This window comes from Drosophila albomicans, chromosome X (assembly GCF_009650485.2).
Source record: "Drosophila albomicans strain 15112-1751.03 chromosome X, ASM965048v2, whole genome shotgun sequence".
Classification (NCBI taxonomy): domain Eukaryota; kingdom Metazoa; phylum Arthropoda; class Insecta; order Diptera; family Drosophilidae; genus Drosophila; species Drosophila albomicans.
This window is the reverse complement of record NC_047627.2, coordinates 29264527-29336615: the sequence shown is the minus strand read 5'-3', so window position 1 is coordinate 29336615 and position 72089 is coordinate 29264527. Positions and strand designations below refer to the sequence as shown.

General features: G+C 34.1%; 5 protein-coding genes across 7 annotated transcripts in view; 4 read left to right on the top strand and 1 right to left on the bottom strand.

Annotated features, from left to right (window-relative positions):
* Positions 1 to 249, top strand: part of LOC117577594 (triple functional domain protein-like) — a 4645-nt gene extending 4396 nt beyond the window's left edge. For both annotated transcript variants that reach the window (XR_007954509.1, XM_034262441.2), the window contains one exon: positions 1 to 249. This exon is cut by the window's left edge. The gene's annotated coding sequence lies outside the window, so the exon portion shown is untranslated.
* A 40835-nt stretch (positions 250 to 41084) lies between these two features.
* On the bottom strand, positions 41085 to 42685 carry LOC117565717 (probable serine/threonine-protein kinase dyrk1). Of its 2 annotated transcripts, none has more exons than XM_052008731.1 (2): positions 42037 to 42685; positions 41085 to 41986 (listed from the first exon to the last, which is right to left on the bottom strand). In XM_052008731.1, the coding sequence occupies exons 1-2, from the start codon at positions 42575 to 42577 to the stop codon at positions 41397 to 41399; spliced, it is 1131 nt and encodes a 376-aa protein (XP_051864691.1). In that variant the 5' UTR covers positions 42578 to 42685; the 3' UTR covers positions 41085 to 41396. The 2 variants fall into 2 exon arrangements, with proteins under 2 accessions (XP_051864691.1, XP_051864692.1); XM_052008732.1 differs by having other exon boundaries at positions 41085 to 41974; positions 42037 to 42682.
* Positions 42686 to 52472: 9787 nt separating this feature from the next.
* Positions 52473 to 53284, top strand: LOC117577949 (uncharacterized). Its single transcript, XM_034262984.2, has 2 exons — positions 52473 to 52708; positions 52774 to 53284. The coding sequence occupies exons 1-2, from the start codon at positions 52601 to 52603 to the stop codon at positions 53071 to 53073; spliced, it is 408 nt and encodes a 135-aa protein (XP_034118875.1). The 5' UTR covers positions 52473 to 52600; the 3' UTR covers positions 53074 to 53284.
* Positions 53285 to 64519: 11235 nt separating this feature from the next.
* LOC117573658 (uncharacterized) lies at positions 64520 to 65788 on the top strand. The gene is made up of 2 exons (XM_034256986.2): positions 64520 to 64651; positions 64720 to 65788. Exons 1-2 carry the CDS (start codon positions 64595 to 64597, stop codon positions 65683 to 65685), a joined length of 1023 nt encoding a protein of 340 aa, XP_034112877.1. The 5' UTR covers positions 64520 to 64594; the 3' UTR covers positions 65686 to 65788.
* A 3659-nt stretch (positions 65789 to 69447) lies between these two features.
* Positions 69448 to 70396, top strand: LOC117570899 (uncharacterized). Its single transcript, XM_034252808.2, has 2 exons — positions 69448 to 69710; positions 69770 to 70396. Exons 1-2 carry the CDS (start codon positions 69622 to 69624, stop codon positions 70152 to 70154), a joined length of 474 nt encoding a protein of 157 aa, XP_034108699.1. The 5' UTR covers positions 69448 to 69621; the 3' UTR covers positions 70155 to 70396.
* The last annotated feature ends 1693 nt before the right edge of the window (positions 70397 to 72089 follow it).

The following is a 72089-nucleotide window of genomic DNA, read 5'->3' as shown; positions in this document are numbered from 1 at the left end:
ACAAAATATTACTCAGCAATGACGCACTTCATGCACCCTTCACTTTGAGTCGTTGTCGAAATTTCACGCAATGAAAATAGCTCTTTAAACATTTTGTTCTTGTTGCTTATCTATTAAAGAATTATGTTTCGTAGCTTTAAAAGAAACCTAGTACTTTTAATTTTAAGACAATTATTGTTATTGTGATTTTATTGAAATAATGAATTCAATTCAGGCTATGTTTTCCTTTGTTTGTTAACATCATTTAAGTTTAGTTGGCAATTTATTAAATTTAATTTTATTATTTGCTGTGTTAAGAAAATGCAATAATTAGAATTGCTGCAAGAAATCAATTTGGATTCGTTTTGTTTGTAATTTGTATTGTAATTGTAATTTTATTACAATTGTATAACTTTTGTAGTCAATTTGGATTTTGTTACTTCAAATAATTTGTACAACTTTTACAAATAATTTTTAGTTCCTTACTTTAATAAAAAAGAAATATTAGAAAACTTGACTTTTTACTTTTAATAAAATTATATATTTCAAACACAATTTCTTGAAAATGAAACAACATTGCTTGCATTTTGTCTGTTCATAAAATAATGTTATCTTAATCGTTACTAAAATTTTGAATCAAGATTATATGATGTCAAAAATGAATCAAGTTTTAAGCTTAAGATTAAAATTCAACAAAAATTCTAGATTGTCCAATCTTGAAGTAAAAGTTTATAATGTTTTTATAAGAATCGAAAATTTCTTAAATTTCAACCAAGAAGGCAAAATCTTAAATTAACGTCAAACGTTCTAAAATGAAGACTATTTAAAATAAAACAAAAATAAAAGATCTATAAAGTTTTTTATATATATTTAGTTGGGCGTTTATCTTTTAGATTTTTTAATCTTAAAACTATGATTGAAGAACAAAATCTTGTTTAAAGATTTTTTTAAATCAAAATTTGCAATCTACTTTTCAATCTACATTATTTCTCTCTGTGAATATATGTAGTTATTATTTCATAATTTTAGAATTCTTTATTAATCAACAAAATATTATTATTTGCTCATTTGTTCATTTCATTTTGGTATTTTTATAAAGCTTTAGATAGTTGCTGTGGTTTTGATGAAATTATTGATGCGAAGACTTGCTCAACTTTTTGTTTGTCATATACTATATAATGTTAATAATCAGCAGCAATTTGCAAGAGTTGAACGAAAACCACATTCAATCGACTACGTCTGACCACAGCACAGTATATATATATATATATAAAGTTATATATATATATGTATATATGTATAATATTAAGTTCTGCTTTTGATATTGTTGTTGATGCAAAAACTCAATAATTGCGCCTTGAAGCTGTGACAAAATACACACAAGCAGCCACTTGATAAAGTCTGTGTGGGCGCGCGTGTGTGTGTGTGTGGGGGGGGGGGGGGGGGTGTCTAGGTGTGTGTGTGTGAGTGTGTGGAATGCCTGGCAGTCGATGAATTGATTTATGTGCTTGTTTGTCAGTTGACCTGCAACTTGTGCATAAATTTCAAATTTGCTGCCACCAACACACACAGACAGAGACACAACCACACCACACACACACATACACACACCCTCACACACATTGCTCATACGCAATGTGTTTTGTGGCCCACACTAATACACATGTCCGAAAGTTTCTTCAACAAAATGATGATAGTATTCTGTCGACTTGCAAAGGGTGAGCCAACAAAGGGGCGATGGGAAGTGTGAAGGAGAGATGCTAGAGGGGGTGGAGAGAGGGGATGTTGTGTGGTGGTAAGTGACTGCCTGACATTGCCCTGCAGATTGTTTCGACAAGTTTTCGTGTAGCTGCCACCAAAAACTTTGCCTTGGCATCTTCATAAATATTTTGAGTTGTTGTCTAACGATATGTTGCTGCTGTCGGTTGCCTGCTGCAACCACTGGCTGCCACTGCAGGTGCAGCTGCAACAACAACAACAACAACAAATGTGACGCGAAGAAACAACAAGTATGTACAACTATTTTAAGCGCGCTTAAAAGCCCCTGAAACAAATATATTTCGTTTAGTATTTAGTACTTACACCCTCAAGTACTTTCTTCTCTCTCTCTCCTCTCTCCTCTCTCCTCCCTCTCCTCACTCCGAAACGTAACGAAACGAAAGGAAAAAAAAAACGTATAGTGCGAAGTTTGAAGAAGTTGACAAAGTCACTTTTGCCAGAGATCTAGAAACTGGAGCAGCTCAGCATGGAAAATAGTACGAGCATCTTGTGGATTACAACAAGAACAACAACAGCAAACAAGCAGCGTGTAAGCCACAAGTTCAGCGACAGTGATGACAGTAGATTAGCGCTGCGCTTGAGGTCGTGACACGACACGACACGAGACAGTAGGTAACATATTTAACCTTAACTGAAGATGAATAGTCGAGTTAATGATAAAGAAGTTAAGTTAGCTTAGCTGTAGATATAATTAAGCTAACATGAAATTGAATTCATAAGCAAAAAACTATTCAAGTGTGCTGTGAAGCGTCTTAAAATAAATACACATAAATAAATACTAAATTTTCAATTTAAATTCAAAATAGAAAAGAAAATTTATTGGTAGTATATGCTCTGCTGAGAAACTTGGTAAATTAGATTGGAAATTTTCTATAGTTTCAAAGAGAACAACATTTGTTTTTCATGAAAATATTATATATGGCGAGAATCTTACTCACTCGACTATAGCTTTCTTACTTGTTTTGTTCTTTAATGTTCTGTAGACTTTAAATGCTATACCACAAAAATAGTTTCGGATTTTTTAAAAATTATATTTATTTACTCATGTATGTATATTTTTAGTTAATATTCTACATGTATTAAACTAAATATGCAGGCTTCAGCTGATTATAGTTAGTATAAGTAAATAGTATTATTACGCATTACGTATACTTATTTCCTATGCGTATTACGTATACGTATTGCCCATGCGTATTACGTATACGTATTACCCATGCATAATACGTATACGTATTGCTTATGAGTATTACGTATACGTATTACTAATGCAAACTACGTATACGTATTATAATGCATGCATAATACGTACTGATTATATGTTTTACTTACACGTACTTCTTATGAGTATTGCGTATACGTATTGCTTATATGTATTACGTATACGTATTGCCCATGTGTATTACGTGTACGTATTACCCATGCATAATATGTATACGTATTGATAATATGTATTACGTATACGTATTGATTGTATGCATTACGTGTACGTATTGATTATATGTATTACGTATACGTATTGATCATATGTATTACGTAACGTACAGCTTATTCGTAGTACGCATACGTATTGCTTATTCGTATTACGTATTACTTATATGTATTACGTATACGTATTGCTTATACTTATTACGTATACGTACTTCTTATGATTATTACGTATACGTATTGCGTTTACGTGCTACGTACGTTCATGGAATTTCAATACGAAGCTATACCTGATAAACCAACTCTTTAAGTTGCTGAGCATTGCTAATTGATCAATTAAAATGCCTACATCGAAGTTATCAAAGCAGTCAAATCAAAGCGTCTGCGTTTTAAATGCAGTAGTGCACTTTTGGGAGCATGTGAACACGATTTCAATGACCATGAAGAACGTTTGCAAGTGTGAGTGTGTGTGATTATCAAAATGGTCATACAATAGACAGAAATCTGCGATGCAAAATGTTGGGCGGCGGCATGTCGTTAAAACAATAACAGCAAATGGACTAGGAGCTCTTTCCATTGCAATTGCGGCTGTTGCCAACCGACAACAACAGCAGCAAAAACAATAAAAATAAAAGTAGAGGTGAAGAGTAGAAGAGTGAAGCAAGATAAGCTGAAAGTAGAAGAAACGGAAGGGAGGAGAATGATGAAGGGAGAGAAGAGAACAACGCTGCGCAGCGTGAACCAAATGAAAATCGCACAACAGCAATTTCTATTTGGTTGCGTTCCCAGGAGAGGGTGAGGGTGAGAGAAGGTGAGAGAGAGAGGGAAAGATTGCCATGCCGTGTGCATTCCTTTGTCACTTTCATCCTGCCACTTTCTCCCTTGTTCCCGCTGCCTGCCACACGCACTTGCAACAATAGCAAAACTTGACGCCTCAAAATTGTGATGACTTTCCACTTTTGGTCAATGTGTGTGCTACAACGACTACATGTGTGTGTGTGTGTGTGTTTGTGTGTATATATTTACAGTTGTGGCCACGCAAGTTTGACTTATCGATAATATATCGACATTGGAATGCTTTGTCATTGCGCAAAGTTTGTGGGACAAATTCGACAAACATTAAAGCACACATATGTACATAAAACTTACATTTATTACAGATTAAGTATTGATAAACTGTCAAGAGAGCAAAAACTGGAAGTATCGATAATATATCGACAGTTGCAGTGGGGGGGAGTAGCAAGTACTGTGTAATACATAGCAACATTCTATTTGCCAGCTAAATTTATAAATATTATTGTGTTGGCAGCATAAGTTAACTGTGTAACAATAAGATTAATCGATATGGTTATCGATAAATCGAGAGTTATTCATCAATCAATTATTGCAACATTATTTGCAGATACAATTTGTAAATAACTATGTCTGGATAGCTTAAGCTTTTCTTCCATCGATAGCAACAGTCGACATGTTTATCGATAACTTGCGATTAATCGACAATTAGTTTATTTTTACCTTTATAAGCAGCAACATAATTAGATATAAATCTCTGGGTAGCATGAGTTCGTCATGCATCAATTACAACAATCGATATAGTTATCGATAATCTTCGATTAATCAATAATTAGTTTATACTTACATTTATATGCAACACAATTTGTCAATAATAATCATGAGATCATTATGCATCGATAACAAGAATCGGTAACAGTTATCGATGAATTGAATGTGAATAATCGATTGATAGCAACATTATTTTGAATAAAGTTTTTAAATACCATGTTGCCTGAGCAGCATGGCTTCATTATGTAACCGTAGAAGCAATCGATATACATAATTATCGATAACATGCATTTAATTTGCATGGGGAGTTTGCTTTTATTCAAGATGGGAAAACTCTGATCAACCGATAGTCAAATGCAAAATACATTATGTCACCTATCCAGATCGATTAAAATCGATAAGCTATCGCACTGGACGCGCTGTGTTGGAGCAATTGATGCCCCAAATCCAGCTGCAGCTGCTATTTAGGGCGCTGGCTTTTCCATCCCGTTGGCTGATTAGCCATAATAGAGGCAGACGCTGCAGGGCAGCTGCCAAGCATGCATCTTCACTTTCTCTCTCTCTCTTTCATATAAGGTGCTCGCTGCAAATGCATCCCTCAACGCGCTGCAGCCCTGGCATGCTTGCTTGGGATAACACAAGCTAAGCTAAGCAGCAAAAAGTTACACGCAACAACTTTGCACAGTGGCTCTATGTGTATGCATAGCTAAATATACATACATATATGTATTTAAAGAGAGAGTGAGAGAGAGAGAGAGGGGGGAAGGTTAGAGGTTAGCTGACTGCTGTCCATAAGCTAGATGCAGCATATTTCCCTTCATGCGGCAACTGGCTTGCTTGCTTGCTTGCTTTTTCAGCTGTTGCAAGTGAACACGGTAGATTTGCCACTTTCAAAACCAGCAACAAAACGCATAAATGTGCACACAAAAGCAGTTCACATAGAGATACTTTCTCTCTCTCTCTCTCTCACGCTCACGCTTATGCTCTCTCCTTCGCTTACTGTCTCGCTTTGGCGCTCTTGAAGCACTTTTGGCCTTGTTTGCACCCGTGGGGCCAACTTCAATTCAAAGCGAACAAACTAATTTCCTATGCAAATTGAATGGCAGTCAAGTGTGCGAAGTTCGAGATACATTTGTGCAGCGCCAAATGCTTTTAAAAACAACCTCCTTCCACTCTCTGCTCCCCTTCCCCGTCTGTCTCCTCCTCGTTGCCACCGCACACAACCCGCAAAAACACAAAAACTGTGTCAGTTAAATGCTAAGCCAGGCAGAGCTTTCAGAGAGTTTGCTCGCTTGCTTTGCCACATGCTGCACACGCTGCATGCTGCATGCGGCATGTGGCATGCTGCTGGCCCCTTGGCTGCTGGCAAGATTGCCTCTCTGTTCTGTTGTTGTTGCCTTGGTTATATAATTTACTTTTCATTTTAATTACTAAGTGGTTTGTGCAAATTAATTGCCACCCGCACTTGAATCCACATGCATATCCGCATCCGCATCCGCATTCTCTTCACTCCCATCCTCATCCTCATCCGACTTCGTTGTCCTGCATGCATTACCCGCATTGCCAACGCGTATTGTTATTGTTGAGCACGATTGTTTTGGGAGTGAAGCTGGAGTCGGGGTGGCAAATATTTGACTGCAAATTACAAGCACACGTGTGCGCCGGCCATAGAATTCTCATATTTGCATAGACAAAATCAAACAAACGCATCGATAACATTGCTACAGATACAGTTTTGGGGGCGGGTTATATCTATATATATACATATATACATACTCGTATAGATTGGAGGGCAGTCTGGACAATTGTTATGCATATGGATACGCTTCTCTTATCTGCATGTAAATATTACTCATACGTAACCCACAACAGAAAGCCAGTTTTTTCTTGTTTTATTTCCTACAAAACACAAAGGGCAAGCGTAAACTGCAAACTACAAATTGTAAACTGCAAAACACTGGCAACTGGCAACTGGCAACTGCAAGCTGCAGCTTCGAGTTTCTTTAATTGCATTTTCGACAGCAAATCTCTATTTTGGGCGTTGCTACAGAGTTCTGGAAGTTCGCCTTAAATGGCAGTGTTTTCATTGCAAAAGTGTAGTATTGAGTTTTTAAGGGGAGATTACCGAGAGAACATTACATTAGAGTTGCCAGATTGAGGGAAACTGCCAGAGAACATTACATTATAGTTGCCAGATTTTCTGGTTTTTTGAGTGGCTACTGAAATTTGAGCAGTTTAAGCTAGTAAAGAGGCTTATTGAAAGTGAATTATTAGCATAACTTTACTGCCGGTTAGAGTTACCAGATTGCTACATTTTGACTGGAAAAAAGTTGGCACATTATTTTGCTTTTGGTTTTTAGCCTACCGAAAATCGAAGTAGTAAAAACGTATTCTTTATAATAAGTGAATTATTAGCATCACTTTACTGCCCGTCAGTGCTGCCAGATTGCTAAATGTTTACTTTGGAAGAGTAGCCTGATGGTTTTGATGACGGTTTTTAAGCGTACCGAAAATCGAAAAAGAATATTAGCACAATTTAACTGCCGGTTAGAGTTGCCAGATTGCTAAATTTTTTGCTGGGAAAGAAAGGTTTTTGGCATTTGGTTTTTAGCCCAACGAAGGTCGAAGTAATAAATATCTTATGCCTTATGGTAAGTTGTTTATTAGCCTAACTTTACTGCAGTTGGTGATGTCAGATTATAATATTTTTGGTGGGAAAGCGTTAGCGTTTCCAGATTGCTTAATATTGACTCAAAAAGTGTTGTCAGATGGCTTTGCTTTTGGTTTTGAGCCTATCGAAAACCGAATAAGTTCATAAGGCTTTTAGAATGTGGATTATTGGCATAACTTTACTGCCGTTAGTGTTGCCAGATTGCAACATTTATGCTGGGAAAGCGTTGCCCAATGGTTTGGCTTTTGGTTTGAAAATATACCGAAAATTAAAGTAGTCAATACTTTATGTCTTATGGAAAGTGGATTATTAGCATAGCTTAAGTGTTAGTGTTAGTGTTGCCACATTGCTACATATTTTCGGGGGAAGAGTTGCCAGATGGTTTTGATTTTGGTTTTTTACCTTACCGATAATCTAAAAAGCTATTAAGGATTGTGAAAAGTGGATCATTATTATAACTTTATTGCCTGTTACAGTTGTCAGATTTGTACATTTTTAATTAGAATGAGTTGCCAGACGGTTTTTTAGAAACGAATATCAAAGATGCAAAATATCTTATGCCAGCAAAAAGCTATTAAAACTTATGGAAATACGGTCAGAGTAGCCAGTTTGCTGGATTTATTTGTGTATATATATTTTAATTTTAAATAATGACAACTGCACTGAAATATTTAGTTTTTAAAGGCCAAGACAGAGGCAGCTTTAATTTAGCTTAAGTTGTAATACCCTATACACGAGTAATTGGCTCTAAAGGGATGCTTGTTTACTGCAAAGTATTTGCAGACAAAGAGAATAAAAATAATGTAGAAAAATAAATAATATAGATAATCTCGTTTCTATTAAAATACGCATTAAACAAATTAAATGATAACAAAACTTTAAGTAAAATTTAAAGTTTATCAGTACTTTCATTAGTTACTTAAACACCAAGAATTTTCTTAATAACGAAAACAAAGTACATCTCTAAATATAAAGTTTAGCATTATTAAAGCTGTAGTTCTACATTTTTAACTTGACATATATCCCCTTGAGTTTAATTATTTCTGCCTATTTAGTGCGACATTAAAGGCAGTGAAAAGTGAAAAGTCTGAATGCAAAGCCTGTCAAGGTTCTTTAAGCACGAAATTGATTACAGCTTTGGTACAAATAAAAGCATTAATACCCTGTAAAAGCATGAATTTAGGATAGAGAGTAGCTTGACTTAGAAGACTCTTTAAAAAAACTGGAAAAATAAGTTCAACTGACACCAAATTGAATATCAGCTAGTGTTATACTGAATTTATTTGCACTCATTGATGCATTAGTATTCATAAAGTGGTCTTTATGTTGTCTAGAGTATACTCGTAGTCGATCATAGCCGCAGTGGTGCGAATTCATTTCTTTTTGCTGCGGCTGTTTGGTGAAACACGCATTAAAGCGCCCAGAAATCAGAAACATATATCATGGCCTCCAGCAGCTGTAGGCAAAAGCCTGGCCCAAGTCATGTGTAGAGAGAGCATGCAACGAGCTGGCTGATGAGCAAGCAGGAGGGAAGAGGAGAGAGAGAGAGAGAGAGAGAGAAGAGAGGGCAGCACTTAAAAATTCCCGACAGATAAGCCCTGGCTGACAAGTAGCGTGATGCGTGGCCGGCGTAAAAATGAAACTCATTCGTCATAAGAGCTGCTGCTGGCAAAAGCGAGACAGAGAGAGAGAGGGAGAAAGAGAGAGAGAGAGAGGGAGAGGATGGCACTGAAGCAGCAGCTGGAGAGACGCACGTGCGTTCTAACAAGGAGCATGCAAGAAGCCAACTACAATTGTTGTAGCTGTTGCTGTTGTTGTTGCTGTTGCTGTTGCAACTATGGCAGCATTTATGATGCTTTGATATATTGAAGTGGCAGACAGGCGGGCAAATAACAAGCACAACTCGACTCCTGAACGTTTCTTTACCCTGTAGCATAGCACAGAGCAAAGGTTTGCGAGACTAACAAATTATAAAGCATTAAATACCAGTAAAAAAAACATAATCAAGCTGTCTGATAATTAAAGACATCAAAAGGATAAGTAGACATAAAAAAAAGCATAAATACTAAAATATATCAAAAGTTGTATAAGGTATATTGATATATTCATTAACAAACATTTCAATATACCAAAGTTGTATTTAGTATATTGATATACTACTACATTCTAAATATAACATACAAAATGCAAAATACCATACAAAAGTTTTTCGTTCAGCCTAAACAGACATCAAAAGAGCAAAAATACTAAAATATACCAAAAGTTGTATAAGGTATATTGATATATTCATTAGCAAACATTTCAACAGAAAAAAAAACTCAAATATACCAAAGTTGTATATGCTATATTGATATACTATTACATTATAAATATACCATAAGACATGTGAGTCTGTGAATCAAAGCTTTTCGTTAGGGTTGAAAGAAAAATCAACTGAAATTCCATAATCACTTTTTCTGACAAGAGCAAAGAAAAGGACCAAAATATATTAAAAGTTGTATTTCGTATATCGATATATTATATATTACATTCAAAATAAACCATAGTTGCAGTTTCGCAATCAAGCTGTCTGAAAACAGCAAAAATTCTAAAATATAATAAAAGTGGTATTTCGTGTATTGATATACTACTACATTGAAAATATACCATATACAATATACTAATTAATATGTGAGTCTGTCAATCAAAGCTGTTGAAAGAACTACTGCATTCTAAAAAATCTGTTGTGAATTTAGCAAAGTTCTTACATTAATAAATAAAAATAAATAAATAAAGATTTCAATAGTCGAATGAAATATAAAGTTGAAGCCATGTCAATAAAGATAACACACCTCAATATACATATACAGTATAATTCCTTTATATTTGATTGCTTGTTTTCTAATCTTGTTAAATGACTCAAATATAAAGCAATTCATTTCGAGCTTTACTATAGAGTCGATGACCTTAGTAGTTAGCACTGCCTTCTTTTAGTTTTAATATGATTTGGTATAGTAATTAACATGCAAATAAATAATCTATTAATATATTGATTGCAACATTTGTAGGATAAATATTAGTCATGATTGCCCGCTGTATGCTGAGTGCTGTTTGAGTACAAGTTGTACGTCAGTTGTTGCCATGACAAACAAGCGTCATCAGTTGACAGTCATAAAATCAAACATACACATGAGTGTGTTAGTGTGTGTGTGTGTGTGTGTGGGTGTGTGTGCGTCAAGCAAAAGATAGACAGAGAGACAGGACAGTCAGGACACCCTGTGTATATGTGTGTATTCGCATAACAGTCGAGTCGCTTATGCAGCTCAAATATTTTTGCAACAATTTCGCTCGTTTGCTGGGCAAATTTACTTTTAGTTATGCGGCCATTTGCAACAAGAAACTTTCCCAACAAAAAACTGCCGCCGGGCAGATTCGAACTGAAACTGAAGCTGATGCTGAAACTGGACAGGAGTTTGCAGGAGTAGCCGAAGGACCAGGAAGTCTGCTCTGCTCTGGTTTGGAGCATGGAATGGCGGCTGTGCGGCAAGCGCATCTAATTGATTGACAGGACGAGGGGAGCTGCCACTCAGGGCATAATTAAAAGCACATTTATTTCAATTTTCAACGCTAAAGTGGCCATCGAGCCACTCCACTCCAGTCCATCCACCATCAGGCAACGAATACGAACATGAGCAGCAGTCATAGCCATACCCATAGCCGAGGACATCGTCGCCAGGACAACAAATGAAATACGCCTGACAATCTCAGGCTGCCTGGCGAGGCATAAAGTAATTGATGAACAACAAAGAGCGAACCATCCGAGAATTCTTCAACACCAAACACCTCTCTCTATCTCTCGCTTTCATTCATTCTCACTCTAACTCTGTTTCAGTTGCGCTAATTTTTTGTGAGGTAGCTTCGCTATGATTTTGGCTTACAAATTATGTTGCACTAAGAAATCATCTCAGGCTAACTAACTGCTTCTTTTTGCTATCTTAAATACTGAATACTTTAAAGTAAACTTTTTTTTACTATCTTAAATACTAAATATATTTTATAGTGACTGCTAAGATTAAGATTTTTTTGAACTTAAAAAGAACAATCTTGAAATAAGATTTTTAAGTTGACACAATCTTAAATCAAGATTCAAAAATGATTCATTCTATATTCAAAAGTCGATTGAAAATCTTGATTTGAGATTTCTTTCTTTGTTTATTTGTAGGCTTAGGCAATCTTAAGTCCACATTTTAATGCTTAGTGCAAACTTTTAAGATACAAATCTTGATTCAAGAATGCTTTATTTTGGATTGAATAGAAGATTGCAAGTCACAATTTACGATTTTTCGATCTTGAAATGAATAATTTTGTTCTTGTTTCAATTTTTTAAGCCCTACATAATTTTAATGCCGTGCAGATCTAAAGAAAATTGCGGATTGGTCGTGATATTAACATTCTGACTCGAGCGTTATGAATAAGAAAATTGTTTTGTTGTCAAATTTCAATAATGTTGTATTAATTATTAGACAATATAATAAATTATACAACTTTATTTCCATTACTAATCAAGCAATATTTCAGTTGTGTAACACAACGCTTAATCAAGCGAAGAGACATTTTCCAATTGCAGCGTATTTAAATCAAACAAGCAATAACAAAGTGATGTCAAGTACTTGGCAACGAATTCATTTCGATTCTCTGACCTAATGATATATGCTGTGCTCTCAGTTTCCGATATTCCTGTCATTTTTATTTTTTGTGTTTTTGTTGTTCAAAAAAGTGTTGCCTACATTTCGGCGCTAGCAAAATCGAAATGAAAGACACGAAAATGAAAACGTTAATGAAAATTTGAATCGAGTGCATATTTTGTGATTTCAAGCGCTGTATATATGTATGTATGTATTTTCGTTAAGAGACGGCTTAAATTCCACACTCCTCTCGGCAATTGAGTTGAATTGATTTAAAGAGCCTGCAAACAATTGCGCATTAATCACATGACAGCGCACAGGGAAAGAGAAGCTGACAAACACAGTTACTCGAATTAGTTTTGCCCACAGTCGGGGTAATTTTTGGAAAAAGGCCAAACAAATAAAATGCAGTCAGAGCTGACAGACATAAGTAAACATTTGAATGACATTTTCCTGATGGCCAAAAAGAGTGAATGCAAAATTGAGAAAACGAATCTATTTTGCGTCTCATTCAATTAGCAATTTAACGCTACTTCTAATGCCAAAGCGAATGAGAATGATTAAAATAGGATTTAAATAAATTTTGTTTTTTAAATGGATAACTCTAGAAATATTTATCACAAACTAATAACTTTTTTCTCGATGCTGCAAAAATGCAAAAGTTTATGAGCACAAATTAGACAATACTAACATATTACTGAAAAATTCTGAAATAATTAGTTTTTGATTTAAAGTTAATTAATCAAGACTTACATATAAAAAAAGTTACAGTCGAGTGTAATATACCTCCAAAATACTTAAAATATACCAAAGGCCATATTTGGTATAGAGGTCAAAATATACCAGATTGTCAGCTAATCAGCAAACAAAATCTCAAGAAAAAAAAACATGAAAGAAAGCTACAGATGACTTTAAATATTACAAATTAATATACCACAATATACCAAAGACTATATTTGGTATATTAATATAATTTTACGTTAGAAAAGTATATAATACCTCAAATTTATATACCGCAAAAAATACTAAAATATATCAGTTTAAATATATAGTACTACATTCAAAATATACCATCCAGTACTAAAATATACCAGATTATTAGATTGTATGTACCAAAAATCACGACTCTAGCTTCAAAATTACTTCAAAATTTTCAAAGAATCGATTTGTGGAGGCAGGAAACAACTTATTCACAAGTTCTTAAAAAAAAAGTATATGTATATTTATTTCATAGCCTTCATTTTTAGTCTCAGTCACACGCTTATCTCAAATGCCTTTGGTGGATTCCAGCTGTTCGGCTTGCGCTTTTGTTGTCGCCCTTAGCATTTATCATTTGCTCATAAATAGGTTCAATTATGGCCAGCAAATTGTTGAACAACATTTTCATAATTATCAGACTGAGCGGGCCACAAAGTCCAGTCTGTGAAGCGGCACGACAACGTCGAAGTTAGTAACTCTCCCTCTCTCTTTCTCCCTCTCTCTCTCTCTCTCTCTCTCTCTCTCGTTCTTTTCATTCTCTGGCAACCCTAATTGAAAGATGTAAAACGTTAGCTCGTTGTTAGGCGAGATTGCAATAGAGTCCAAGGGAAAAGTGGGAGTATGAAGGGCGGGGCAAGTCGGGGTCAAAGCTGATAATGAGCACAAAAACTCTGCAAGTGGAACTATCTTGCAAGTCATGTCCTCAGTCCTGTGTCCTGTGTTCTGTGTCCTGTGTGATGCTGTCGTCGCTTTCTTTTTATTAAAACATAACTTGAACGCTTGCAAGAGGAAACGGCCTTATACCCTGTAAATATGTGATTATTATTCTTGAATTCAAATTGATTTTTCCTTAACAATTTTCTTTCTACTTCTATTGCAGCTGCTTCAGTAACATTCTGAAAGTAATCGAATTTCATTTAAAATTTGATTTTATCATCTATAGTATTAATGTTGCTCAAGTTCGACAAATTCATGTAATAACTTTAAATAATATATCCACGCTTAAAGGTTGCAAAATGCAATTTAATGTGCATCATTTACAGCAAATTATTGCTTAAATTATTATTTCATTTTTAAAGTTGCCTTTTTTAATTAATTTGTCCCTTTCTTTTTGTTGCTTTTTTGTATCAATTTCTCCTGCTCACATTCCCAATGTGTAGTACTCTATAGTTAGTCTTTTAAATTACGCAAGTATTACTTCATAGAGCATTAAAAACAATTCATTTATTCACAATTTAATTTAAAATCTGTATTTAAAAAAAGTGAAGAAACTAGATTATTTTGTTCTATTATGGATGATGAATAGACAAAAATAAAAATATGAATTTAGTTAGAAGTAAATTTAAATGAAAAATGCAACTTTTTAATTGATCAATAAATTTTATTTTTTAGTAATTAATTTAGGAGGAAGTTAAATACATCCTCACATATAGTATGACTCTAATCTACTGTTACTATGATTGGAAAAATATACTATTCTATACTATAGTATTTCAGAATATGAGTATATTAGTATATTAGTATCTCAGTATATTAGTATATTAGTTTATTCATATATCAGTATATTAGTATATTAGTTTATTAGTATATCAGCATATTAATATATCAGTATATTAGTATATCAGTATATTAGTATATAGGTATATTAGTATATCAATATATTAGTAAATTAGTATATCAGTATATTAGTATATCAGTATATTAGTATATTAGATATGAGTATATTAGTATATAAGTATATCAGTATGTTAGTATGTTAGTATATTAGTATATCAGTATATCAGTATATTAGTATATTAGTATATCAGTATATCAATCAGTATGTTAGTATGTTAGTATGTTAGTATATTAGTATATCAGTATATATGTATATTAGTATATCAGTATATCAGTATATAAGTATATTAGTATTTTAGTATATCAGTATATTAGTATATCAGTATATCAGTATATCAGTATATTAGTATATCAGTTTAGATGTTTACTGCAGATAAACTCCTCATACTAATATACTAATATACATATTAGTAATACTAATATACTAATATACATATTAGTATATTAGTATGAGGAGTTTATCTGCAGTAAACATCTCTTATAACGCCCACTTCTGGTCTGCTTTATCCAGGGTATCCAAATTGGTTTCCACCAGCTGCAGTGCGAGTTTGTGCTGGTGTTGTGTGTGTGTTTATGTGTATGTGTGTGTGTGTGTGTGTGTGTGCGAAGCGAAGATTGTCGTGGCAAAGCAAGTGCTTTGTGTCGCCATTGTGTAAGCGATGATGCTGGTCACCATCGCAACCACCACGAGCAATGTGCAATAGCAATCGCAGTGGCAGCAACAGCAACAGCCTAGTGTATCAGCAACAGGAGCAGGAGCAGCAGCAGCCACCGCACGCCCAACAGCAATAGCAACAGCAGTGTGCAGCAGGGTGAAGCTTGCTTTTCAGTTCAACTTTCTTTTATTATTACATTAGTTCGTTGCTGTTGTTGCTGTTGTCGCTGTTGCATGGCAGTTAATAGAAAAATCTGCAGCGCGCAAAGTCTTTGAAAGTTTCTGCAACTAACTTGCCCCACACACACACACACACACACACACACACACACACACACACACACACACACACACATACAGAGCATTGCTTTTTCCCCGCTGCGCCTTGTTCTAGCCGTTGCTCTTTTTTTCTTAGCTGTTTTCTGTTCTCTTGCTGTTACCCTCGCTCTTGCAGCGGGTGTATTTCATAATTTAGCTTGTCGCTGCACACTATTCACATTTTGCAATACTGCACTCCCTACCCCCTCCCCACCCACTCCCTCTATCTATCTTCCCCCCCCCCCCCCCCCCCCCATAGAGCGCCTTGTCAACCCATTCGCTTGGCACACAATTTTGAGTTAAGTTGATTTTCTCTCTTGTCTTTTGCTTTTTACTTTTTGTTTTCTACATTTTCTTTTTTTTTTTTTTTTTTTTTTATTCAGCAGTTGTTTTCTTCTTCTGCTTTCTTTCTTTCGTTTTCTGTTGCAACTTCGCCGTCGTCGTCTTTTGTAGTTTGGCTTTTGTGTTGCTTTGTTTGTGTCTGGTGCAGCGTGAAATTGAATTAGGTCAATGCGTCAAGTAAAAGTGCCAAATATAAAATGACAACAAAAACAGCTGCACAAAACTACAGCAACAACAACGACAACAACAACGACAACACTGCACAAAAGCGCAATAAAGGAAATATGCTTTTGTATTCTCCAACTCCAACTCCAACTCCATCTCAAACTCTAACTTCGCCTTGGCCTTTGAAAGTCTGTGTGCAGTTTTCTTTTTATTTTTTGTACTGTTGCCACTTCGAAAGTTCAATATGAAATATGCCCCCAAGTGTCGCTGTTGCTGAGAAATTGCCATCGAGTCTGTTTGCTCCTCATACATGGTACGCTCTGTGTTTCAGGGACAATAAATGGATGTTGTATGATTAAGTGACAATTTGTAGCTCTGAAGTCGAAAAGTAAAAATAATGCTCTTTACTGCAAAAAAACAAGGAAGAAACTGATGTCACTAACAACTCACAAAACATGCAAAACAATGGAGTAGTATTTAGTATTTTCACTATATAAATTTTGTATATTTTATCATTATAACTTGGTTAAAATATTAAAAAAATAATTTGGTATATTTTGCCAAACTTAAACTTTCTTAAAATTTAGCTTTCGTAGAAATGGTATCAATAATTTGAATATATACCATTAATATTATCATTAAAAAATATACCATAAATATACCTTAATATATACCTTAACATACATTTGGTATATTGCCAAAGTGCAGTAAGAACAATTGTATATATCATCATTAAAAGTTGCTTACAATTTTGTCATAAAAATGTACCAAATAAATATACTAAAAATACTAATATATACCTTAACATATATTTGGTATACTGCTAAAGTGCTGTAAGAACAATTGTATATATAAAAATGTACCAACTAAATATACTGAAAATACTAATTTATACCTTAACATATAACAAGAACAATTGTATATATAAAAATATACCAAATAAATATACTAAAAATACTAATATATACCTTAACATATATTTGGTATACTGCTAAGGTGCTGTAAAAACTCTGAGAGCTCTGTTTATTATAGAAATTACATTATTATTATTAGTAGTTTTCACTTTTGGAAGAATAAGTTTATTTATATTTTATTAAAAAAGTTGAATTCCCACTTTATTTTTTATGTTATGCTGAGTATACCAACCAGAACGTTTTCTTCTTAAGCTTACTATAAATTGGTCTTAAGATGTGTGTCTGGGAGTGCAAGAAATACTCTTGACTCCAACTTTATTACATGACAATTTGCAATTAATTTCCACCACATTATTACACACGACATTAGAGTGATAGACACGAGAACAGCAAATTAAACTTGTAATTAAATGCCAACTTCACCAGAGTTGTGCAAGATTGAATAACGCACAAAGACATATGTTCATAAGTTTCAATATTTCAGGCTGAATGTTTTCAGCAGACAAATGTATAATAAACTTCTAAAGGAAATGTTCACTACATCTTTCTTGCGCATGTAATAAAATCATTTGTTAATCCTATTCACAAAATCTGTTAATAAAAACAATCTCACAAATTAAAGAGAAAAGTAGAGAGATGGGATTATTATTAATTTTCAGCACTTTGTTGACCAAACACAAAAAAAAAGAGACTAAATAAAACAATTTTGTTGTGGCTGAAAGTGCGTCGTTAGCCACTTTGGTGAGTAATTACTGAAAGTATTCCCCGAGCAACAACTACGAGCAAATATTTTATTATAATGATCAGCATTATAGTTAAGCAAATACAAATAAAAATAAAAATAATAATAATAAAAGCAGCTGCAATTACATTTACGCTACACGCACAAATGGCCAACTAAATCATAATTATGACAGCAACTGTTGCAGGCAGCAACAGCAACAGCAACAACCACGACAACAGCAACAGCATTAACAGCAGCAGCAGCAGCCCATTAACAATCTGAATAATTTGCAAATAATTTATTAGCCGTCGTGGATCGAAAGCTCTTGAAAGTTTGCGCAGTAGCAAACAAAAAATGGCAACAAGCTAATTTTGCAATTAGCACAAAAAAATTAAATGTATTAAATAAGCAAACAGTGGAAAAAGAGCAAACTAATAGAAAACACCGAATTTAAAATACTCTTAATATTAATTTAATATTAATATAATCATATTATCATGTTTGTATATCCTATTTGCTATATCCTATATCCTATATCCTATATCCTATATCCTATATCCTATATCCTATATCCTATATCCTATATCCTATATCCTATATCCTATATCCTATATCCTATATCCTATATCCTATATCCTATATCCTATATCCTATTTCCTATATCCTATATCCTATATCCTATATCCTATATCCCATATCCTATATCCTATACTATACTATGCTGTTATACTATGTCTGTTATACCATATCTGTTATACCATATCTGTTATACTATATCTGTTATACCATAACTGTTATACTATATCTGTTATACTATATCTGTTATACTATATCTGTTATACTGTATCTGTTATACTATACCTGTTATACTATATATGTTATACTATATCTGTTATACCATATCTGTTATACTATATCTGTTATCCAATATATGTTATACAATATCTGTTATACTATATCATATATATTGATATGTCTTATGTTCCATATTCTTTATTTCATATTTATCATTCTTAATATTTTTTTATACATGTTGCTTCAACATTTTAATATACCCCATCGCTAGGTTAGGGTATATTAAATCCCAGTGCGGTCATTAATTGAATTTTACGCTCTAATAAGTCCGCACGGAAGCCAATGAATGGGCATGCCCATTAAACAGAAGCTAAGTAAACTGATTACATATCTGTATAAGTATTTACAAGCCAAAATGGAATATGTATTATGTGGCTCATGAGTGTGTGTATGAACGTGCAAATACCCTGTAAAATTATGCAAAAAGCATTCAGTTAAAATATCAATTGAAAAAGGAACTAGAATTGGAACTATTCACTAAAATATTCTTCTATATTTCTTGAGTAATCAAAGTGAAATATTTCTTGATTAATCTAAGCTACCCCATTGTAATAGCTGCGCTTTAAAGAGGGTATGAAATGCTCTTAAATAAATCGGAATTTCAGTTACAACTTGAGGCAAATTTGTGGCCATTTGTGACGAGTGCACTACAAATTGAGATTTTCATTAGACAAATTTTCTGTTTCAGATTATGAAATTTGAAAAGGCCAATCAAACAAAACAAACGGTGATAACGATAACGATGATGATGATGATTGGTTTAATGTTTGCTTTGCAATTGAAAATGAAAATGCAATAACAAATTATTTAAGAGTGGAATTTTGCGGTTACCCGGATTGCATTTAAATCGATTCCCCAATAGGGAGTATGGGAAGGATGAAGAGGAGGAAGAGGGGTAAGCAGACACTCTCCCGTCTCGGCTGACACTCTGTTAGCCACTTAATTAACATTAAACCTTTGTTGATATACCCACCGCCGCCTCCCTCTGCGCCTGCCACGCCCTTCATTTAGCGACGTCAAAAGCTGAAAATTGTTTTCATTACGCGGACTAAAAAGGAGCAAACCGTCGTCTGTTGAGTGCCTGATGCGACACTCGCTAATGCCACGCCCATCAACTCGACGCCATCATGCCAAGCATTTCCCCCACCACCTCCCACCTCCCATTTCCCACTTCCCCTCACTTTGACCGTGCTCTTCTCGCACAGACTCCATGGCAAATTTGCATTAACGAACTGAAGGAACGAGCTCTGTGCACAAAGCGAATGCTAAAGCGGATCCGGATGCCCAGCTATAATGCCAGAGCGAGACAGAGACAGAAAGAGAGAGGGAGAGAGAGAGAGTAAGAGGCAGGAAGAGGCGTGTGTGGGCGTGGTCTGATGCAGCAGCAGCAGCAGCAGGTATCGCAACGCGGCCATAAACAAAAACTCATTAACCCAATTTCAATATTAAACGCAATGAAAGTGCAACGACGCCAAAGGCAAACACAGATACAGATGCAGCTGAAGCTGAAGCTACAACCACAAATACTGAAAGAGCTACAACTACAGCTATAGCTACAACTACAGATTCAACTACAGCAGCTACAGCTTCAGTAAAGGCTAAAACTGCAGATACTACAACTTCAACTCCAGATACAACTACAGATAAAAGTGTAGCTCACAGTTTACAGTTTTTAAAACACCAACTTATTGAGACACTACAAATGTAGTTAAAAAATGAACTAAAGATACAACTTTAGATAAAACTACAAATACAAATACAAATTAAAAAATGCTGCTGGAGTTTGCAATACAGATAAAACTCCTTCCGCCAATGAACTTGCAACTATGGTTAAATATAAAACGACATCTAAAGCGACAACTATCGATACGGAAACAACTACAACTTCAGATACAAATATAATATATAAGTTTACTTTTAATGATACAACTCTATATACAACTACATCTCAACTTACAACAAGATTTTCAAGATAAAACCACATCTAAAGCAACAACTATCGATAAAGATACAACTAAAACTTCAACTACTTATGTATATGCAACTAATTATAAACTTTATACAACACTGGATACAACTAAAGCACTGCTTAGATTAACAACTATGCATAAACATACAAAGGCAGCAACATTTAAAACATAAATTTCAAACTACAAATTGAGCTGCAAATATGGGTAAAGATACAAATTGAATTTTAGATACTCTCTATATAAAAATACAACTACAATTATATATTAAGATACAAATACAACTAAGGAAACAATTTCACATAGAAATACACCTTTAACTAAGAAAACAACTGCAAATAAAGATACAACTTTAGATACTTAACTTCAACTACAACTTCAGATGAACTTTCAGATAAAAATGCAAATGATACAACATTTTAAAATACTGCTTAATATAAAAATACTTATAACATTGCAGCTACAAATTATTATATAAAGATACAAATTGAATTTCAGATACACTTTGGCTCAACTCTATATAAAGATACAACGGCAGTGGTACAACAACATAGATAAAGATACAAATAGAACTAGGGAAACACTTTCACACACATCTCCAACTTAAGAAACAACTGCAAATAAAGATACAACTTTAGATGCGACAATTTCTGCAACTTCAACTTCAGATACACTTACAGATAAAGATGCAAATGCAACTACATTTAAAGATACTGCTACGAATTTAACAGCAAGTAGATAGATAAAGATACGAATTGAATTTCAGATACACTCAACAGCTATAGATAAAGATACAAAAACAACTAAAGAAACAATTTCACATAGAGATACAACTTTATCTCACGAAATAAGTGCAAATAAAGATACAACTTCAACTTTAGATATGCTTACAGAGATAAAGATACAAATGCCGCTACTGCTAAAGTGCAACTGCAAATTGAGCTGCAATTGTAGATACAAATACAAATTGAGTTTTAGATACACTCGCAGAAACAGCTTCAGCTCTATAAAAGAATGCATCTATACTGCCAACTAAAGGTAAAGATACAAATACAACAAAGAGACAATTTCACCTACAGATACAACTTCAACTCACGAAACAACTCGATATAAAGATACAACTTCAACTCCAATTTCAGATAAACTTAAAGATAAAGATACAAAAGCAACAGGATGGAAATGCAGTTAGAACAACAACTGCAAATCGATTCAAAATGTGAAATAAATATAATGGCTACAACTATAAGCTAAAGATACAATTGGAACTGCAGCTAAAGATACAACTACAACTACAGATACAATTTTAACTAAACTTATAAATACATTCACTTTAAAATTCAGAGGCAAGTTATTAAATGGCGTGAGTTGTGGGAAAATGAAGTTATCGCTAGGATGAGAGAAAGAGAGAGATGGAGAAAAAGAGATAGAGAGAGAGAGAGATAAAGGAGAGAAGGGTAAATTGTGATGCAAAGTCCAGCTCTCAGCTGGCGCCATAACTGATGGAACTCTGACAATAATCACTCAAAGTGCAAGTCATTAATTTTCATTATATTTCCCTCGCATTATTTGTCAAAATTCTCAGCTCTTTTCTTTCACTCCCTCTCTCTCTTTCTCTCTCTCTCTCTTTTCTTTCTTTTCTTTCTTTCATTGCAGTTGCCACGCTTCTTTTTTGTTTGCTTGGAAACATCTGTGGCCAAGTTTGCACGGCAAGTGGCAGAAATTCAATGCTAATTTAAGCAGTAAACCAACGAAACAAAAAACATCAAAATGCGATGAAGGCAAACTAATGATGTCAGAGACTAGACCACACACAAACACACACACACACACACACACACACACGCACAGCTTCTTCTATACTTAATCAACATGCAATATAGCACACATGCTGAGACTTCAGCTTAAAGAGAGAGACAGCGAGAAAAGTTACCTAAGTGTGAACAAAGCAAATCATTTCTTACGATTTAAGCAAATGCTGAAAACTTGTTTATAGCTGATTTTGAAATGCATTTAAAATAGTTTTACAAAATAATTTTAAAGTTTAAAGCAAAAAATCAATTAACAAAGTTACAGTTGAGTGTGTTCGACTGTGAGATACCTGCTACCTATTTTTATTGAACGCCAAACAGTGCGGTATTAATTTAAAAAAATGCGAAATACCGCAAAAATACTAAACGAATGTTTTATTTTGTATATCGATATAGTATTACATTCAAAGTGCGGTATTCCATAATGATACCAAATTAATATACCGCAACAAATATTAAAAATATACCAAACGCTATACTTGATAGTATTTAGTACTAAAATATACCAGATTGTCAATCAAAGTAACTAAGACCCTTTTTAAATTCTAATATATAATAATACCAAATATAATCTTTAGTATATTTATAGTATTCTTACGTTAGATTAGTTTGGTATATTTTAAAATGAATACCGTACTTGTTTTACTTTGGTTTCAAATATAGTGTTTTTGGTATATTTTTAGTATGTTTGCAGTATATTAATTAGGTATATTTTACGTATAATACCGCATAGTTTTAAAATTATTAAAAATCGTTAGTGGACATCTTGCAATCAAACACTCGCGTCTGTAACTTTATTACTTGCTTTATTTGCTTTCATTTTTTTTTTTTTGTAGTCTGTTATTCTAATAATACGATTATATGGTCAAAGGAATACACTTAGCTCAAATGCCTTTCTAGGTGTAAAGGCTCAAATCCTATACTCTAGCTATTTGGCATCGAATGTTTGTCATTCGCATTTCCAATTCAATATTTTCGTTTCTATTAATGTGAGTTTCAATTAAATGTCATCTCAACTTCAACTTCAGGTCACTTTTAGTTGTCAGCTCTCTTCTTTTCTCTCTCTCTCGCTTTCTCCCTTTCTTTCCCTCTCTCTCTCCCTCTCTCTCTCTCTCTCTCTCTCTTGTCTCTCCCCCTTATTTTCTTTGTTGTTCTGCAGCTGAGACACTTTTGCCATATCTGACTCTGGCTGTCTGACTAGTATCTGTGCAATTGGCCAATTAATCATAATCCTTGCAGCCAGCAATCAACTGCACAAAAGCAGGCTACGAAAATGTCCTTGCAGCTTGCTCATTAATTAGATGCCTCTTGCTTTTGCTTCTCACACACAAACTTACTTCCAATGCGGGGGCAAAAGGGAAAGGAAGTGTGCTTGGCTTTGGTTGACCCCTTTTGCATGTGGCTTCAGTTCGGAGACACAGAGAGAGAGAAAGAGAGAGTGAGAGAGAGAGAGTGGAGTATTGCAATTTGCTTAATGCTGTTGTCGGGCCTGTCGCTCTACCAATTTCCTTTGCATTCCGTAACTTGTCCCTCCTCCTCCTTCTCCTTCTCCTTTTCATTTTCGGCCAATGCCGCAGCAAAACTTTGCCAATAACTGCAAATGCAATGCATTAAGCCAAACACATAGAAAGAGAGAGAGAGAGAGAGAAAGGGAGAAGTGCTGTGAAAGCTTTTGGGTTGCAAAGCGAAAATCCACTTGGCCAAAGGCACAACAACAACAACAATAACAACAAACACACAAACTCAAAGCTCTAAACGCACCTGTCGCAAAACTGACATTAAATTCACATTACAAAATTGGTTGGCTGCATTCGGCGTATCAGTTTTTTGCAAGCTAAATAATGTGTGGCGCCACCGCCGCTTAGCCTGAAAGAGAGAGAGAGAGAGGGAGAGAGAGGCAACAGCCAAAAGCCATCGATGCGCTCACCTGCCGAAAAGTTTGTTTTAATGGACAAAGTTGCCAACGACGCTCGACGGGATTGCGTCGGGGTGGATGCAACATTGTTGCCACTGCTGCCACTGCCACTGCCACTGCTGCATTTTCTGTTTGCAGCTTTTGAAGTTGTTAAGCTGTGGTGCCATCGCCTCGCTTTGCCTCTCCTCGTCCGCTGCCTTTTGCCGCCTTTAAACTTTTAGTCAACACAAATTAAATTATAAGTCGACGGTCTCTGTCGGCTCTCGGTTGCCGATTGTGTGGCACAAACCACGTTGCAGTTGCAACAACATCAACATCATCGCAACTCCTACCTCCTTTCTTCTCCTTCTTCTCTTACGGCCTGCTGTCTCAGTTTTTTGAGTGATTTTCTTGCTCGTTAAATTTTGCTGGTCTGGCGGACGACGCCAACGTGGCGTATGCGTAATCTGATATCAACTCGCAAAACTTTCGACACGACACACACACACTCGCACACACACACGCACTCTCTCACGTTTACAGCAATTTGAAATCTGTTTTCGCAACAACTTTGTTCAACAATTTTTGTGCGTTCTGATTTGAGTTTGAGTTCTGCACGCATTTTGCACAAACATATCATTTAAATATACAACGAAGCGATGCTTAACTATCCTTTTACCTCATTCTAATTGTGTTGTCCTTGGCAACCACAAACTCTCTCACACACTTACACTCACACACACACACATTGCCTATGCATTCGAATGCAATATTGAAATTTGTTGTAAAAAAAACCTTTGCAAAGAAAATGTCAAATTAAAGTGAAACTGGATTTCAATTTTCGTCTTTAATTATTCTGGAATCTGTTAAAACTAAATGAATTCAATTCTATGTTATTTATGCTTATTAAAGAAATATGCTTTAAGGTGCTTGAGATGAAATGCCGAGTGCTAAACAAGTTTTGCATCTTGAACTCATTTCGCAAATAAGCTATTAGCTCAGCTAATTGCCATTGCGGTTGTTCTTGTTGAGGCAGCTTAAAGCTTAACCTTTAACGCGAAGCTCTTAAACTCGTTAGTTAGCACTATAAATAGAGTATATAGTATAAAATATAGTACATTGCACGCGCAGCCACTTTCAGCTGATGTCATTTAGAACTTTAAGCAAAATGCCAGCCATTTACCCTCAATTTTCAGTTTTAGATGCTTACAATGTTTGTGCCTCGCATAATTGTTGCTTGTTGTTGTTATACTCGCTACACAGGGGGGTAATAGGGTATTATAACTTTGTGACCATGTAGTATATTTTGTACTCTACGGTATATTTTGAGGGAGGCTTATCTGCGTTGACTGACAATCTGGTATATATTGCATATTATGGTATATTTTGAATGCAGTGCTATATCAATATACCAAATAAAGATTTTTGGTATATTTTCGGTATTTTTGTGGTACATAGCAATATACCAAATATAGCTTACAATCTGGTATATATTACATTTTATGGTATATTTTGAATGTAGTGCTATATCAATATACCAAATAAAGGTTTTTGGTATATTTTTGGTATTTTTGTGGTATATAGCAATATACCAAATATAGCTTACAATCTGGTGTATATTGCATTTTATGGTATATTTTGAATGTAGTGCTATATCAATATACCAAATAAAGATTTTTGGTATATTTTTGGTATTTTTGTGGTATATAGCAATATACCAAATATAGCGTACAATCTGGTATATATTGCATTTTATGGTATATTTTGAATGCTATATCAATATACCAAATACTGATTTTTGGTATATTTTCGGTATTTTGTGGTATATAGCAATATACCAAATATAGCCTACAATCTGGTATGTATTGCTTTTATGGTATATTTTGAATACATTGCTATATCAATATACCAAATAAAGATTTTTGGTATATTTTCGGTATTGTTGTATAGCTTACAATCTGGTATACATTGCATTTTATGGTATATTTTCGCATGCAGTGCTATATCAATATACCAAATAAAGATTTTTGGTATTTTTGTGGTATATAGCAATATACCAAATATAGCCTACAATCTGGTATGTATTGCTTTTATGGTATATTTTGAATGCAGTGTTATATTAATATACCAAATAAAGATTTTTGGTATATCTTCGGTATTTTGTGGTATATCCTTTTGGTATATTTTAAAATTATATTGTATGTTGGACTATAGCAATACACCAAATATAGCTTTTGGTATATATTTAGGATTTTTGTGGTATTTTAATTTTGTATATTTTCAAATTCATATCAAACTGCGGTATATTAATTTGGTACATTTTAAAATGTAAACCACATTGTATATTTTGGTATACGGTATATTTGAAATGTAGTACTATATCAATATACCAAATATATGCTTCGGTATATTTTTAGTATTTTTGGTATATTTTAAAATTAATATCAAACTGTATATTTTGATGTATGGTATATAAATATAACAGCTTGTGGTATATTTTTCGTAGTTTAGCGGTATATTAATTTGATGCACATTGTATATTTTGGTATACGGTATATTTTAAATGCAGTAAGTACTATATCAATATACCAAATATATTCTTCGGTATAGTTTTAGTATTTTTGTGGTATATTAGTTTGGAATATTTTCAGAATATATACCAAATATATTCTTCGGTATATTTTTAGTATTTTTGTGGAATATTTTCAGTATTTTTGCGGCAATTGAATTTAGTATATTTTAAAAGGAATACCACACTTTCATTAAAAAAAAAGGTAGTTGGCATCTCACAGTCGAGCACACTCTTCGGTTGCTTTCTTATTCGTTGTTGCCGTCGAGTTACCTCGAGCAACAATCTAGTGCTGCCATTAAATGCTTCAGCTGTTTAATGAACAAAATTAGCAACGTTGCACACGAAACGCGAAACGCGATGCGCGATGCAAGGCAAAAGCTTATGGCAATGTCTACTACAAAATACTTGCACTAAACAGTGCAACTAAAGCAGCGGGCAAAAAGGAGCAACAAAAAGTGAGAAAACTAAGCGCTGACTGAGAATGGAGTAATGCAGTTAAGTTAGACAAAGGCCAGAAGAAAGAGAAAGATAGAAGGAGAGACAGAGAGAGAGAGAGAGAGAGAGCAGCTCTAAGGCTGCTCTAAAGGTTAAACAGATGCCAATATACAACGGCAAAATGCAGCTGAAATAAAGTAGAGTAGAGAAGCAGCAAGGAAAATCGCGATAGAAACCAAAACAAAAGGAGTTCCAAGTACAATGAGAAAGCGCCAAGAAAGAACCTGGATTCTAGAATTAATCAAAGAAAACAAAAAGGTAATGAGCATTAATGCAGTTCTAATTATGACGCCAAGCTTCGCTGCTTGCACTTTAAAGTCTAGAATTTAATGTTGAAATAAAAATAAATAAGAAAAATGGATAAATGAACAATGATAATAAATTATTATATTAAAATGCAGTCAAAAGCTTAAAAAACAAAACAAATCAAAAAAAAGGGAGTAAGAAAGCTTCAATCGAGTGTGAAGCATAAAAGTGCTCTTCTATTCTTAAAATATACCGTGAAATACTAAAATTGCATTCAAAGTATATCACAGAGTGCAAAATATAACAACTTTATACTGTAGTTAACATTGTGTGTACCAAAAATCAAGTGAAAAGTTAACTACGCCGATTTTCTGGCAATCCACAAGACAGATTTTAATGTGGGAATAGGAGAATAAATTCCTGGAATTCCAAATTGAAAACTTCAATTAAAATTTGCTGTTTCTGCAGATAAATTGTTAACAAAAGGAATGCCAAAATTATGAAAATGGTAATTGATTGAAAGAAAGGAAATATAATGCAAAATGAAATAAAAATCGTAATAAAAATGTAAGAAATTGATAATGTGAAATTACCAAATTGTTCATAAAAGTAACTGAGATATCACAGAATAAATGAAGTTTAAAAAAATATATATTGAAATAGAAATGTTGTAGTTCCAATGTTAAAAATCTTACATCAAAATTATGTTTAGCAATTGTACTTAATCTTAAATATAAATCTTAATAGAAAGTATGTAACGAAAAAAGTTTAACTCTAATAGCAAACAAGTAAGAAAGTTACAGTCGAGTGTGCTCGACTGTGAGATACCCGCTACCCATTTTTAATAAAGGCAAAATATTGCGGTATCATTTTCAAAATATACCGAAAATACTAAAAAAAATACTAAAAATATACCAAATGGTATGTTTGGTATATCGATATAGTACACCATTCAAAATATACCATAGACGGCACAATATATCAGATTGTCAGCCAAAGTAACTAAGACCCCTAGTAAATAGGCGTTTTTGCCCATACAAAAGTATTTCTTTAATAACTTCCACAATTTTTATCTGATCGCAACCAAATTTTCAGGAATCATAACTACTGCAGTTATTATTGTATATACCAACTCTAGCTTTAAAATTACGTTTGTTATTCGATTTTATTGATTTTCGGGGGCGGAAGTGGGCGTGGAATTTGAAACAAACTTGATCTGCGTGCAAACATAACAAATGCTGTCGAAAAAAAATTATAGCTCTATCTCTTATAGTCTCTGAGATCCAGTGTTTCATACGGACGGACGGACAGACGGACAGACACACAGACGGACAGACGGACATGGCTATATCGTCTCGGCTGTTGACGCTGATCAAGAATATATATACTTTATAGGGTCGGAGATGCCTCCTTCTACCTGTTACATACATTTCCTGCCGGCACAAAGTTATAATACCCTTCTACCCTATGGGTAGCGGGTATAAATATGTAATACACAAAGTTTAGCTCTAATAGCAAAAAAGAATACAAAGAACATTTGTGTATTCGATATTTATATACCAAAATTTAGTAATTTTAACTCTCCAGGTTACTTGGAAAAGGCAGCAAGGTCAGAAGGTAGGAAGAAAAGCTCAGCAGGATCTTAGTTGGTTGCACATTGTTTTGTTTGCCCCCCAAAAAAGCAGCGGGCGACAGGAAGAAGTCAAGCTGTGTGAAGGTGTTTGTTTTTCTTTTGAAGTCCATGAGGCGAAAATGTCTTAATTACAAAAATGAGCCAGCGTTTTAGGCCAGCTCCCAAAAACACGGATAACAAATAGCACAAAACAAGCAGGTAGCAACAACAACAAAAAATGAGAGAGAGAAATGCGAAAACCGAAAGAAAGAAAGCAGGACACAGGTGACAGGCGATGTTGGAGACAGTTGACTGACATACGGAGTAAAAGAAAAAAATGTTGTACTAATTTTCTAATTAATTTGTGGGTGACGCTTGAGAAAAGAGAGACAGTGAGATACAGAGAGAGAGAGAGAGAGGGAGAGCGCTGGTCACATCCTGCGGCAATAACTCACAGCACTTTATGCGCTTAAGTGATTTCTAATGCAAACCAATTTCCGAAATCAGCAAAAGCACTTGAAGCCATTTCGACTGTGCTCAGGACGAGGACGAGGACGAGAACAAGGACATGGAGTTGGAGTTGGAGTTGAAGGTAGAAGCTGAAGCTGAAGCAGCGGCTAAAGGATATTTCGTTTAGGTTTTTGCGCCAGCCAGGCAGCAGGAAGTCAGCCTTGTCTATCGAGCAAATGACAGTCGCGATGGCTGCCGCCTCCTCCCCTCTTCTCCCCCTACCCTTGCCTCCTCTTCTACTTCCTCTGTCTACTCCCAACAACAGCTGCTGCGGCTGTTTGTCTTGTGAGGCGGCGCCTGATATGCTGAGGCACAAAATGTGCACATGATACGCCGAAGCGAAACTCGAAAAGGCAGCCCATAAAAACGAGACACACACACACCAACACACACATAAAGGACACAGGACACACACAATGTACACTCAAGTTGGCAGCAAGCGACATGCAAAATCATAAAGGAAAATATTGAATTTACTGCAAGAAATGCAAATTTTCTTTTGCCCTTGTCCTTGTTGTTGCCATTGTTGTATTGCACACAGCACACACAGGACACACAGGACATCCAGGACACAGTATACAGAAGGATATGAGGATGAGCTCCGGTAGAGAACGACAACGACAACGAGAACAAGAACGAAGCCCTTAAACAAGATACTTGTAGTGCTTACATGTAATACCCAATACTCTACCATATATTCCTTCGTCTTCTTCATTAGCAATCAAAGAGCCAAAGATGAAACTTGCTCAACGTTAAAGTGCGGTTAGTTTCGAATAACCACTAATTGCAGTCCAAATTAATAACTCAATAACGATGTTGAGGGTTTTCATTGAAGAGTTGATAATGTTACGAATTTATTGGTAGTCTTATCAATTAATTTATTTTCAAAAGCCCTTAAATGAGATGCATTGGAAATCAATCTTGGTTGATTTTTATTTATATGTATTTTATTATTATTATTATATATTATATTTCTATATTTTATGTATGATATCTTTGTGCCTCCATTAAGTATATATTATCCTTGATCAGCGTCAACGACCGAGACGATTTAGCCATGTCCGTCTGTCTGTCTGTCTGTCTGTCCGTATGAAACACTGAATCTCAGAAAAAATAAGATGTATAGCTATAATTTTCAACAGCATTGGTTATGCTTCCACTTCCGCCCCAGAAAACTGACAAAAGTCAGAGAGATTTTAGAGATTTTTGGAGCATACAATAATGGTAGTATTAAGTATAAAGTAGTATTAAAGATTCCTGAAAATTTAGTTGCGATTAGATACAAATTGTAAAAGTTATTTAAGATATACTTTTGTATGCGGCAAAACTTCTACTGTAATGGGATCTTAGTTGCTTTGCCTAATAATCCAGTGCATTTTACATGTAGTACTATATCAATATACCAAATATAACAATTGGTATATTTTTAGTATAAGTCGCTTAGGGTAACAATCTGGTATATTTTGCACTCAATAGTATATTTTGAATAAAGTAATATATCCATAAGCCAAATATATTGTTGTATAATATATTTTTAGTATTTTTGTGGTATATTAATTTGGTATATTTAACAATTAACACCGCGCTGTTTTGCACTGTTACCTTATCAATATACCAAATATATATACATTTTAAGTATTTTTGCAGTATATTAATTTGCTGTTATTAGCGGGTATCTCACAGTCGAGCACACTCGACTGTAACTTCCTTACTTGTTTTTCTTTTATTCCATTGCTTAATCCAAATAAACCGAATACAATAACTGACTTTCATTTAAAAGTCACAAATTTTATTTTCAGCGTTAACAGCCGAGACGATCTAGCCATGTCCGTCTGTCCGTCTGTCCGTATGAACACCTAGATCTCAGAGACTATGAGAGATAGAGCTATAATTTTTTTTCGACAGTATTTGTTATGTTTGCACGCAGATCAAGTTTGTTTCAAATTTTTGCCACGCCCACTTCCGCCCCCGCAAATCAAAAAAATCGAATAACAAGCGTAATTTTAAAGTTAAAGTTTTGGTATATATAATAATAACTATAGAAGTTATGATTCCTTAAAATTTGGTTGCGATCAGATAAAAATTGTCGAAGTTATTAAAGAAATACTTTTGTATGGGCAAAAACGCCTACTTACTAGGGGTCTTAGTAGCTTTAGATGACAATCTGGTATATTGTGCCGTCTATGGTATATTTTGAATGCGGTACTATATCAATATACCAAATATACTATTTGGTATATTTTTAGTATTTTTGCAGTATATTCGGTATATTTTGAGAAAATTATCGCAAAATATATTTCTTTTATTCAAAATGGGTAGCGGGTATCTCACAGTCGAGTGCACTCGACTGTAGCTTTCTTACTTGTTTTTAAAAAATGTTAATTGACTTGATTTTATAGACAACTTTAGTTATTCATTTATTTGGTACTTATTTCTTTTATATTTTTTTAGTATGTACATATATACATATATATTATTTACGCACATTTTAAGGTAATTTTCTAAAACGTTTCCAAGACACTTTCAAATATATTATGTCATATCAAAGCAACTACAGTGAAACAACGAAATCATGAATAACAGCAAAAATGGCGCATTTCCAAAAAGTGTGAATATGAGCATAAATACAAAGTCAGCTTTAATTTCGTTCGCCTACAGTTCCTTTTTACGATGTTTCACTGTAATGTCTCCGAGTAGCATTTTCTTATAGCGAGAGTCGCACTTACAGTTTGAATTCCCTAAAATACAAAATATATGCTTTCCATTTAAAGATGATATAGTATTTTATAAATATTTAGTATTTTTATTTTATACATTTATTGGTTAGCTTTAATCGATTTTATTGTTTTGGTATTTTTAACATTGAATTACTTCGATTTATTTATGAAGAGAAAATATATATTTTCAACTCAGTATTATTCTGTATCTTATATATATTATATTTAGCTTAAATATATGTATATATTCTTTTTGGTATATTTTAATTTTAATTTAAAATACGGGTTTTTATTGAAGTGAAATCGTTGCGATCTCTCTTTGATTCTTTGTTTCATATATTTTCATCATTTGATATTTGTTTAGAATATACAATTTTATTTTTGTATAAAGTTCTTTCGCATGCATTTGAAATTGTCTGTTATTTTTGTGTGTGTGTGTGTGTGGAGCACACCTCGCTGTATGAAGCGTATGTGAAACGTAATCAAACATATTGGATGCATATTGCGGCAAAATACATTGGGCAATAAAATGTAATATGGCCAAATGATAAACAAGTCAACGTACGGCAAGCAATCAAGGGGGAGCAGGGGAGCAGGGGGAGTGGCAAGGTGTACAGTACACCAAATATGAAGGAGAGGAATGCAGAGAGAGGGAGAGAGAGAGAGAGAGAAAGGAAGAGAGAGGCTTTGAGTATAATAATCTCAAATGAAACGCAGGCCAAGCTCACAGACTGCCAATGACAATAAAGAAGGCAAAAGGACACATGTATGTGTGTGTGAGTGTGTCAGTGTGTGTGTGTGTCAGTGTGTGTGTGTATGTTTGCTGACGATAAAATTAACAATTCAATGAAGTGAATTCAAAATGGCAAATCGAGAAATGAAATCAAATAACGACGCTGTCGACAAACAACAAGACAAGCGACACACACACACACACACATTGATACACGCACACACACACACACACACACACATATATACATAGACACACTCACACATAGACACATGGTCATAAAAGAAAAGCACAAGACACAAATAGCTAGAATGAAGGGGAATGAAAAGCAATGGGGAAAAAAGCAACGAATCGAAACGCAACAAAACGAAACGAAACGAAACGAATCGAAAGAAAACAACAACAAGTCAATAAAAATTAAAATAAGAAACAGCAGCAGGCAAAAAGTTTTTATTTTTATGGTTCGGGCTGTAACAATTACGCTCCCAGCAAATGTTCCAACTCCAAGTCGAAGTCAAAGTCAATGTCTGAATGCGAATAGAAAACGCATAACAAAACCAATGAAGACTGACAGACGGAGAATTCTATGGCATACTATATATACATACATTGAACATTGAACTGTATTGCAAAATAAATGAACCATATGAAGAGGCTTTCGAACTCGGCAACTTTAAGAGCTATAGTTATGAAAGTTGCCATAGAAAAGAATAGCTATGTCAATAGTGATAATAATGGAAGTATAGAAGAAGCAAAAAATACAAACATAATACTTTTAAAATATGTAAGAAATATCATTGAGAGTAAAACTAATCTCGCAATTCTTAAGATTACAATTAATATTAAAACAACTAAAGTCACTTTTTTAAACATGGCAAGTTTAAAAGCTTTACTATAAGTACTTGAAACTAAGTTAATTACGTCATATCAAGCATAACTCTTTAGAAAGCGATAATAGAGGAAATAAATACAATAATAAAACACAGAAATTTGAAAAAACTTGATATTGAATCAAGTAAGAAAGCTACAGTCGAGTGTGCTTGACTGTCAGATACCCGTTATCCATTTTGAATATAGGCAAAACAGTGCGGTAATAATTGGAAATTATACCAAATATACCGAAAAAATACTTTAAAAATATACCAATTACTATATTTGGTATACTGATACAGTAACAATGCGACACAGTGCGGTACTTATTTTAAAATATACCAAATTAATATACCGCAAAAATACTAGAAAATATACTAAATGATATATGTGGTATATTGATATAGTACAGTGAAAAATACTTAAAATATACTTTATATTATATTTGGTATATTGATATAGTACTACATTCAAAATATACCAGATTGTCAGCCAAAACAACTATGATCTGTAGTATGTAAACGTTTTTACCCTACTTCGGATATATAGTTATTGAAATATTTTGGATATATAATTCATGAAATATAGATATATTTTATAGGGTCGGAGATGTTATAAAAGAATAAAATCAATAATACAATAAATTCTGAATCACTTTATTTATAATAAAATTAATATCTTAATACCTCAAAATCTTTTTTCAAACTTGTCAGCTTTAATTCAAATTCTACAATTACTCGCAACTCTCAATTAGACAGCTATTATGCAAAAAAAGACAATTTTAACTAAATAATATATCCGTAGAAAATAAAATAAATAAAAACTCGGCATCAAACAAAAATCCATCGACATCTTTATATAATTTGTTGCTAACATAATAATAAACAAAAATTTCTTAACCGAACTCATCAAACTTGAAAGAGAAGCAAAGTGTGCATCGTAAATATATGTTATATATAAGTTACTACAAATAGGATCGCATAAACAATAACAACAACAACAACAACTCTTCTTTCTTTTCTTGGCAGTCGCCGTCAGCGTCAACTCAATTTTTAGCCAATTTCTGTGTAAATTCCATTTGTATTATGCATATGGAAGGCATAAATCGTATTTTAAAACAGTTTCCAAACGTTTGCGCTCGCGAAGTCTCTTTCAAATTGAGCCCTGAAACATTTTTGCCGAAGACGCGTCGAGTGAAGTGAGTGGAAGAGGGCGGCGCGAGAAGTTTGTCAAAATGAATATCTCAATAATGCGGTATTATTCTTAAAATATACCAAATAGTACCATACAAATACTAAAAATATAGCAAGTGAAGTATTTGGTATATCGATAAAGTACTAAAATTGGAAATATACCACAGAGGTCGAAATATATCAAATAAATATATCAGAATAAATACTAAAAATATACCGAATGTCATATTTGGTATATTGTTTATGTGATTAATTCAAAATATGCCATAGAAATGAACATATACCAAATATTTGGTATATCGAAGCAGTATTTAATTGGAAATATGTCGTGGATGTCAAAATATACCAAATAAAAATGCCATAAAATACTAAAAATATACCGAATATGATATTTGCTATATCGATGGAGTACTTAATTCGAAATATACCATTGGGGTCAAAATGTACAGAATAAATATACCACAAAATATACTGAAATTATACCAAATGACATATTTGGTATATCGATAAAGTACTTAAGTAAAAAAATATACCATGGAGGTTAAAATATACCAGATTGTCAAGCAAAGTAGCTAAAACCCGACTGCAGTAAGCGTAATTTTCCATACAGAAGTATTTTGTTAATAACTTTTACAATATTAAAATGCATTAACAATTCGCGATAAGCGAAGCGATAATTTGTTTTATTGCTCGCGCTGCCCTCGCCCATTAACATACGTATAGCATAAATCTCTCACACTGCCTGTCATTTTTATACACATTTTATGATCGCCTGACTTCCACACACACACACACACACATACATGCATATATCGATTTATGCAAGTGTGTGCCAAAAATCACAGCATACTTTTTCGGGCTGCCTTCGATAAGGGGTGAATGAGAGGGAGAGAAGAAGCGTGGGGGGAAGGAGCACAGAAAATAATCCAAAATAATTTCACATAAATGGAGCTCGGCCGAGCGTAAGCATAGCGAGTATGTGTGTGTGTGTGTGAGGGTGTGTCATTGGTTTTGCTTTACTTCTAATGAATTCATGTAGCAGCGAGCAGCGACGCCGGCAGAGGCAGCGACAGCGACAGAGGCAGCTGTTGTTGCTGCTAAAATGTTTACATTTAGTTAAACGTAAACTGAATGCGAGTATGCGACTGTGTGTGTGTGTGGCAAATGCAAATTCTGTCAAATGCAGCTTATGTGGGCGTGGCAGCTTGGCGGGAGCAGCTTGAAATGCGGCTGTTTGAATTGTTCATATTTTGATTAATTTCTGCAACGCTGCACGTTGTTCTCTCCGTTGCTGCGGTTGTTATTGTTGTTGTTGTTTGCTTGCTGAAGTAATTGCAAAATGCAGTCATGTATGCGTGAGTGTGCGTGTGAGTATAGTTGAGTGCATAATCGACACACACACACACACACACGCATGCACACAACTCACTCTGCAATTAAACAAATAAAGCGCTAAAAGCAAATTCTAAATGAATTAAACGATACAAAACTCTCGCGAGGCACAAGAAGGATGTTGCAACAACAGCAGCAACAGCAGCAGCAGCATTACAAGCCAACTATCCAACACTCTCCTCCTTCCCCTTATCCCCTACTTTCGCTGTCAGCTCGCTGTAGTACGCTTCATGCGCTGCCATAAAATATGAGATAATAAAAAGTGAATTATGTGCCTGCGGGCAGCAGCCGAAGCAGAAGCAGAAGCAGCAACTATGGCGCAAAGTGAAGAAGAAATAAAGAAACGCAACTCGAGTCCATTGCGCGTTTCGAAACGCACTAAAGTGACGACTATTAAATACCCTATTCCTTAAAAAAAAATGTTCATCTATTATTTTTCGAATATTTCAAATGTAACTTTTACACTTCTTCCAAAATTTAGTAAAAGAAAATCCAAACAAAATTAAAAGATTCAAAATTTGAAATGTGAATCGAATATGGTTTTCCAGAGTTTAATAATAGATTACATCCAAAATTATGAGTGGAAGCTTCACGTTAACTTAGCTATAAGCACAGCTAATTTCATAGCTTTAGTTGCTGTAGTTACTGAGTTACTATAGACAGTTGGCTTAAATTTGAAGTATAAAAATATAAAAAAATAAAATACTTTCATTTCAATAATTTATTTTGCTAATTAACACTTTTTCTAAAATTAATAAAAAAATACGTATGTATATTAAAAGATATTAAAGATTTAACAATTAGAAAAGATGTTATGGAAGTGAACACATTTGATTTTATTTTTTTATTGTATATTTTTTAACTTCAAATGGAACTTCTATACTTCTTTTAAATTTAATAAACAAAAAATTAAATTACATTAAAAATTATAAAAGATTTATATAAAAATAAATTTTTGAAGCGAAAGTAATTTATTTTATTTTTATATACAAATGTAACTTTTACACTTCTTTCAAAATCACTAACAAAAATAATTAAAAGATATGAAGGATAGATTCCGGCTTAAATATGTGAGTGGAAGCTAAGCTTATTTCTTATTACATATTTTGTAAAATTTTATACTTCAAATGTAACTTCTACTCTTCTTCCAAAATTAATAATAATAAAAAATATTGTATTAGAAATAAAAAAAAAACTATAAAAAATAAACAAAACAATGTTTGGCACATAATAACAATAAATATTTTGTATAGCAACATTCTCCATACAATATACTAACATCTCTTTGCCATCTCTTTTTACAACTCATGCTACCCTACAGCTCAGCAATTTACAGGGTATGCTTGGAAAAATCTAACAAAATGCAACAACAACAACAACAACATTTAATTGCAAATGTTTTGTTTGCCTGCTAGTTTTTATTTGCACTTTAATTATGAAATATGCGAAACGCAGCAGCAGCGGCAGCAACTAATTTCTACAAGTTGCAGTTAAAGTTAACGACTAACGACTAAAGAAGTCGGGGTAGCAAACGAGGTATCCGTGTCTAGCTGCTAAAGTTACTAAGTTATGGCCAATGTGAGACAGCGGGCAGCGTTTCGACCGCAGCATAAATGAATGGCTTAACTAATCGCTGTGCATGCAATGCACGAAACAATCTTACAAAGAGAGGGAGAGAGAGAGAGAGAGAGAGAGAAAGAGAGAGAGAAGGAGAGAGAACGAGAGAGAGAAAGCGAAGAGAGCGAGAAGAAAGAGCTTTCGACTTATTGATATCGTTCTAATAATCAAACAAGTAAGCTACAGTCGAGTGTACTCGACTGTGAGATACCCGCTACTCATTTTGAATAAATGCAATATATTTTGTGGTATTATTCTCAAAATATACCAAATATACTGAAAAGTACTAAAAATATACCAAATGGTATATGTGGTATATCAATATAGTACACCATTCAAAATATACCATAGACGGCACAATGGTCAAGATTGTCGGCCAAAGCAACTAAGACCCCTAGTAAGTAGGCGTTTTTGCCCATACAAAAGTATTTCTTTAATAACTTCCACAATTTTTATCTGATTGCAACCAAATTTTTAGGAATCATAACTACTATAGTTATTATTGTACATACCAAAATTCGCAACTCTGGCTTTAGGCTTGTTATTCGATTTTTTTGATTTGCGGGGGCGGAAGTGGGCGTGGCAAAAATTTTAAATAAACTTGATCTGCGTGCAAATATAACAAATCCTGTCGAAAAAAAATTATAGCTCTATCTCTTATAGTCTCTGAGATCTAGGTGTTCATACGGACGGACGGACGGACGGACAGACGGACAGGCGGACATGGCTATATCGTCTCGGCTGTTGACGCTGATCAAGAATATATATACTTTATAGGGTCGGAGATGCCTCCTTCTACCTGTTACATACATTTCCTGCCGGCACAAAGTTATAATACCCTTCTACCCTATGGGTAGCGGGTATAAAATGTGCAGTATTATTATTAATATATACTATAGTTGGTATAAAGCATGCGCTAAAATTTACAATATATCGTATACCAGATAGTCACATATCATTATTCTTTATATTACTAAATTAATATACCAAAAATACTAAATTAGGACAACAAATATATATAAAATATAGACATACTACATTATTATTCTTAAAATATACTAAATTAACGTACCGAAAAAATTGTAAAATATACCAGATACCAGATATAAATATATTACCAAAGGCTATATTTGCTTCTATGGATATACTAGAGCATTTAAAATATACCAGATTGTCAACCGAAGCAATAAAGATGCCTTCTCCTGTCTTCTACTTACATTTCTCGTCTGGTACAAAGTTTTAATACTTTTCTACCTCATATGTAGGAAGCAGTTATAGATATTAATTAATGTTTACATTTTATTTTTGATTTTATTAAATTAGTTTTCCTTTGAGAGCTAGTTAATCATCTATAAGCTACCCTTTGGGCAGCAGTATCGTAGCTAGTCCGAATTATTCAGTCAGTGAGCACAAAATGCGTGCCCTTAAAAGTAGGCAATACATTTTTTTGTGTTTATGTCGCCGAAATATTGCTTGAGATGCAACTCGATATAGGTAGCAGTAAATTTATTTAATAAAATATACAAATATTCAAAATTTACTAAGAAAAGTATAGAGAATACAGTGCAGTATAAATAGTGAATCAAGTATACCAAATTATGTAACAAATGAATATACTAAAATATCTATATACTGCATTAATTTGGTGCTATTCTTAAAGAATAACAAATTAGTATGCTAAAATATCACTGAAATATATAAAAAGCTTTGTTCGGTATATCAATATACTAGTTTATTCAAAATATACCATAGAGTACAGTATTTTTAATTGTTCAAATAAAACTGATTATGATTACGGTCTCTACTTTCAATATTAGTTATCACACTATGGTATATTTTGAAAGTAATAGTATATTGATAATAGTATATAAATATTTTAGTATATTAATTTGGTATACCTTGCAATTAATACTAAATTATATTAACTAAACTAACCCTGTAATGTATTAATGGCTATATTTGGTATATAAATATACTATTCTATTCATAATATACCATAGAGTAAAAATAAAACTGATTATGATTTCGATCTCTACTTTCAATATTAATTATCAATGGTATATTTTGAAAGTATTGATAATAATTTATAAATATTTTAGCATATTAATTATTCTTAAAATGATTACTGAAATGTATAAATGACTATATGTGGTATATAAATATACTATTCTATTCATAATATACCATAGAGTAAAAATAAAACTGATTATGATTTCGATCTCTACTTTCAATATTAATTATCAATGGTATATTTTGAAAGTATTGATAATAATTTATTAATATTTTAGCATATTAATTATTCTTAAAATGATTACTGAAATGTATAAATGACTATATGTGGTATATAAATATACTATTCTATTCATAATATACCATAGAGAAAAAATAAATCTGATTATGATTTCAATCTCTACATTCAATATTAATTATCAGTGGTATATTTTGAAAATATTGATAATTTATAAATATTTTAGCATATTAATTATTCTTAAAATGATTACTGAAATGTATAAATGACTATATGTGGTATATAAATATACTATTCTAGTCATAATATACCAAAAAGTAAAAATAAAACTGATTATGATTTCGATCTCTACATTCAATATTAATTATCAGTGGTATATTTTGAAAATATTGATAATTTATAAATATTTTAGCATATTAATTATTCTTAAAATGATTACTGAAATGTATAAATGACTATATGTGGTATATAAATATACTATTCTATTCATAATATACCATAGAGTAAAAATAAAACTGATTATGATTTCGATCTCTACTTTCAATATTAATTACTACCATATTGTATTCCATTTTTTTGATGCACAGCTTTCGGGGTGCTGCGAGATAGAAGTTTATTTGGACTTGAGTGGAGTGAAAGGTCAATTGTTATGATTGTTGTGTTGGTTGCTCTTTTGCTTTTTACTTTTTGCTGTTGCCTGTTTGCTGTTGCTGTTGCTGTTGTCGCTGCTCTATGCTTATGATTGCTGTTTATCTTGCTGCTGCCTGCGATTGTGGTCGATTTGTAATTTGTAATTTAAAGATGCTTGTGTGATAATTCATTTTTGTTGTTGAGGGATTGCCTGTGTGTGTATAAGGAGTAAAATATAAATAGTTAACCAAGTGTTGGAAATTCAGCTTCATCATTCATATTGATTGGATCCGAAGCTGTCTCAAAATCATTGTTGTTGATGGCAACTTGAGTTAGACTTGGCTGAGTTTCATTCGCAGTTCGCTGCTGAACTGCATTATCGTTTAGTGGCCTTGAGACCATCCAACCACTGCGATAAGCGCCGCTGCGACGACGATCGTCTTTGAACTTGAACTCGATGTCAACGATGCGCTGTAAGCGACCCACACGCTGTGGATACATCGATGCATCGTAATCGAGTCCATTATCCTCTTCAGATCCTTTCTGATTGCCTTCAGACAACTTTGATTTGTTGTTGCTGTTGTTGTCTTTGTTCTTCTGCAGCACAGTCATGTGCTTCCAATCGGGTTTCTTATTGAGTTCCCCTTCGCCCGGTTTGCGTATGTTGTAAATGGGTTTGACACGTTCACCACGCATCGCTTTCCATTGCTCCACGGTTATGAATTTTCTGTCATCCACCACTTGAGTGTTGTTGCCATCGCCCTCATCTGTCTCCAAGTTGTTGTTGTTGTTGTTGTTGTTGTTATTGGTGTTGTTATTAGCTGCGAATGAAGCTGTCTTTAGTTCGTTTCAATTGTCTCGATCCAACTTGATCACAACTTACTTTTTGCATAGCGAGTTGAGTTGCCACGATAAGCAGCAGCTCCAACTCCAAATCCAGCTCCAACTCCAGCTCCAGCATAACGATTGCTATTGTTGATGATGCGTTGTCTATAGCGAAATTGTGGCTGCTGCTGCTGTGGTTGCTGCTGTTCTGGTTGCTGCTGCTGTGCTTGCTGCTGTGATTGTTGCTTTGGTTGCTCCTTTGGCTGTTGATCTAGCTGTTGTTGTGCCTGTTGCTCTGGTTGTTGCTTTGATTGCTCCTGTGGCTGTTGCTGTGGCTGCTTTGGTTGCTGCTGTTGCTGTGGCTGTTGCTGTGGCACAGCTCGCGGTGTTTGTTGTTGCTGCTGCGATTGCTTCTCCTCCAAGATCGGCTTAATCACATTCTTATTCTTATTGCGTTTATTTTTCGACTGTTGCTGTTGCTGTTGCTGTGGTTGCTGCTGTTGGCCAGCAACTGGTTCAACGGCATCGTTGCCATCAGTCATCAGTTCATCGTCGTCGATGAAGAGCAACTGATAGCGATTTTCACTCAAATAATCCATTTCTTTTTCTGTTTTCGTATAAAATTAGAAAATTTTTTTACGCAAAAGATTTTTTTTCGTTTTTTTCTAAATGAGCTCTCGTTGCTCGACAACAGCTCTCATTTGAATTTTCCATCGACTACTTTGGTGTCCGATGGAATGATTGTGGAGACATGTTTGAGAGAAAAATATATTATATATACAAATAAGACTCAAAATTTTGGAAATTTAGAACTTACAGTACTTCAATTTTGGCTGTGAATGTGAAGAGAAGATTGTAGAAAAATGTAAAAAGCAATTCAGAACAACTCCGAAAAAAATCAAAAACAAAAACTTGGATCAAGAAAACGTTCTAAGATTCAGATTGTTTATGTTGAATTCGAAATCATTTCGATCATAAAATAAAATTCAGTTAATTTTAAAACAATGATTGAAGATCGAAATCTTGACTGAAAATATTTTCAACAAAAATTTCTTGTTTCACGATACAACCTTATTGAATAAGATTTTTTTAACTTCTTCTTTTCCTCTCTCTTAATAGTTTCAACAATAAATGAGTACGTTAAAGTAAGGTACATTATATAATTTTACAATTTTTAAAATTTTGCTAGATAACTGAACTGACATCATCTACGCAATTAAATGAAATTTGCGTACTCATAATTATTGCCAGGCAGACACAATTGAAATGCTTCAACTTATTGTATGTCTAATCCTTACAAAGGCTTAACAATATTTATTGCAGACTTTCAACACTTTTTCTCTTGCATTTTTTTATTGTTGCTGCCAAGCTGCTTATGTTCAACCGATTTAAAGCTAGCGCATTAATTTCCTCATTCCTCAAGCGTAATCGACACTCGACGCCATCGCAAAACTTGCGTGCTTTATTTTCATGTGCATTTTTTTCTCTTTACTCTACTTTTTTTTTTTTTCTCCCTTTTTATTTTGATGTACTCTTACACAATTAAAGAGTATTGCAGAGGTTGAGATTCGCGGGCTATGAAGCTGGTTGAATTCATTTTTAAAAATAACGTTTTTTCATTATTTATTTTAAATTTTATTTTATTTATTGTTTCATTTCATTTTCATTTTATTTTTTTAATCTTATTTCGATTTATTTCATTTTGTATAATTTAATTTACTTTCATTTTATTGAATTTTATATTGTTTATCTTTTTATTTGTTATTATATCTCATTTTAATTTATTTTCTTTTTTTTTAATTTATTAAAGATTTAAGGAAAAATGGATTAATTTGCTGCTTCATATAGAATTTATTAAGAAAAAAAAGCGAATTTATTTTGCTTTCAAATTATAGCATTAAAAAAAGTGTATTTAAGCTTCGTCGATTTCTTTCTCACATTAATTCTTTGTACATTCTTGGGCAGAATTTTTTTTTTCTGCAATGCTTCCCCTAGTTACATTAAATTGAACAACTGCTGTTGCAGCAACAACAAAAACAAATGCAAAAACAAAGCAGTATATAAAAAAAAAATAAACAGAAAAAAAATGTCTGCAAACTTTCTACGCGGCCTGCAATTTTCTCTCTAATTACAACGAGCAACACACGTTCGCTGTCAGGTTACTGAGGTTGAGCTTCATCCGTCTGCTCTTCATCGAAATGTGGAGGGGGAAATGTGGAGAGGGGGGGATAAAAATGCAAGGTAATACTAGGAAAAGACTCTGTGTCGCAGAGTTCACGATTCGAAATTAAATGAAAATGAAAATGAAAACAACGACAAGAAGAACACAACAACAAAAATAATGCCCCAAAAAGTTGTTAAACAGGGACAACAAACTAGCTTGAAACACTTGTTATAACTGTCTACGCAACCGCATCGACGAGGCGCTGAACGGGTCTCAACGACTTGAGAATACCCTATACTCACAAATATGTTGAGGTCTATCAGCTTTAATACAAGCCTTATTGGAATTCAGAGTGTTGAATTGAATTTTTAATTCGAAATAGTTTAAATGAAATATTAAATACTAAATACCAAATACCAAATACTAAATACTAAATATTAAGTACTAAATATTCAATACTAAATACTAAATACTAAATATTAAGTACTAAATACTAAATACTAAATATTAAATACCAAATGCTAAATACTTGATTCTAAATATTAAATACTAAATACTAAATACTAAATACTAAATACTAAATATTAAATACTAAATATTAAATACTAAATACTAAATACTAAATACTAAATACTAAATACTAAACACTAAACACTAAATACTAAATAAATACTAAATACTAAATACTAAATACTAAATACTAAATACTAAATACTAAATACTAAATACTAAATACTAAACACTAAATACTAAATACTAAATAAATACTAAATACTAAATACTAAATACTAAATACTAAATACTAAATACTAAACACTAAACACTAAATACTAAATAAATACTAAATACTAAATACTAAATACTAAATACTAAATACTAAATACTAAATACTAAATACTAAATACTAAATACTAAATACTAAATACTAAATACTAAATACTAAATACTAAATACTAAATACTAAATACTAAATGCTAAATACTAAATACTAAATACTAAATACTAAATACTAAATACTAAATACTAAATACTAAATACTAAATACTAAATACTAAATACTAAATACTAAATACTAAATACTAAATACTAAATACTAAATACTAAATACTAAATACTAAATAAATACTAAATACTAAATACTAAATACTAAATACTAAATACTAAATACTAAATACTAAATACTAAACTAAATACTAAATACTAAATACTAAATACTAAATACTAAATACTAAATACTAAATACTAAATACTAAATACTAAATACTAAATACTAAATACTAAATACTAAATACTAAATACTAAATACTAAATACTAAATACTAAATACTAAATACTAAATACTAAATACTAAATACTAAATACTAAATACTAAAACTAAATACTAAATACTAAATACTAAATACTAAATACTAAATACTAAATACTAAATACTAAATACTAAATACTAAATACTAAATACTAAATACTAAATACTAAATACTAAATACTAAACACTAAACTAAATACTAAATACTAATACTAAATACTAAATACTAAATACTAAATACTAAATACTAAATACTAAATACTAAATACTAAATACTAAATACTAAATACTAAATACTAAATACTAAATACTAAATACTAAATACTAAATACTAAATACTAAATACTAAATACTAAATACTAAACACTAAATACTAAATACTAAATAAATACTAAATACTAAATACTAAATACTAAATACTAAATACTAAATACTAAATACTAAATACTAAATACTAAATACTAAATACTAAATACTAAATACTAAATACTAAATACTAAATACTAAACACTAAACACTAAATACTAAAACTAAATACTAAATACTAAATACTAAATACTAAATACTAAATACTATACTAAATACCTAAATATGCTAAATACTAAATACTAAATACTAAATACTAAATACTAAATACTAAATACTAAATACTAAATACTAAATACTAAATACTAAATACTAAATACTAAATACTAAATACTAAATACTAAATACTAAATACTAAATACTAAACACTAAATACTAAATACTAAATAAATACTAAATACTAAATACTAAATACTAAATACTAAATACTAAATACTAAATATACTAAATACTAAATACTAAATAAATACTAAATACTAAATACTAAATACTAAATACTAAATACTAAATACTAAAAACTAAATACTAAATAAATACTAAATACTAAATACTAAATACTAAATACTAAATACTAAATACTAAATACTAAATACTAAATACTAAATACTAAATACTAAATACTAAATACTAAATACTAAATACTAAATACTAAATACTAAATGCTAAATACTAAATACTAAGTACTAAATACTAAATAACAAATACTAAATACTAAATACTAAATACTAAATACTAAATACTAAATACTAAATACTAAATACTAAATACTAAATACTAAATACTAAATACTAAATACTAAATACTAAACACTAAACACTAAATACTAAATAAATACTAAATACTAAATACTAAATACTAAATACTAAATACTAAATACTAAATACTAAATACTAAATACTAAATACTAAATACTAAATACTAAATACTAAATACTAAATACTAAATACTAAATACTAAATACTAAATACTAAACACTAAACACTAAATACTAAATAAATACTAAATACTAAATACTAAATACTAAATACTAAATACTAAATACTAAATACTAAATACTAAATACTAAATACTAAATACTAAATACTAAATACTAAATACTAAATACTAAATACTAAATACTAAATGCTAAATACTAAATACTAAGTACTAAATACTAAATAACAAATACTAAATACTAAATACTAAATACTAAAAACAAAATAGTAAATACCAAATACTAAATACTAAATAACAAATACTAAATACAAAATACTAAATAACAAATACTAAATACTAAATATAAAATACTAAATACTAAATACAAAATAGTAAATACCAAATACTAAATACAAAATAGTAAATACTAAATACTAAATACTAAGTACTAAATACTAAATAACAAATACTAAATACTAAATACTAAATACAAAATAGCAAATACCAAATACTAAATACAAAATAGTAAATACTAAATACTAAATACTAAGTACTAAATACTAAATAACAAATACTAAATACTAAATACTAAATACTAAATACTAAATACTAAATACTAAATACTAAATACTAAATACTATATACTATATACTAAATACTAAATACTAAATACTAAAAATATTAAATACTAAATACGAAATACTAAAAATACTTCATCACTAACGTTACATTCATTCAGTATATCTGGCAATTAGCAGGAGAAATGCGAAGCTCGTTTTGTTTTGTATGATAAATGCTGACAAAAACGGGTCAAGTCAAAGGGTGGAGCGGGGGCGTGGCAGCGTTGCCAGACCGAGAGACAACAGAGTGCGTCTTGTTAAAATTGATTGCCTGACCGAAACAAAAAAAAAATGTTGATCACATTGGGCCAGCAGTCAACGACGACAACAAAGAAGAACTCTGGGTTACCTTTCTGGTATTCTGGGGTTTCTACACAGCAAAACAGCATTGATTTATATTTGTATTGACACTTAAAGGAACAGCCTACCCCCAAAAAGCTGCCTCCTGGATAAACAAAGCAATTCCATTGTTCGCCTGTCTGTTTGCCTCGCTCACAAATTTGTCCTTGTCATTGTTTTACAAGTCCAAATGGGAGTCTACAACCGACAGAGTTGAGAGAAAGAGAGGGTAAGAGGGAGAGAGAGAGAGAGACAGAATTGCGAGTTGTGGGAGTTGATGTCGATGTCGATGTCGAAACTCTTTCAGTTAAAAGCACAAAATGTATCGATTAACAAGAACAACACGCAGCAGTAGAAGAAGCATAACAAGAATAAGTGATTTGCCTTTAAATGTCGCACGCAAAATGAATGTGGCACTTGCAACCGAGACGCAAGCACAAAGACAGCTAAAGGCGACGAGTGTAGTCGACTGTGAAAATACCTGTCTAATTATTTTCAAGAAATACTTTGAAGATTCTATGAATGTTTTCAACTTATTTCATTATAAATATTTACTTTATTTCATTTCTTTATCAAATGAAAAAAATACTTTTTAATTATAACGAACTTCATACTTATAACTTCATAAGTTAATAAAAAAAAATACTGTTAAAGGGGAAAACAATTTTATATTTAAACATTTATATAAAACCGAAATATAATAAAATATTCACAATATTTTTGAGTAACTTAATACTTAAAAACTGAAATATTAATTTCTTTTCTCTAAAACAGAACTAAAGATATATATATATTTCCTCTTAAGTAAATCAAAAGTAAAAATTAATGTAAATTTAAAAAAATTAAACACTTATCTCTAACCTTTAAAACACAATCGAAGATAAATAATTATTTCTTCTGAATCAAATTCAAAAATACTAAAAAAGCTGTATATTTTAACTTTTATATATAACTGAACTTTAATAATAAATTCGCAATATTTTTTATGGTATATAAATAAAAAAAATACTAAAAACCTTACAAAATTTCGAATTTATTATTAAATTTCGATTTTATATAGAAAAATAATATATATAAAAATATTTAAAAAAAAGAATATTTCAAATTTAGGATTAGCTTTGTCTAGGAATAAATATTTGTTCTTTTTCCAAGTTTAATTATAATATGCTTCATAATTTTACGCTCTGTTGCCGGGTATAAATAAAATATATATGTATATAAAATATTTGTTGACTTTTATTGCATAAAAGTGCTCGGTTTTGCGATGCTCGTCACAATATTTCAGGCCACAGAAATTGCAAGCAGCATTATTGCTGTTGTTGCCATATCCGTTTCCGCTTCAATTGCACAAACATAATCCCCACAATTTGGCATGCCAATTTAGTATTGAATAAACGCCCGGAAATGTGGCCCAGTCACGTCACTCAATTGTAGCATAAATAGTTGTAATTCCTGTCAATTTCGATTGAAATTCTCATATTTCGTTTGGCATATTTTGTGCAGTTACATATCTATATACATATGATATATAAGCCTTTGACAGCTAACGAGTACGCTTAGCAGTAAGCTTTTGTCAGCGTACAGTGCTGATATCAGAAATATTACTCTTTACATTTTAAATCATTTTTATAACTACATATATAAATTATAAATTATTTTCCAATTGTTTGTAGCTGTAAGCTTTTGTCAGCTAACGTGCAATTTTGCAGCAGTAAACTTAAGTCAGCATGCAGCGAGTATGTTTCATATAAGTATCTTAATCATCACTCTTAACATTTAAAATATTTGATATATATATAAAAATATAAGAAACATAAAATAACGTGACATTTTACAGCAGAGAACTTTCGTCAGTATTCATCAAGTATGTTAAAAATAGCTAGGCTTTTGTCAGCGTACAGTGTTGATAGCTTAATTATAACTCTTAACCTTTTAAATAATTTGTACTATATATCAAATATAATATATTTTTTAATATTCAAGTCTTTACCAGCTAAATTGCATTTCACAGCAGTGAACTTTTGTCAGCGTGTAAAAGTGTTTCATACCTCAAATATTACTTTAACAATCTTTGTAGTCATTTTCCTTTATTACTTGAACCTTTCTCTATCTGTGCACAATAAAACAAAACAAAAAAAAAAAAAAGTTGAGATTGAAATTCCTGCTCTTTCATAGCTGCAAGCTTTTATCAAAGAGCTCTGCCACAAAGCGAAGTAGGAGATGAAGAGTTGAGTTGAGTTGAGTTGAGTTGAGTTGAGTTGGGGATTCCATTCCATTTTCATAGCCAAATGATTTCGGCTGCTTATTTGCGATTTCTTTTCATTGGCATTTGAAATTTGCGTCGTAAAGCCGCAGCCCTCTTGCCAAACAAAGAACATTACAAAATAAAAAGAACTCAAGGCTGGAAAAGTCGGTAGCAACATCAAAGACTGCAGCAAGCATATGAAATATTTCAATTATTGTCTAGTCTCCTATGTAGACTGAGGTTGCAGATGCTCTCTGTACAGTGTACACATACACAGCATACAGAACAAGGCCCAATTTCTAGGCAACCAGCCTTAAAGGCATTTGCAAATAAATGAATTTTAAATAGATATTTCACTTATTCGTGAAAGTCAAGAGTGTGGCAAACCTAGACGTATAATTACACAACCAAAGCGATGTAGCTTTAAGTTGACCTTCATGCATTTATTTTCTCTCCTTAAGTCAAGGTGGAAATATTGCGTAACACAGATTAGTTTTATTAACTAATTAATAAGGTTTAGAATTAAAAATTATTATTTTAAGGTTTTCTAAAATTTTCATAAAAAGAAATAGAACTCAAGTACTAAATGTTAGACCTTTTATTTCTGTTTACAAATTTAAAATCTTTTAAAAGAATCTCAATTTTAAAAATCACAAATATTCCTTCAACAAATTTTAAAGTTTTAGGAATAGGAATGCCAATGATATAAATTCAGAAAGAGCTATGTACAACTTGTTTGTGAACAGGAATCCAATCAATAACTCCTTTTTAGGATTATGAAATATTATGAACAAAATAAAGGGTATCAGAAATCGAGCATTTTTATTTCTAAATTACAACTAGTTACTGTAAATATGTAAAAATAACACAGAACAAAAAAAGTAAGAAAACTTAATGAAGAATTTAAAGTTAAGCTTACTAATTACTAATAATAATTATTCAATTACTGGGTAACTTTGAGTCGTGCTTACTCGTGAAGCGCACAGAATTGAATGCAGCTAGTTGGCAAAGTTAGGAATTGAATACAGTACATAATAAAGTTGTGCAACCTTAGAATCTAGATGATATTTGTTACAGGGTATCTATACGTCGAGTCGACTTCATCATAAGAACGATTATGAAATCAGTTTTGAATCTAAGAAATAAAAATAGTAAAAGACGCAATATATGCACACAATAAAGTTGTCCAACCTTGGATAGTATGTAGATAATATATTTATTACAGGGTAGCTGTACGTCAAGCCGACTTCAGTGTAAGTAAACTACACGATCGATTGTGAAATCAGTTTAATAGCCAACAAATAGTAAAAGTAATATAAGAAAGTTGTGCAATCTATGAAACTAGATAATATTTTTTACAGGGTAACTAAACGTCGAGCTGACTTCAGTCCATGTGATCGCTATAGATCGATTTTGAAATCAGTTTTAAAGCTAGCAAATAGTAAAAGAAACAATATATACCCGTAATAAAATTGTGTATGCTTTAGAATCAAATAATATTTATTACAGGGTAACTATACGTCGAGCCGTGTTCAATGTATATGATCTTATTGATCGATTTTTAAATCAGTTTTAAAAGTAAAACAAAAAAGTAAAAGATGCAATATATGAAAATGTTGTATTTACAGGGTAACTGCAAGTCGAGTATGCCTCATCGCATGGTTTTGTAGTTGGTAAGATGCCGATCGATTGGGGGCTGCTATTTTTGACAGCGTGAGAACATCTCTCTCGCTCTCACTCCCACTCGTAGGCCGATGCTGACGAAGATGTGTTTCCCTCTCCCTCTTCCTCTCCCTCTCTCTCCTTCACATCACTTCACTTCTCCCTAACTTCGTGTTGTGCCAAGGCAAATAACACCTGATGTTGTGCGTCATTTTTTACATTTTAGAGCTTAATCCTCCTCTTGCTGTTCATGTGTTGTTGTTACTCTTGTTGTTGTTGTTGTTGCTGCGCCGGCTGCTGAATGAAATGAGGAAGACGCGTGCTGTTGCAGCCTTTAGAGCCTTGGCATCCTGCCATCCTGACTGCCAATTGTTGTGCGTCTCTGCACTGTTTGTTTATCTAACGAGTAAATACGATTTTAATTAAATGTAAATCACATTGTCAACTCACACACACACGCAGAGGCATAAAAGCGTCTCAGTGTGTGTGTGAGAGAGAGAGTGAGATGGATGTGTGGTGGAGGGGGAGGTGGGGACTAAGCGCAGCTGGCATTGGTTTCTCATGTTTTGTGGCTAAAATGTAGACAAGAAATCCTTATAAATACAAATACATACACATACATATGTATATGCATGTGTATTTCACATTGTCTGCGAAAGCTCACATAAACACACACACACACACACGCACACATGCTGTGTTTGCCTTCAACTTGAGCAAAAGCCACAACACCCTTGAGATTATTAATTAAAAGACAAGAAAACATAATTTCTAAATTTACACACATGCAAACAACTCTCACACACACACACACTTTCTTACTTACATACTCCAAGCCGTTACTTGAGAGGTGTGAGAGAGACAACAAGTCAGTTGGCTGCCATTCAAATCGAAGCAACGACACAAAAAACCTAGAATATAGTGTGTACACACTGGCCAATTAAAAACTAAAATGTGTGCATGTGTGTGTGTTGTGCAACACTGGGCATTTAATTGGCTTTCGAAATGGAGCAGACGCAACCGAAGAAAAAGTGCAAAAAGAAGCGGCGACCACGTTGCCTCATCTTTGACATGGTGGCCTTGCCACCGCATCCATCGACGCGACCCGAAGACGTATGTAACTAAACTAAACATTAATTGCAAACTGAACTTTACTTTACTCGTTGAACTTGTTGCAGAATGGCGCCTTGTTTCGTCGCATATTCTTGGAAGTGAAAAGGCCGTTCGAGAAGCGTCTGATGATCCAGGCTATTTTCAATGGACCCTGCGATCCAGCCTTCCATTCGCTTGTCAGCCAATTCGCTCACAGCGCAGCGACAGCGGATGCTGAGCTTGCCGCTCGCACCCCGCAAGAGGCGGCCGCCATAAAGGCGGCGGCATTGCGGGCAGCGGCTGAGGAGGAGGCAGCGGCGAGCAGCACAACGGACAGCGAAGCGGAATCCGAAACGGATAGCGACGAAGATACGAGCTGCAAATAATGCAAAATAAAAGATTCATGCTAAACTGCGACTTTCAAGTCGTGTTGGCAACACTGCACACCGAACATCGAACACTGAACACTGATTGATAGAGCGTAAATCGCAATGGGAGCCCATAACAGTTAGTCATTTGATATCGCAAGTTGGCCGCATGCCAGGCACAGCACAGCATGCTGCCTACGGTAGAGGGGCATGGCGGGGGGTAGCCGCAATGTTGCCAAAACACAGATTACAGTCGCAAGAAGGTTGCTGTTTGTTTGTTTGTGTACGTTATACGAGGGCTGCACAACTCAACGAATTACTTTTTATTATTGTGCAAAATATTAAACTAGCCAATTCGCATTTTTCATACTCTGGTGCTCGCTGCCATAATTAGCATTAATATTAAATTTGTGTTGTTATTTTTGTAAATAAATTCATACACAGTTTAAATTCATTAGCTTTTTTGCATGTGCAAAAAAATACTAAATACTAGCTTTCCTATCTCAAATTTACTGACTGTTATGGCACGATCCTTGCGTCGTGACGTCACAGCCACCCACTAGTCCAGCCGCTTGCTGTGACAGCCGTACGTCACTTGGCTGCTATGACACGATCAAGGCAATGCTGACGTCACACCCAGTGGTCAAGCCTCCTCACACGCACTGACAACCTTAAACTTGAAAGTATGCTATGGCAGTTACGCACCTTTAACAAGTGTCGATGACCGCGCTTTTTTTTTCTGTGCTTCAATTGTGTGTTTTTTTTTTGTATATTTTTTTCTTGTGCATTTAAAAAGTGTTAAACATGTGTATTGAAGCGAGCAATTGTGTTTAAAAGGAGTTGGTGAGTTGCATATTTACGTAAATTGTTGCTAAGGCAGCTAACAAGTTTTTTTCAAAAATGTGCATGTGTGTGTGTGTGTGTGTGGGCGTGAGGAATGTGGCTTGTGCCTTTTTTTCTTTTTCTTTCTTTGAATAAGGATTGCGACTTTGTGACGACGACGACGACGACGACGGCGGCATTGTCATCGTTTATGTCGTCAAAGTGAAAATCCATGCGAGAAATTATATGTCAAAGTTTCACTTTTGATATGCAAAAGGCAGAGCGAAAGAGACAGAGGGAGACTGACTTGACATCGTCTTGGTACTGACATGGTAGTGGGATGGTGGGGGAGGGGGAGCTGTTGCTTTCTTCTTCTTCTTTTTAGTTTTCTGTGTGCGCTCTCAATGCGAATGTTCGCTGAACGCTCCAGTGACGCACTGACAAAGACACATTTTTCCAGGGCAACAAAAAGAAAGAGGAGTGTGTGCGGTGGGGGTGGGGAAGGGGGGTCAGAAGAGTTCTCTAGCAATTACTTCGCTTTGCTTCTTCTTCTTCTTCGTAGGATGTCATTGAAACGTATCCGGCCTTTTTTAGCCTTTCCTTTTCGCTCTCACTCGCTTTGCGGCAGTTGGCTTTTTTTTTTTTTGTATGTAGTTTTTGTCTATGGCGGCTACGGGCTGACTGCGTGGACTGTGTTTCCTCTCTGTTGACTTTTCCTAGGGTTCAGTGGCGCCAACTCTCGACTTTGTCTATTTCTCTTGGTGCCACCGCATTCAGCATCAGCATCAGCATTTTCCGGCGGCATCTTCTGCTGCAACTGCTGTTGTTGTTGCTGCTGCTGATGTTGCCTTCCATTCAAAGCAAATGTAATCTACCCTACTTTGCACTACTGGCGGCGCCATCTGTCGGCTGCGGTTGCGGCAACTCAACTGCATTCAATGCATTCTCCACTCTCTCACACACACACACACACACATACGCATGGACAGGCAGCGCCATCTCTCGACTGTCTCTTCTCTTCTCTTCACTAGCTTGGCAATTTTTCTTTATTCTGTTTGCGCACTTTGGTTAATTTGATTTCGTTTCGTTTCGTTGCTGCCTTGACTTTGAATGCGCTCGTGTGCGTGTGTGTGTGTGCAAACAATTGCATTTGGTCTGGTCACACTGACAGTTACACACATAGCTGCGTATATGTATTTCCTGCATGTTAAATTACTGCAATTGAAATGCGTATTTTATTAAGTCACAATAATGTCTATGAAACCATACAAATTTTAAATAAATTTATAATAAGCATTTGATCATTTGACAGCCTTTGCTTGCGGCTGCATTATGGCCGTTTACACTGTATTATATACATATGTACACTTCATTTGAACTTAGCATATAAAATTTACTTAATTTAAAGAAAAAATGCATACAAATCAAGTGATTAAAAATTGTTGATAACATGTTTTTAATAAGCATTTGATCATTGGACAGCCCTTGCTTTGTATGTGGCTGCATTATTGCCGTTTACACTGTATTATCGTATATACACTTCATTTGAACTTAGCATTTGAAATTGACTTAATTTAAAAAAGAAAATGCTTACAAATCAAACGATGAAAAATGTTTGATAACATGTTTTTAAATAAGAATTTGGTATGAGCAAGCCAGGATGTCATTGCTTGCGGTTGCATTATGCCGTTTACAACCGACTGTATAAACACTTTATTTGAGCTTAGCATGTAAAATTTACTTAATTTAAACAAAAAATGCATACAAATAGTGTGATGAAAAGTTGTTGATAACATGTTTTTAATAAGCATTTGATCATTGGATAGTCCTTGCTTTGCATGCGGCTGCATTATGGCCGTCTACACTCGGGTGTATTAACACTTCAACTTAGCATGTGTAAAATGCATTAAAATAGTGTTATAACATGTAATTCTTCTTTAATTCAGTTGATCAATTTTACTCATTTTTAATAATCATTTGGTCATTGGACAGCCTTTGCTTTGCATGTGGCTGCATTATGGCCGTCTACACTCGGGTGTATTAACACTTCAACTTAGCATGTGTAAAATGCATTAAAATAGTGTTATAACATGTAATTCTTCTTTAATTCAGTTGATAAATTTTACTTATTTTTAATAAGCATTTGGTCATTGGACAGCCTTTGCTTTGCATGTGGCTGCATTATGGCCGTTTACACTCGAGTGTATTTACATGCATTAGCATGTGTAAAACGCGTTAAAATAGTGTGATGAAAAATTGTTGATAATATGTTAATTCTGCTTTAATGCAGTTGATAAATTTTACGCTCACCTTTCAATTACCTTAAAGTTCAGCTATTAATTGGCGCCGTGCATGCAAAGCACCTGCCAACTGAGGCGCATTAATGAAATGTGTTGTGCAGATTAATTGACAATCAGATAAATTCAGACTATAAATAGCTAATAAGTATCTCTCTACACTTTTTATTTAATTACCTTAAAGCTGTCTCAGTCACATAGTCGCAAAATTTCGCTTACCTTACAACGAATGAAAATTCCAATTGTGATTGATTGTGGCAATCAGAGGAAATAGTTAATAATGAATTTTTGGCCAAACTGTCCTATTGATGCTATGCGTCATGCTAAATGTGTGCTAATTAAAGCGCTTCCGTTGAGATTGATTGACAATCAGAGCAATGGAAATTTATAAATATTTGATAAGCATTTCGTTAACTCTACATTCAAATGAAGGCAAAGGAATATGAGTTAAGTTCTTGTTCCTTTTTGTAAGTAATTCATCTTTCTTCTTGACTCTCAACTTGAATCGACTCGACTTGACTTGACTCGACTCGATTCTCTTTGGCCATTGTTGCCTAATAAACGTTGGGGGGCCTGTCAAGCGGCCATCGTTAGACAGGCTCCAGAATTTATTGAGTCCATTAAACGCAACATTGGTTGCCACTTCTCTCTCTCTCTCTCTCTCTCTCTTTCGCTCTGATTGGGCTTTTGGTATTTTCGGGTTGGAAAGGGAGGAGAAGAGGAATTCGCGACGCCAGTGACATGCAATTTATTGCTGGGCGGTAATTGGCAGTCCAAAGTCGAGTCCGTTGTCGTTGTCCTGCTTTGCTATCCTGCCAACCAGCTAGCCAGCCAGCCTGTTTATTAATAAATTGTCACTTGCAACTGGCAGCACAAAACACACATATGACCAGCTCCGTAACTCCGAGCTGCAGTTTGCTGCTTATTGGACATTATTCTTGGCTGTCAGGCGTCGAGCGTCGTGCGCCGGGCGCCAGGAGCCAGGAGCCAAGAGCCTGGCGCCATCAGGACAGCAGTCAGGAGCATTGCCAATTAGCCGATATCATCGTTCATCCAGGGCGTCAGACAATCGCTCTGCCTCTCTCTCTCTGTCTCTCTCCCTCTCTCTCTGTCTTTTTCTCTGCCTAATCCCTGTTAAGCTTTATCGAAATTGTATCATTATCATATCTCGAGTGCTGCCAATTTTTTGGCAACTCCTCCGACTGCGACTTTCTCTCTCTCTCTCTTTGTCTGTGTGTGTCGGCGTTTCTATCTCCTCTATATCTTTATGTATACCTGAGGGAAATCTGCTCAGCCGTATGACCAACGACCACATGACCGCACTTCATCCGTTTGCTTATTGGCAATCTTTTTGCCAATACGCTTCGATTTTGCCCGCTAACAACTTTCTTTTTTTTTCCTTTCATTCTTACACTTCTTTATACTTAGACGCGTCGAACTGCTGCTGCTGTTGTTGCTATTGCTGGACTCTTAGTCTAAGCTGCTTATTATCCTTTGGGACACACACACACACACACACATACAGACGCACGCATTTTCGCAGCGCGTTAATTGGATTTTGAGATGAAAGAAGGATTCTATTTTCTCTTATTTCTTAAACTAAAGCATCTTAAATTCCAAGTGCTTCTTCGTTCGTTCTCTGCCTCTGCCTGCGGTTGCTGTAGTTTTCCTTTCATTATACCCGCTACCAATAGGGTAAAAAGGGTATTATAAGTTTGAGGATGCTGAAGATGGCAGAAGATGGGATATCCGACCTTATAAAGAATATATATTTCTGATCAGCAGTCATGCCCGTCTCTCCGCCTACTTACTACGGATCTTAGTTGCTTTGGCTGACAATCTGGTATATTTTGGACTCTATAATTATATACCAAATGCGATATATGGTATATTCAGGTATTTTTTCATATTATGGTAAATTTTGAATGTAGTATTATAACATTCAAAAAATACCAAAATTAACTATCTGCATCATTGGGTATATTTTCAGTATTTTTACAGTACTTTAATATATATTAAAAATAACACCGCACTCTTCTTCCTTTATTCACAATGATTAGTGGGTATCTCACCATCGAGCATTTGGTATATTTTTGGTACTTTTTGCAGTATATTAATTTAGTATATTTTAAAATTAATACCGCACTAATAAATGTTGGTAGCGCGTATCTCACAGTCGAGCACACTCGACTGAAGCTTTCCATTTTTTAATTTTGCTCTTTTCAATTGCAAAAACAAGACAAAACACAACACAGCACAGTGTGACCATATTCGCTATGCCAAAAAATTTGCTTTAATTAGAAATTAATAATCAAACAATTTGAACATGAACGAAATTTGCTAATGCAATTAACTGTTAAAATACTTGTTCAATATTTGCATTTTCAATTTGTGTCTTCACATAAATGAGTTAATTCATATTTGACATTTTGCGATATATTAATTGACAAATCAACAATTAGAATTTTTGGCCAACAGTTTTAATCAAAATTTGCATATTAAATTTGATTTAATGATTGGAAAATCAACAAGCGATCAATCAATTTAAAGCAAATTACAAATTTAGTTTATCGACATGGCTTTCTCTCTCATATATTAGACATATTTTAAGACTCGAACAATATTGTGACATTTAATCCTACTTATATTTATCGTATCAGATTGCGTTTAGGTATTCAGTCGAATGACATTCCATATGCACATACAAATACATATGTAATTGTAGTGTATGTTGGGCAATTATCAGAGTCATTGTTGTGGCCCTTTATTGACATTTGAGTAACCTCAATAAATGGCTTAAGAGCTTAAATAGATATTATGGAGCGACAGCACAAAGTTGGCAGTTGATGTCTAATTTTAGGCCGAAGAATAGAATATTATTTGAAATTAGAATCTTAATTCAATTGGTTGTCTTATTATTGATCATTATTTTAATAAAAATCCGCCTTCTATCTGGCAACGCTTAACGTTTGTGCTGCCATTTGATGCTTAACATTTGGAAATAAAAATCATTTTTGTTTTATTAAGAATCATTTTGATTGTTTTCTACATAAATTCTAAATTTTATTTTGCTTGCTTGAATGTGATACAAATCCGCCAGCTGTCTGGCAACGCCAAAGTTTGTGCTGCCACTTGATGCTTAATATTTGGAAATTAAAATCATTTTTGTTTTATTAGGAATCATTTTGATTGTTTTCTACATAAATTCTAAATTTTATTTTGCTTGCTTGAATGTGATACAAATCCGCCAGCTGTCTGGCAACGCTAAACGTTTGTGTTGCCATTTGATGCTTAACATTTGGAAATAAAAATCATTTTTGTTTTATTAGGAATCATTTTGATTGTTTCATACCTTTTTTAATACATCAATTCTTAAATGTATTTTGAGGCATATGAAGCATAGTAAAAAATGCTGTCTGGCAACGCCAAAGTTTGTGCTGCCATTTAATGCTTAACTGTAGGGATATCGAAATCATTTTTGTTTTATTAGGAATCATTTTAATTGTTGAAACATAAATTCTCAATGGTATTTTGCTTGCTTAGAACATGGTAAAAAATCAGCATGCTGTCTGGCAACGTCAAAAGTTTAAGCTGCCATTCGATGCTTTACTTTTAGAAAGGTATATCATTTTAGCTTTTATAAAGAATCATTTTTATAGTTTAGGACCTTTTTTTTAGTAATTAGCTAGCTTGGAATATGCTAAGAAACCGCCTACTGTCTGGCAACGCCAAAAAGGGAGTGTTGCCATTTGTTGCTTAACTTTTGGAAATCCAAAATCATTGTTGTTTTATTAAGCATCCTTTTGATTGCTTGGTACCTTCTTTAATATATCAATTCTCAATTGTGTATTTAAGCTTAAGCCTCCTAACCAGTTATTAAATGCTTTTTGTGTGCACACAATCTGGCAACGCTAAAAGCATTCTCAATCTATCAGTTTTCAATTGCCGTGCAAAAACAGCGACGCCTCAACGCTTTGGCCGTTAATGCCAAAGGCGTCAGTGGGTGGAGAAAGTTGGCAAAAAAGGGCGCACATAATTCATGGTTCATTCTCTCGTCCCAAGTTGGAAGTTGGAAGTCGGATGGAGAAATGAAGCGAGCCACTGTCAGTTTCGGGTACAGCCCTCGAAAGTCTCACAGACTCAGAACGAGTCGAGACGATGCTAACAAGCACATTAATAATATCTTAACGGAGACGTTGAAGTGGCGCCCACGCCCACGCCCAAAAAAAAAAGCGAAAAAAAAACTAAAGCAAAACTGCCCTGGAGCCAGTAAAATGATCGTCTTCGTCTTTGCGTCTTTGGCCTTGCCTCAATGCAGAACGTGGTCGAGCACAAAATGCAGTTAATTAATCATTTGAAGCAAAAGTAGTTTGGTGCTTGATTTATTTTCGGGAGACGACGGGACGACGACAACGAACAACAAAAGTTGCAAGTTTTTTATCTGACCGCAAAAATAGGATGAGGAAGAGAGAGCTGCTTGCTTCCCTCCACCCACGGCTAGATGGCGCCACAGATATTAAAAAGTGCGATGGGAAAAAACAAGAAAGGAAACGAGTCACCAACAAATAACATATAAAAATAAAGGATGAAGGAAGTAGAGAGAGAGAGAGAGAGAGAGACAAAACGGAAGGCAGCGGAGTGCGTCAGCATTGACTATGAGTCGATTAATTAAACCGCAAGCGTTTAAGCGGCAAACCGCAGCAGTCGAAGCTGAAGCTGAAGCCACAACGGCATTGAAGTTTGCTTTAATTTGACTTTCACTTTTGCCAAAATAACATGGCCATCGGAAAGAGAGACGACAAAAGAGTGAACGAGTGAAAGAGAGATAGAGAGAGGAAAAGAGGGAGAGAGAAGGCAACGCACACGCGTCTCTGCAGGTTGCCATGCTGTGAAGGAGGACAGCAGAGCACACACACACACACACACACATATACACACTCTCACCTACACACACTCACACACATAGACCAACACACTCTCACACACACACACACACACACATGGAGTCCCAACGCGGCAGAGGCAATCAAATTTCGTATTAATTATGTGCTTAACCAAACACCTCTGAGAGAGCGGGGGCGTGCATAGCATAGCATGAGAGGGGGGAGGCAATGAGAGGGGGGGGGGACTGTGCAAATTGTAAAACTGTCAGCTGGGGTCACGTTGGTTGAGGATTATGCGACGATGAGCACGGCCAGAACCAGAACCAGCAACGAGAAACGAGAGAACCGAAAATGAGTGCTCCAACTAACACACACACACACACACACACACACACCAACACACAGACAATGCACACAGTCTGTTGGGCATACGGGTCAGGGACAAGGCAATAATTCTTTGGTTTGGTTTTCACATTTTGTCGGCAGGAGGCGACGCCTCTGTCGAAAATCCTTTTGCGGCTTATGTTCATACTGGCGACACATGTCACGGGTCAGTTGCTGCCACACAGGCTTACACATGTGTATGTGTGTGTGTTTTCACCCATACACCCACACACACACACACACACACATCTTCATACTTTATTTGCATAAAGCAAACAGGCGAACACAGTCTTGTTTAAACTTACAAGTATCTGCGATCAACGGAAAAGTCATTTGCGCTTGCGTACAATTATGTTTAACAAAACGAATATATTTTGTGTACTTAACTGGATCGAAAAATAAAGCCAGAGAAAAGCTATTAAATTCAATTTGAGTTAGCTCAACTTCTCAAACGAAACAAAAATTTACTTATATCAAATATTAACGCTGGCAAATCTGCGTAATATTTAGAACAACAAATTTAATTTTGAACTAATATTTTAATTTGTAGTACACTTTTAGATATATATTGTGTACTTAACTGCATCTGAAAATTCAATTATGAACTATAGTTATTATTGCATTTAGCTTCAAAACGATGTTTGTTACTGGATTTTCGTCATTTTGAAAGCTCTTATAGTCTCTGGGATTCTGTGTTTCATACGGACAGACAGATCGAAGATGCCTTCTTCTGTCTGTTACATATATTTCCTGAAGGCACAAGGTTATAATACCATTCTACCCAGAATTAGTTATATTTTGTAATATTGAATACTGAGAATTTGTGGCAACAAATTTTGTTTTTTTTTTCTTCAATTTGCTGACATTTTTCATGTTCGCAAAGCTTTAAGAATGTCTACGGAATGCTTGTAAAATATATTAACTAAATTGAAATGTATATTTTGAAGCTACGATATCTTTTTTGTTGTGTGTTTGCATTGCAGTTACATAAAGAAGAAACGTAAACAAACATATGTATGCAATGATGTATTTTTAAAACTTAAAACATTTCACTATCATACATGCATGTAAATTGAGTTAGGATGTCTCTTGGTGCTTTCAAAATGTAGATTGAAGAGTAGATTGCAAATCTTGATTAACAATTTCATGTTCTTGGTTCAATTTAATGATTTTTGCAATCTTGAAACAAGATTTAAATCTGGAATGTCAAGATTAAGATATTGATTTCAGATTTTTTATTCTTCGTTAAATTTTAACGAGAAATTAATTCGAGATTGGGCAATCTTCAATTATTGTAGAATTTTTATGTTGATTTAAGAATAAATCTTTTTGGTTCAATTTTAACAACATATAATCTTCAAATATTATAGAATTTTGATCTTGATTTCAGAATAAATCTTCTTGGTTTAATTTTGACAACAAATAATCTTGAATTATTGTAGAATTTTGAATAAATCTTCTTGGTTCAATTTTAACAACATATAATCTTAAATTATTATAGAATTTTGATCTTGTTTTAAGAATAAACCTTCTTGGTTCAATTTTAACAATATATCAATTATTGTAGAATTTTAATCTTGATTTATGAAAAAATCTTCTTGGTTTTGACAACATATAATCTTGATTCAAGATTTAATTCTCAGCTTTAGGATGTTTCTTTCTCTGTAAATAGTATAAGGTGTTGTCCACTGTGTGTGTGTGTATTTATTGTACAAATTTACATCTATAAAATAAAGCAATGCCAATCACTGCACAATGTAAACAAAGTAGACGACAGAGAAGAGGGCGGAGTGGATCGGAGCAGTGGTAAAGCTAAAAGTTATGCAGTTTTTTAAGTGAATATGATTGCATTCTAATGTCAGCCATAAATTAGCAACTTGCACGCCATATTGTAACCCACAACTGCTTCAACCAAGCAACCAACCAACCGCATCTACTTCGTACACTCCCAAGTCCCCCTCCCTCGTCTCAGAGTGCTAGTCGGCGCTTTAACCGCCTCCACGTCGTGTGCAATACGTGACAGGAGTATGTGAAACTTTTCAACTTGAACGAAAATTTATATGCTTGCAACAGGGCAAAACGAAAAAAACGAAAAAAAAAAGGAAAAGATGAAATCAAATAAAAGCGAGTAAAAGAATGTGCGAAAAATTCGCCAGAGTATAGCATGTCTCCAAAGCGGGGCGGGGAGCGAAGAGTTGTGGCGACTCAGATCGCAGACGATGATGCTGCTGGCATTCTGGGAGTTACAGCATTTTTGTGTGGTTTCGCGTGCCACGCGAAATGTTGAACGTGTCCGTCCGTCCGTCTTCCCCTGACTCCTGTTGTGACTTTGCCAGATGCTCTACTGCAGCAGGTTGCAGCTGCATCCATAGTTGAAGCTGAACTGTCTGGGGGATTAACGACGAAAACTTTTAACGCTTGATTTTTGTGCTTGTGATTATAATCTTTGTATTTAACTTTTAATCGAAGGAGCTGCAGGCGTCTGATATCGATGAATCGATAAACAATATCGCAAATGGTAATTCAACTTTCAATTTATATACACGAGATTATCTCAACTAAAATGCTGCTTGCTATATGCTTGACAAACTTGTAATGCAGCCCTGGAAAAACGTTTCTCAGAGCTGCATTTAGGTCAAACATTTGTACAGGGTTTGCAATTATAGCTCCATTATGTGATATTGCTTTATTGCATATTTTTTTATACTTTGCTATTTATTTAGTGATTAATTTTCCAATATTATGGACAGCACTTTTCGCATTTGCCGTTAAATGCAACCCTGCGACAATATGCTTATGCTGCAGCCCTGTCACAAAGCTTGCATCTCATTTTCTCTTTTGGCGTTGCAATTGCTTTAGTTTTATATATTTCTTTTTTATTTTGGTATTAAGTTATTCACAATAGTAGAAAAAAGTTAAACGCCATCGCTGAAGTAGTTTAGTTTTAGTTTGCTACTAAATTTGTGATCCATTTTCCAAAAATTATGGGCAGCACTTTTGACGTTTGCCGTTGAATGCAACCCTGCGACAATATGCTTTTGCTGCAGCCCTGTCACAGAGCTTGCATCTTCTCTTCTCTCTTTTCAAAGTTGTATCAATTATTGAAAGTGGCAAGATTTGCTCACCTGCAAAATTGTGTACAAACATTTGGCCATGGCAGCTGCTGATCCCGATCCCGATCCCGATGTACATATACATTTGATATTCCAGGTTTGGGCATGCGTTTCAATTCACATTTCATCAGTTCTTAATACGATTTCTCAAAAACTTTTGCGCAGCCTTATGGTCCGTATATTTGCGATGAGTCGCGTTGTGCTCAGGATCGTGCCGACAACATTGTGTCCATCATGATTGGCATCAGGGAAATCAAGTGCAAACTGGAAATCTTGCAACGGACCACAAATTACTTTAGGAACGGCGTGCCCGGAATGGTTTTTTCGCTGCCCGAATGCTTTGTGAGTGTCGAGGCATTCACATTGCTCTATCGTTGGATGGACCAGCCGAGTTATGTCTTTCCCCCCGAACTCCTGATGACCACGTATCGTTCGGCCAAACATCTGAGGATCAGTTCGCTGGTGCGTCAATTCGAGGAGCTCTTTTGCAATCCACGCTTGGCACGCGAGGAGATTGGTTTCTATATGTTTTGCGGCCTACACCTGTTGATGAGAGTGTCGTCAATGCCTTTGGACTTTCCCAAGATGTTGCGTATTAATCGCTATTTTCTGACCATGATCAGTACCAAGGAATATCTAACACTCTTGCCGCAAGTGCTGATGGGTGTCCTCAACTCGCCGATGATTTGTGTCAACTCAGAAATGGAGGTGTTAATCGCAATCATCATTTGGCTGTTTCATGACTACGATTCACGTTCCATCCACACCATCAATATGCTGAGTTGTGTGCGCTTCGATTGCATTCCCAGCGAGGCGATCGTCGAGTTGCGTGAACATCCATCGTTTCGCACATTGGCTGTGCTCTTTAATCGTCCCGAGTTCGAGATGTTCTTGCAGAATGCCCCGCCGTTGAGGCAGAACACACGCTTGTGCAATCGTCGCATTTGGATCTATGATAATCTCTGCATTTATCATCATGATGCCCATTGTCTGAGGCGAAATTTCATCACTTTCAACCAGATGATGAACTACAAGCATGCGTTGCGTCGAGCTCCCAAATTGCATTGGTGGCATCGCTTACAACTGGATCCTTATGTCCGCACCTGTCGCAATGAGCTTTGCAAGAAATAACTAAACTTCAGATAATTATTCAATTCATTTCATTTCTTCATTAATTTCTCACAAAATTCGATAACTTGAATCACTTGAATGTAACAACTCATAACAACATAATACACAATATAGTACTTATAAACATGTATTAACCTTTTAATTTGTATGTTAATGTATCACAATTTGCTACTTCAAAGTTATCTGCAAGTTAAAGTGCATGTTACAAGTTGGCTATATCAAAAAGTTGATCACTTTAGTTCATTTTAAAAAATTATGTTAGATGCTAGAAGTTAATCTTTTAATATTGACAATATTTACAATTTGATTACTTTAGTTGAGTTTTCTTAATTTCTAACATAGATGCTAGAAGTTAATCTTTTAATTTACACATCATCTTTGAAATTTCTCTTTAACAATTGCTGCAACTTTATCTGCAAGTTAATGTGCATGTTAGAGGTTGGCAATATTTAAAATTAGTTCGCTTTAGATGATCTTAAGAGTCATGTTACATGCTAACAAATAATCTTTTAATTTAATCATAATTTTTCTAAATTTCTCTTTAACAATTAGCTTTGACAACCCTTCCTTCAAATTAATCTGCAACTTGCAGGTTATGTTTGAGAGCACAGTCTTCTTTCTTATAATATTGTTTTCGTTTTTGTTTTATATTGTTATTTCGTTAGGTCGCACTGATCCCACATGCAGCTGCCACATTGTGAGCGGGCTTGCTTGAGGTGACAATACGGTATATTTTGTACTCTATGGTATATTTTAAATGTAGCTCTATATACCAAATATAGCATTTTCGCTGTTTTTGCTACAAATCTGGTATAGTTTGCACTCTATGGTATATTTTGAATACAGTACTATATCAGTATACCAAATATAGCCTTTGGTATATTTCAGTATTTTTGCGGTATATTATTTTCATATATTTTAAAATTAACACCGCACTGCTGTACCATTTATCTTTTTTTATAGTATTTTTGCAGTATATTAATTTGGTATACTTTAAGAATAATACCGCATCTTCGCTGTTTTTGCTACAAATCTGGTATATTTTGCTCTCTGTGGTATATTTTGAATGCAGTACTATATCAATATACCAAATATAGCCTTTGGTATATTTCAGTATTTTTGCGGTATATTATTATCTTATATTTTAAAATTAACACCGCACTGTTGTACCATTTATCTTTTTTTATAGTATTTTTGCAGTATATTAATTTGGTATACTTTAAGAATAATACCGCATCTTCGCTGTTTTTGCTACAAATCTGGTATATTTTGCTCTCTATGGTATATTTTGAATACAGTACTATATCAATATACCAAATATAGGCTTTGGTATATTTCAGTATTTTTGCGGTATATTATTTTCTTATATTTTAAAACACCGCACTGTTGTACCATATATCATTATTCCAAATATAGCCCTTGGTATGTTTTTTTTTTAGTATTTTTGCAGTATATTAATTTGGTATACTTTAAGAATAATACCGCATCTTCGCTGTTTTTGCTACAAATCTGGTATATTTCGCACTCTATGGTATATTTTGAATACAGTACTATATCAATATACCAAATATAGCCTTTGGTATAATTCAGTATTTTTGCGGTATATTATTTTCTTATATTTTAAAATTAACACCGCACTGTTGTACCATATATATCTTTTTTTTTAGTATTTTTGCAGTATATTAATTTGGTATACTTTTAGAATAATACCGCTCTGTTTTGCTTTTATTGACCATGGGTAGCGAGTATCTCTCAGTCGAGCACACTCGACTTTTGCTTTCTCTCTTGTTTGTTTAGCGTCTGGTATTTTTATTTTACGGACAGATATGGTAAGGGACGTTAGCGATAACGATTGCGATTGCTGGCGAAAGAGGTTGCGTTAGAATTTGGGGCATGCCGCTTTGATGTTTCGTATAACGATACAAATTTATATCCATTAGCCGGATGAGTGTAAGAGAAAGAGTGGGAGAGAGAGAGAAAGGCAGAGAGAAATATTTGTGCGCTAATTGGCATTTGGCATTTTGGCAAAGGACGCAGGTCAAGTTCGGGATTTCCTGCCCAATTTTGTAATTAATCATTTTCCGATTTGCCAATTGCAGATGGGCGCAAGTGGAAAGAATGTAGCCAGCGGGGACCTGGAGGGGAGGGCAGAGATTAGGGAGTTGTGTGGGCGGGGCTGTCCAAGTCGAACCATTGTTTGCCGCATTTTCCGGAGCATTTCACGCGCCGTTAAAGTTTAATCGAAAAAGTATTTTTGTGGCCAATGAAAATTCCAATAACGAAATTCCAACAACAACGAGCGAACAAAAACTTCTTTCTTTCTTTGTTTTTTTTTTTTCTTTGCTTGTGTTTTTTTTTTTTTTTTTTGTTATTTGAGGATTTTTTTTTGTTGTTGCCTGGCAATCGAAAAGTTGTTTGGGGGCCAAGCACCTGGAGCATGGAAGCGTCTTCCTGTTGGCCAAGTATGTTTTTTTTTGTTTTTTTGTTTGATGAAGTGCAGCCTGCAATTGACAGTTGAGTTCTTCACTCATAGCCGCTGCTGCTTTTGGAAATTGTGGCTCAACTTTTCTGCTTCATTTGCGCGCGAAAACTTTGCATCTAAACGCGCAATTAAACCAAAAAAAAATTTAAATTCAAAACTTTGGATAGCTTCAACATCAACATCAGGAATCTTAGAGAGGAAGAGAGACACGACACGACACGACTTTGAGGACAACAGCTTGGCTCTAACAACTTTGAATGTAACATCATATGCAGCTAATGCATACTTTTATTATTGTCTCCCGAAGAACCGCAAAACTTTGCTCATTCGACGGAACAAACAACAACATTGTCGCATAAAACATGTACACATAAAGTAAAAGTCTTAAGTAAAAACGTCGTGGCTCTCTCTAGCTCTCTAGATCATTAGAAAACTTCGCTCAGCAGTCGCTTTTCGTATTCATTACGCTGAGTTTGAAGGCTCTTTGCAATTCGTCGTAATGTTTTCGCACAACTATTCTGTAAAGTTTTTAATATTTTAAACTATTCTGCTTTTTGTGTTTACAAACAAAATGGTAAATCTTAGTTACCAATCTCTTAACTTTGTCAACAATATTTTGTATGTCTTAAGTGTTTAGATTATTCGCACTACTTTAATATCATATTTATTTCTTAAAACTCAGCAAAATTTTTATTATTTTCGAATTTTTACTGCATATTAATTTGGTATATTTGTAACGTAATATTATTATTTAGTATTTTTGCGGTATATTAATTTGGTATATTTTGAGTGTAGTACTAAAAATATACCAAACATATATTTCGGTATATTTTAGTATTTTTGGTATAATAATTCGGTATATTTTAGATATATCACTACATAAATATACCAAATAGATATTATGATGTATTATGAATGTAGTACTATAGTATCATCAATATACAAAATATAGACCATACTCGACTGTGATTTTCTAACATTTTTTATTAAGATTAATTTTATACACTTGACTATTAAATTGTTATTCTTTTAATACTCTCAATTTTGATATCTTGCTCTTTTTAAATGCGTGTTCTTTTCTTCATTTTACAGTTGCATCATTTTGGATTACCAGTTTCAAATCATAAAAATATAACTTGTAAGTTGTTTGTAAACTCTTTATTTTTCTATGATTATTAACAAGTTAAAGCAATCGATTGTTGACTTAATCGTTATTTATTTCAAGTCAAGTCAAGACTGTATTTTTACTAATCTTGGTTGCTCTGAGTTCAGTTTTAAGTCATAGACGTTTGCTTGTCAGTTTTTGGTTGGGCATAATCTTCGAAAATCAACATTCACCAATGCGAACTCAAATTTTTAATTAGATTTCTGGCCAATTAAAATATTAAGTAGCCAAGGGCACAACAAATTGAAATTGAAAAAAAATATATAAGAAGACTTTTGCTATCAAAAGAATGAAGTCCGAAGTGCAACCTAAACAGCAAATGCAAGCCAAATTGAAGCCTGGCAGCGTGCTCAGCGCCATCGAGGATATACAACGCATGTGAGTTAAGTCTTGAAAGAGAGAAAGTCCGAGAATAGATTGTATTTCGATGAGCTCAGGTCGCCGGAGGATATTGTGCAGGAGTTTGATCGCATGGCGGATCAGACACGGCGACATTTCAGGGACGAGACTTTTATACCCTGCGTCAATGTGGCCGACGAGTTGATCCGTTGCCTGCGCCACAATAAAGAGCAATCGTGCATGTGCTTCAACGTGATGGACGAGTATCGTCAGTGTGTTGGCCTCGCCACCCAGGCCTATGTCGATCGCATGGCCGAGGACGATGAGCGCCGTCGTCGCGCTTCCGAAGAGTTGCCAGTGATGCCGCCACAATCGGTGCCATCGCCGCCTGCGACGATGGCAAATCTGAAGCCAGCTGGTGTTCAGGAAATCGTGCGACGCAAACAACGCAGTTGGGTGAAGCCATGGACCTGGTTACGTTGACCCCACAAAAACATTATATAGTCTCAAAACCAAATCCAACCTCTAAAACATACTCTTCACAATCTGAGACTCTCACACACACACACACACATCTTCACAATCAAAATTGCAAGCTGTGCACCATTTGGTATTGTGGTGCTTGGCCCATTTGACTCTTGCCCCTTGGATAAATCGTTTTACTAATTAAACAGACGGCGTCTCGACGTCGCACATTGCACTTTTGCCTCTGCCTCTGTCGTAAAGCTGAGTAGTGAAGTAAAGTTTGTACCAAAGTTGAAATACCCTTTAGTACAGTTTAGCAGTATTTTTAAATGTAAGCTTTCAAATTCTTAGTATTATTATTTTGCAGTCTTAGCCGAAGTCGAAATTTGCACTTAATTGAAGTCTTAAATTGAGGCTCAATTTTAATGAGAGGAAACAGACAGATAACAAAATTATGTTGTCTGTGAAAAATTGCATTAATGTTAAGTGAAAAATGAATATGATTAGAGAGACAGATTATAGAATATATACTTTTTAAGCTCTACCTTTTGATCTGATCGAATGATCCGCATTCAAGTCGATGGACAGACAGACAGACAAAAATTATGGCTTACCTATAGTAAGAAAATGTATCTGCGACAAATTTAATTAAAGCTAGTTTCAAATTGAATATGATTACGGCGTAGAAATGAAATTGATGGACAGATCGTAGAATATATACTTTCTAAGCTCTAGATATTGAAAAGATCAAGTGATCAGCATTGAAGCCGATGGACAAACAGACGGTATCAGAAATCGCTATATTTTAAATATTGCTTAAATGTATCTGCAACAAAGTTAGTTTCCAAATGAATATGAATAGATGGACATGTTATAAAAAACTTTGTAAGCTCTACCTTTTGAACTGAGCGAGTGATTAGCATTGAAACAGATGGACAGACAGACAGACGGAATTGGGAATCATCTCAATTTTATGATGGGAGCATCTTTAGGGCTTAGCAATAGTATGAAAATCTGTCTGCGACAAATTTAATGAAAGTTAGGCTAAAAATATATATATTATACCAAATAAATAGTTGAACATATTGTAGAATATATACTTCGTTAGCTTCATTTTGTGATCTAAGTGAATGATCATTATTGAAGCAGATGGACAGACAGACAGACGGAACTGGGAATTTATATAATTTAGCTTACACACTGCAGCACACAGAATTAGAATACTCTTTGGCGTGGGTGCCAAAAAAAAGTGTGCTAAATATTTGTGCAGCACTCGGGCAAGTTGCATGCCTCACAGCATCTGCCCCGCGGGCAGTTTTTGTTGTTTTTGTTGAAGGAAGCCAAGCCAAAGTGGTCAAGGGAGGTCGAAGAGTGCCAGAGTTGTCTCCTCTCTCTCTCTCTGTCTCTCTGTCTCTTTTCATTCATTTAAATGTCTACATCATGTGGCAGCTGCTGTGCGAATGCAAGGACCAGAATATGCATCCTTGTTCGTCCTGCCTGGCGGCGTTGCAATTTGCAATAAAAGTAAATCTACTGCAGCTGCAGCTAACGCAACTGAATGCTGCTTTTGCATTTGCTTTTGCTGCTGCAGCAGCTGCAGGCTGATACATACACCAAACCAAGCCGAACAGCTCTGCTCCTTCAGCTCCATTCCTCCCCCTCCCTCTCTCACTCACCCTCTCGTTATCTATCATGTGTGTGCGGTTTCAGGTTGAAAGCCTTTCGGCCACGGTAAGCAAACATTAGAATTTATTAAATCCAGCTCAGTCCTCACAGAAAACTTTTCCAAAAAAAACGAAACGAAAAGCAAAAAAAAAAAAATACAAAAAATTGTGACAGCTGCTGGGGTGGTCCTCAGATACCCTGGATAAATTTATTAGCTATGCTTATCGCTCGCCGAATATCTTTGATTTAGCTTGGTCGAACTTTTCTATTGCTGACCATGCTTACAAA

Bases quoted from the DNA above. Each gene is read 5' to 3' on its own strand.
- LOC117573658 (XM_034256986.2), top strand. From the start codon at position 64,595: ATGGCAGCTGCTGATCCCGATCCCGATCCCGATGTACATATACATTTG. The intron at 64,652-64,719 runs GTTTGGGCATGC...ACTTTTGCGCAG, and splicing joins ATATACATTTGATATTCCAG to CCTTATGGTCCGTATATTTG.
- LOC117570899 (XM_034252808.2), top strand. From the start codon at position 69,622: ATGAAGTCCGAAGTGCAACCTAAACAGCAAATGCAAGCCAAATTGAAG. The intron at 69,711-69,769 runs GTGAGTTAAGTC...CGATGAGCTCAG, and splicing joins ATCGAGGATATACAACGCAT to GTCGCCGGAGGATATTGTGC.
- LOC117565717 (XM_052008731.1), bottom strand. From the start codon at position 42,577: ATGGATTATTTGAGTGAAAATCGCTATCAGTTGCTCTTCATCGACGAC. The intron at 41,987-42,036 runs GTAAGTTGTGAT...AACTAAAGACAG, and splicing joins CTCAACTCGCTATGCAAAAA to CTTCATTCGCAGCTAATAAC.
- LOC117577949 (XM_034262984.2), top strand. From the start codon at position 52,601: ATGGAGCAGACGCAACCGAAGAAAAAGTGCAAAAAGAAGCGGCGACCA. The intron at 52,709-52,773 runs GTATGTAACTAA...AACTTGTTGCAG, and splicing joins CATCGACGCGACCCGAAGAC to AATGGCGCCTTGTTTCGTCG.